The 72,089-nt window shown below is 45.2% G+C and overlaps 1 protein-coding gene across 1 annotated transcript; it reads left to right on the plus strand.

Moving 5' to 3' along the window:
• Window positions 1–29,820: 29,820 nt before the first annotated feature.
• On the plus strand, window positions 29,821–34,547 carry MSX2 (msh homeobox 2). The gene is made up of 2 exons (XM_054217522.1): window positions 29,821–30,175; window positions 33,885–34,547. Exons 1-2 carry the CDS (start codon window positions 29,821–29,823, stop codon window positions 34,307–34,309), a joined length of 780 nt encoding a protein of 259 aa, XP_054073497.1. The 3' UTR covers window positions 34,310–34,547.
• The last annotated feature ends 37,542 nt before the right edge of the window (window positions 34,548–72,089 follow it).

Consider the following 72,089-nt stretch of genomic DNA (forward strand, 5'->3'; position numbering starts at 1 on the left):
TTCTTTAAAAAATGTCCAGTTAGTCTTTGCTGGCCTTTTATTGTCTTGGCTTTGCTCATTTCAATCAAATTTTATAGCTGCCAACACTGAAGAGAAGCTGCCATCTGTGACATCCTTCTTTCAAATCCCAGAAATGATCCCAAAGAAATAATTAATTCCAGGGTTGGATCTTCAGAGATGACAAAGGGGCCACATATTAACACGATTGCATCAATATGTGCCTCGTGTACTTTCCCCAACCACATGAGAAAGAAGCATTTACCTAATTGTGTAGCCTTCTTCACTGTCTTTCTCCCTGTCCCATTTCACGGAATAGCAGCATCCAGATTTCATTCCTTCACATGCTGATGTGACTCTTCCAAATCAAGTTGGTGCCTAAATGGTAGGAAAATCATCTAGACTGGCTTGCTTGCCTACGTACTAAGAGGATTTCAGTCTGCAGAAGTCTCATTGCGACAGATTTGCAGATGTTACTGTCATCCTTTGATTTTAAAGGAAGCGAAATGCGTCATTGACGCCAGTGAATTTATTTTAGCACGTGACTAAGAGTGTTGTGGAGCAGCAAGACAGGACCTTTCCACCTTTCTAACAGAACACTTAATCACACCTTTGCCTCCACTGGGCTTTTTCATCCGTTGTGCACGTACGCTGCTCCCAATGGTGAAAACTGAGTGCCAAAAATCCTCCGTGAGTTTGTAGTCAAATGCAGTTGGGACAGCCATTAATGGTTGCCTCCTTGTGCTCTGCCCTTTCACAATGGTGCCATTCCTAGACAGCCAGCTTACCGTGAGGCAGGGACCTGTGGGGCTGCTGCAAAGAGGGAACCTTTGGCAAATCCCAAAGATGGATCTAAGCTTTCTGGCATGAGCTCCTGGAGACCGTGAAAAGTCCTGGATTCCCACTGGGCTCTGAACACCCACTGCAGCACTAACACCACTTGAAACACTGCTCTACCACAGCATTGCCTCTCCCATAGTCAGATCGAATTGTGGAAAGGGAGTATTTCTGCTCAGGGAAGCAGAACTTGTACTACAAATTGCATCATAAGCACTCATTTTCTCAGAGAACATGCCTAATTGAACAGCAGTGAAATGAATCTCTAATTCTTTGCCTGTACTGGCCACCCACCCACTCAACCGGATGAATCAGTTCTCTCCTGGCAGCCATGGGGGAATCAGAGGTGACAATATGGTGAGAACATGCTTCAGTGAAGATGTTGTTTTCTTTTCCATAAATCCCCTGTACCATTCTCTCCTCTCTTCTCTTCTCTTCTCTTCTCTTCTCTTCTCTTCTCTTCTCTTCTCTTTTCTCTTCTCCTCTCCTCTCCTCTCCTCTCCTCTCCTCTCCTCTCCTCTCCTCTCCTCTCCTCTCCTCTCCTCTCCTCTCCTCTCCTCCCTTCCCTTCCCTTCCCTTCCCTTCCCTTCCCTTCCCTTCACCAAGCTGCATATGAGTAATACGCACCATTGTTGATAAAGGCCAACTAGAAGTGTGAATATCATAATAAGGACTGGGTTGTTATTTTAAGGTTTTAACCATAACCATAGACTTGGGCTTGCATATGTCTTCTCTTATCCTGTGTTAAAAAGCATCCTTTGTAGTCAAAGGATTAAAAGCTCATATGTCCCCTATTTTATTCTGGTTTGATTTATGACATGTGTTGATTCCATTTTGTGTCTACAACCTGTTAAGTCACTCTAATTAGGTGTAATGACAATACTTGATGGAAGCCAGGACCTGGTGAGACATTTTTTTTTAAATTTGCTGGGGACAGCTCTTTTAGAATTAGAGATCGGCAGGTGTGTAGATGCTAGTTTGGTTTTCACTATATTTTTTTTAATAAATAATATGAAAGGCACTGTGGGCAGCAAGCAGGCACCTTTTAAATGTTATACACTGCAATAAACACATATAGTTCAATAAATTCTCCTTGATGCTTTCTGTTCCCAGTAGGGGCCTGGTCTAATATCCCACAAACCAATTGAAACCATTCTTCTCAACTTTAATGTGCATCGGCTATGGCCATGTCTATCAGCTGCCCATCATTGCCTTTATCATGTTCATCATTCGTTTTGCTGGCAGAATGTGTCTGTCTTTCCCTGCACCCAGAAACAGGGCCAGCAGTTTCACTGGGGAACTGAAAAAGCAGCCTGCATTCAGTCTGCGTTCATGTCCATCGTGATTCCTCATGGTGAATACAGAACTTTTTCAGTTTTAAATATGAGAATTTTTTTTAAATGTGTTGTCCTGTCACAGTTTTTTTGCTTTAATACACCGAAGATAGATCATACTATGGTACAGGCAACGTTCAATAATCTGAGCAAAGGAGAGGGGTAACTTTCATAATTCAAAATATATGTAAATTAGGCTAAAAAAAATGCTTTGTTTAATATATTGGCCTTTGATGAATGAAGTCAAGGCATAGAATAAGTCATAAATGTAATGAAAAATTAGTAAATGTGTTTGGTTTTGAAGTGTGGCAAACTTAAGGCACGGTTCTGATAATCCACCAGTGGAAGATAAAGACCCAAGCTTCTGAGATCTGAACACCTTCCGATGTTGACCTGTTCAACTGACCTATGGCTTTACAACGGGCTAGTGCAGAAACCCCAGATCCTGAGTTTCGCCCCTGTACATCTCTGGAACCCAAGCCTCTTTCTAGACTTTGTATTTTTACTTTTTTAGCACAGGAAAGCTATAAGTTATCCCATCACATTGCTGGAATTTTGACTTAATTTTCCTCCTTTTTCCTGTAGCTCTTTAAGAGAGGGACTGGATGATTTTATGATCACTGAACACTCCTGTTGCTGTTCAGGCCTGGGCAGTTTTAAAGGTAGAGCTTTCATGGTGTAATCTAGTATTTCCCTGGGGAAAGAGGAAGGTATTTCTCCTGTTTGATGTGATATTGTACATTTTGTTTGTGCACTTGTTATAGGAAAATTGTGCACTTGTTATAGGAGAATTGGGACCTTATTCTTTTTTCTCTTAGATTTGATTTCTCTGGTACCTCCTGTGATACTTTTATCATGAAACGTGAGCTATTTTTTGTAACAGACCTGCTTGTTGTATCTGACAGTTGCATAAAAAAGGTTAGATTTCTCCCGAGGATGAGGAAGAAGGACAGGAATTTCTGAAAAAAAAAAAACATGCTGGCAAAAGGGAGTTTGAAACCATAATTCATATGTGTCCAGGGGGCTAAAGAATTATTTTTAAGCCAATTAATGAATCTTTGGTTGGTGCTGAGAGCTTCTCCCTGTGTTAGGTGGGCAATGTGACATTTTATGCCACATCAGCATCGTACAGGAATACAAATAACATTAGAAATTGTCATTGGCTGTAGAGTCGATCAGTGCCACCAGGCTGGGAAAGCCAGCTTGTCACCGGCAGAGAAGGGACAGCAGCCTGAGAGCCAAGACCAACCAGCCAGGGAGAGAGCCCTCTTGGATGCCACAGCCAGTGTGGTTCATGTCACTTTACACCGTGCTCCTCGGTGCCAGCCAGTTGTACCCTCCAGGCTTTTCTGCACCCTCCGTGATGACAACCGAGAAGCTTTCATTGCTTCCAGTGGGAGTGGGCTCTGGTCCCATCCCCACAGAAGGCAGTTGGTTGTTATAGGTGGACTGCTGGTCTGAACCGGTATGTCAAATCCCACGTTAACTTAAAAAACATTAAAACGATAACTTCATCTCGAGTTACTTTCCTATTCATCTGTAGAATTTCTCAATTATGTATGACTAATTTTGCACAAAGTCATTATTTGGAGCAATTTGTCTAAGTATGAGAGGCAACACCTTCACCCTTCCTGGATGGTGGGTGGGGAAAATGTCATAATCAGTTCTGCTTTGGCATGAGTTATTAAGCGGTCACAGGAGTTCAAAGGAGAGAAATAATGAACAGGTAAGTCATTACATGCAAAAATTCTTCTTCTATATTATCAAAATACAAATTAATTACAGATAAGATCGGATGAATTTTCTTTAATGTCAGTTTTTTCCCAGAGATGGTAATGAAAGCATAGAGTATGTGGGAGGAGAGGAGTGGAGATGTATGGAAGGGATGTTTTATTAATGTTGGCTTGATTTCACTGGGAAGACGTTGCCTGTGAAAGCAGCAAAGGAATCAGGAAAGGCTCTGGGACATGCAAATAAAATCATTTTTATTGCACTTAGTGCGCTAACTCATGCATGATCTCATTCAGACTCTCAAAGCAATCATAAAACTATCTCCATGCAACAATTACTCCATCAGCCAATGCAATCAGAAGGTAGGGCAGCTGGCAGCCCTTGCCACAGGATCCTCCTGAATTCATTAGCTTGTGGTCGGGATACCTTGACAAGGTTTCCATTCCTGATTTTTAAGGGGACAACCGTAACTAAAGCGAACATGTGACTCATGATAGCCAAGAAATAAAAGAGCCCGCTCCGCTCCCCTCCCCCCTTTTACATGCAATACTAATATTCACATGACAACAAACATTTTCAAAATAATAGTCCTATATATTTAAGACTAATCAGAGCGGGCGCCATCCAACTTGCAAAGGTAGCAATTTTCCTTCATTAAAGCCAAATCAGGAGAGAGAACTTCAGGATTCCTTAGGGCTAATTACAAGGTGTTAATAATAACAATATAATGGCAGCAATTTTCTAGCTTTGCCCAAACCTATAATCTGCCCTGAGTGCCTTATAGGATTGTCTCTGAGTTTATATAAAGCCAAGTGTTAGCCCAAAAATGTTTTAAGTAATTTAATTTTTACATCATGTCTCTTTTCAGTCTGTTTGCAGCGATGCGGTAATTGTCAGTGGAGAGCGTTTTCGTTGGGGCAGAGGACAAGTAGCAGCACGACAGCTCACAATAACCCTCTCCCGTCTCCCAGGAGCACACGTTCTACACCAGAAACGCAGAATACGCAGGTCAGGTACCTCTGAGCTCAAGCCCAGCCTGCCCAGAGGGACCACAGCCACATTTCTTCGGCCCCTCCTGTCCACAGCGGAAGGGAGGGAGGTAACTGATTATAGAAGAGCTGGAGACAAACAACAAACAGACAAACGTACAAATTATTTTCACATCCACCTCCTAATTGCTTGCTAAAAGCCCTCTAGGACTCCATGATCAAATTTAACATATTGCTGGAGTGGTGATGAGTCACTTGTCAAAAATTTTCAGCCTCAATAGCAAATCAGCAGGGCTGGCACAGTGAGGCACGTCTGAACTACAAGAGCAGGAATTGTGAATCCAGCAAGCTCTCCCCAGGAACAGATCTCACCAACGTCTGGAGGGTTCTCAAGGTCAGGTCATAACCCTGAAAATCCTGTAGCCTCACATGCACAAAGGTGAGAAGGAGAGACAGCTTGATACAAGCACGAAGCAGAAATCTGAATTGAAAATTAATCCCTTGCCAAATTTCGACTATTGATCCGGCTGCAGTTCTCAACCTCACGGTGATCGCTTACCTTGACAATGTGATAATATAGTGTAATGCAATTTGGAGAAAATTGGTTTTAGTCATAAAATGGAGACATCAGAGACTCTGTTATAAAGGGGGAAAATGGTAATAATATATTTGTCATTTTTTTTGTGTAGAAAATGTGTTTACCTACAGCGTGTCAAATTTTAGCCCGCAGCAAAATGATTTGTGAACAAATTCTAAGCTTCTCCACAGTTGACAAGTTAATTCTCACTGAAGAAAAAAACAAAAAGGAGGAATTATGACAACACTGAAGAATGTTAACATGGTACATATTCTAATTGAATAAAAGACACCTTACAGAGCTACAGTGCAAGCCCTTATTCATTTCAAAGCTACTTCCAGGCTGAGAAACTTAAAAAAAAAAATGGTATTACAATTACTGGAGTCAAATTTCTGTGAGTTGGGAAGCTTATCCTCTTCAGACCTTCAAAACTTAACTGTGAAATCTCCTACAAACAGTTTTGTCTAGGAAATTTCTGGTACTTCTCAGATGACAAATAGTGTTTGGTTTTCAGGTAAAAGGAAATGGAAGAAATGAGAAGTAAATTGAGTAGCCAGAGTCACCCATCATAAGGGGGTTTTGCCCCACAAAAGCAGGGAGGGAGGGGGGCATGAGAAAAATATGTAGGCGGCGTGTGAGTGGGAAAGATCTTAATTTTTCCTCTTCCCAGGCTCACCTCTATTTAGGAAAGGGGGAAAAACAGTCATAAGGGATTAATCACAGGGCTGGAGTCGAGTCAGGTGAGTTCAAGTGGTGGTTCTTGGTCTATCTTAGAAGATAACCCGGAGAGAAACAAACAGCTCTTCATTTCTCTACTGTGTCTGCCTCCTCTTTTCAAAATCCCCACCAGCATTTATTCAGACATACTGCATACTTTGAAGTCTAGAGATGAAAAGTGGTTTTTGAGGTAAGAAATCCCAATTTAGTCCTAATCTAGAAGAATCAGCGGCTACTAATGATGAGTAATTTAATTCCATACAAGTAATTTTTGTCTCTTTATATGTTTGTTTTACAAGACACTTATCAGGTCAAATGGTGCTAAGTGAATAAATGAAGAGTATTTCTTACGGATAAACAGAATAAAAAATTACCTATTTTTTTTCTGCCCCACCTCCAGAGCAGGAACCATTTTTCCCTACTTGCAGTCAGATGCAATCCCAGCGCTAAGTATATTGAACCTTTCACACCCGATCACTAATTCTCACACCCTTGTCTTATATACTTGTCAAAAGCTGTGCCAAGATGTATACACAGACCATTTTCTTGGATTGTTTCAAGCTAATCATATTAACGTATTTGCTTTATTGGCTTTGGGGCGGTTTCCAAGTGGAAATGACGGAAGTAGGGTCCAAAACCAGCTTTCTTTCATTGCCAGTTTGGGTGCTAATGTGTGCCTCATTGGACTTCTATTGTCCGTGTCAACAGGCCTGAACTTCCATACCAGGAGGCTTTCAGTGGCAGCTCATCATCGGTTTATTTCTGCAAAGTGTTGTGCTTAAAAAGTCAATTATTTAGAACAAGAAAGAACAGGAAAGCGTGACATTGGGTCTGCAAAAAGTGGTGCTCATCCGCTGCACTCAGAGGAGCTTGGGGGATTCATGCAGGCTGAAAAACAAGTTATCCACAGAATTACATAGGAAATGCTACGTACAGTGAAGCAACAAATTCAGCAGATCCCAGGGGAAGAAAAGATGGCATTAAAGACTGAGGTTCATACCACAAGTATCTACTTTATCAACACTCTGAAGAAGGGAAACGTTAACCTAGAGGGGTTATCTGTCAAGGCAAAACTCACAGCTTTGCCCGTGTGCAAAAGCTAAATGGAAAGAGGATAAGCAAAAAATGCAAAAGTTCCTGTGACACAGATATCCTCTATTCAGCTGCTCAAACAATTTCCAGCCATTTGAAAATCTGGGCTGTTGGGGCTTCCTTGAGTTATTCTGGGCCTTCCAAGGATTGGATTTGTTGCAATTTATGGAGTAGCAGGATCAAGCAGGCCAGGCTTACAGAGACCATGCTTTGGCATGGAGTACAACATCCAAAAACACCCCATTGGCTTGTTGATGCAAGTCATGGCTTGTTGCAAACACAGTTTTAATTATGGTGAAGCACTGAAGGTGCAATTCAAAGACAGAGTTAAGAAGGGCACAGATCTCTTGCTAGAGCACGGCTGAGGGTGGGAAAAACAAACAAGACATCAGTGCGGAGGCAGGCGTCCATCGGCATAGACCAGAGACATTGAGTAATACTGCTACCAAGCTTTTCTATAAATTTTTTTGCTGCCACAACTCCAGGTGCTTTGCAGGGGGTTTCGGTTCTCATTGGCCCTGTTTTACAGCTAGCGTAACTGTGGTCCCATGAGTGATGTTACTCAGCCTAGGTTGCCCCCAGACCAGCAGCAGGATCCAGAACACGGCTCTTCTGGACCCGGACCAGCACTCAGAGAGTGCTGGTTAGACCTCTTTTCCCTGTGGGTCCCTTTTTAAATATGTTTTTCTTTTGAGAAGAAAGGTTGACAGATGTCACCAATTTTGTGCATCAAAAAGTGCTCATATAACAAATAAAAACAAATAAAAACAAATAAAAACAAAACCACACATGGATGCTTTTTATAGAAAAAAAGCCATCTCTGTATCTGTCGCTGTGTCCCTGCTCTCTGGTTCCTGATATCTCACAATGGAGAATGCTTCAGAGGAGGGCTTTTTGAACTGTGTAAGCCACCAGCACATACACATATGAAAAAAAATAACAATAGTCTTAAAAGGGTGAATTCAGTGACCTGTCCTTCCCTTGTCATTCCCTCCATTAGTGTCTCCCCTCCTTCTGTACATCTATTTCCTATTCTTTTCTCATGGAGGTGACCAAGATTAAAGGTTTACTGTGGCTGATTATTCAGGAAAGTCCCACTTTATAAATCTGCTTCTAATTAAAAAGGGCTGGGAGGGGAGGAAGGGAAAAAACCCTCCTTACTGTACACACAGGCAGCCTAATCCATCCTGCTGACTTTCATAGGCATGAACTTCTCTCGTAGTATTAATAAACTATTTTCTGAGATTTATGTTTCTTAACCCTCTTCACCCCAGAGATTTTTTCGGATGTGAGCTGTAGATGTCACTTCAAGAAAAGATGGGCATCTGACTTTAACCTGGACATCAGTTTATTTATGAGGGAGGGGGCCGGGAGTTCAACCCTTGTGTTCGTAACAGGGCTAAGCAAACAGCCCCGACCCAGCTCTAAGCCATTCTAAATAGACGGGGGAGCTGGTAACCCAACTCCCGACCATTGCTGGAGTTCACGTTTAGGTTGTGATTTTACTCCATTCCCAAATGTCACTTTATCCCTGCTTTTCAGGAGCTTATTTTCAAGGATTTATGAAATGTGAGATGACAAACCTGGTGCAATAATGTTGTGGAGATTTTGCCCTTAAGTCACCCTAGAAAATACTCTGCACGAATGGTGCGGAGGTAGCTTCCGAGAACAGTCTTATTTCCCCTAGGAAAAAGAAAATCTGAGCTGGGTGCCATTGAAATGAAAAACTCGGAGAGGGTGGGAGGGGACTGAGAAAAGCATTAATCAGAGCTAGTTAAAAAAAAATAACATGCAAGGTTTCCTTTGCCTTGGAAAAGACACAAAGATGAAAAAAGAATTGAATTTACAGGATGGAATAGCTCTACCAGTATTTGCCTATGGGTTGCGCAGCAGACAGCTGCTTCCACGAATTTGCCTGTACTGCAGAGACAAAATGTTCCCATTACTTCCTTTTCGTCTATATTATCATTACTACTATTTGTTACTAATAATGCAGAACACCTGAACTGTGTGTGCAGGTTATCCCAGCCACAGGAAGAAAGGATACTGATGGCTTTTCTATACAGATACTGTGGGCTTCAGATCAGGGGTAAGTTCATACAGAGATGAATATTACTCATCTCTGCGTAACTTTATTTTTAAGTGGTGTCGTTTGATGAAGCTTTTAGAAGAGATATCATATGAGAATGAAGCAGTTTCTCCCTCCAAGTCCCCAGCTGCCCTCCCACCACAGCTTCCCAATACGCTGCCCATTTTAATTTCTGCAGCATGACTTCTGTTCCCTGTGTTACCAGCTGACCCAAAGCTGAGGCCTCCGGAGAGAAGGAGGTCCCCACATATGTGACTGTTAACAGAGGGGAAAAATCAGGATCAAGAGATGGAAGGGAAAAAATGTATTGTTATTTTCCAAGGCGATGAGTTCTTTTCCCAACTCATTTACAGAGGCAAATAACTCAAAATAAAGCACAGTCATGCGAGTTGCCAAAACTAATGAAAGTGAGGAAGTTACAAGGAAAAATTGATCACAGCCACATTCCCAAGAAAACTCCGTCTCATAAATTCTTGGTGTTTTCCATCAAGGCAGATACGTAACATCCATCAATGCTGCCCGTCTGCAGGAAATCTCTTGCAACGCACTGAACACCAGTGAGGCTTTGGGTAGCAACCTAGCAGCTAATGGGAGCTCTTTCTGTCTCGTCTTCTTTCTGCACCCTCTCTGAATCTGTCATATGACTTACGAGAGCACTTTTAGAAGAGTTAGAACGGGGGACCAGGTGAACATCACTTGCAGCCACCCTGTCCTGCAGCAGACCCATACAGTCCTCAGAACAAACTTGGCCTGTGAGCCCAAGAACAACTGTCCAGAAAAGCAAAAAAATAAATATTGTTTGCTGCAGTAGGTAACAAAAAATAAAGTATCATCAAATATTGTGTCCTTCCTAGCAAACAGAAAAATAGAAGAGGAGGAGGGAGGCGGGGCATCTGGCCCACTGGATACCTGCTTGCAGGACACAGCAGAAATGGAAAAGCACTGAAAGTTTTCATGCAGGTTTGTGATCTTTGGGCAACAGCTCCTCTTTGGTACAGACAGGAGCACTCTGAGTCACAGACAAGCTTTCGGGAACGCAAATATCTCAAATCTAGGGCAACTTTTTTTTTTTTTTAAATCAGTCATAATCACATATCCAAGGTCTCTTCTCTTCTTGGCTCTTGCTATGCATGTATAATTTTTTTTCTTGGTTCGCCTGTTTCTTTGAGTCTCAGATGCGTTGCAGCAGCAGTAGCCACTGGGGGCAGCAGGATGCCCATGCCCTGTGCCACCTGAAATACCTGCAGGGAAAAAGCGGCTTTGATCAGGAGGGGAAACCTTCCATTGCTGGAATTTCTTATGGAGCTCAACGCTTGGAACCCAACACTTGGGTGGGAAAGCTTATTAAAAAATAAGAAACTTCTGTGAATTATCACGAGACTCAACACATGGGAGCACAGAGGGCAAACATTGGCCTTGATTTCTTTCTGATCAGATGGCAGAAAGAGCAAAAAAAGAAGATAAAATAATTCAGCAGTAAGAATGATACCAGCATGTTGGTTTCACATGTAGTTTATATATCTGATGCTTTGCTTGATGCTTTGCTTCTGTACAGCAGGCATTCTCTCCTAGCACAATTACAGGGGAAAAAAAATCTGCCAAAAATCCCTTTGCTATTACTTCGGTGCTAAGGTAGCAGTAGTATTGTGCAGTCTCTGAGGTCAAGGGGGTGTAGAGGCGTCAGTGTCGGTGGTTGCATTAAACAACATTGGATGCGTTCGTATAAAAACCACCATGGGGATGTTTTCATGCCACATATGTTTGTGTAAATATCTGCATGTATTTATAACCCACCTCTTCTCATAAAGATACAGAGCTGTCTCTCTGGTGATTTACGTTGTGTATCTGTAATCTGCTGCAAGGTCAAAGCAACTGAACTGAGGTCTGTGGAGCTACTCCAGATTTACACTGGTCTAATAAAGATCAAAATCTGGCCCGGAATATTGCCCTTCCTATTCACAAGGATATTTTTATGTTTCTGTTATCTTCTGCCTTCTTGCATTCCTGAAGATTTTTCCTGCTAACATACTTGGACTACAAGATTTTCTCTAATCATCTAATCTTGGCCCTTTTTTAAGAGAAGGGAAAGCTGACAGCCGGCTTAAATTACACAAATGACAGTATTGTATGACTAGCAGTATCAGTATCTAAAAACCAATCTGAGTATCACCCACTGCTGCGCATCTAATTATATTACTGAAATCCTACAAAAGTTCCACTACATTCAAATATTTTACTGTGAAACTAAAAGGGTACATTATTCAGCGGATGGGAGGAAACCAGTTCTATCTGCAAACTGCAGTTCCAGCAGTAGCATCCATCTGTGCATGTGTGAGATTAACTTGGCATTATCCTTCAAATAATTAATAAAACCCCAAGATGTTAATGGTCAGTTCTTTATGCATAAAAGAATGCATCATAGTTGGGGTTTTGGGGAGGCTTTTGGGGTGGGTTTTTTGGTGTTCTCTTTTATTTTGTTTTTATTAAAGGTGATGCAGAGATCAGCTCACTGATTCTTCAAGTGCCCTGTTAGGAAACATGGTTTGGAACCTTTTCCCAATATTTTTTCCTTGAAATCTGAAAGATAGCAAGCACACAAACATGGTCCACATAGGAGAAAAGGAATCAAAATCAAGATTTTAGATCTGCCCATTACTACACATAACTCTCTGTTACAGATGATACCCAAGCGATAGAAGTGACATGCCCAAGGCCCACAGGAAACTGGTTTCAGTGGCAGGTTGAGATTGCAAGAGTTCCCAGAGGCTGTGCACTCACCCATTCGCTCACCCATCGCACCATTTAATTCAATCTGGAAAAACACCTATTCATACTCTAAGTGTTATTGGAAGCCTATAACGCACCTGATTTTTATAGTCCTTGGAACGGTTTTAAAGAAAAAATTTGACAAATTAACTGTCATACATTATTCAAGAATATACTGTTCTGTCTCGGCACAGGATGATCCTTTCATTTCACTTTCGCATTCTGCCAATCTGTATATATTTAAGTTAAATAACTGTGAAAAAGCTACTTCCAGCCATATAGCCCTTTCCACCACCAATATCTTAGCCATAGCTTAACCTCTGTCATATTCTGCAACGAGAGTGTTTATGCTTCCAAACACCTGCTGTGAATGCCAGCTGGCGTTAGATGTAAAAATTACCGAAGAAGGACTATGAAAGTTGCAAAAGCTTTTTTAAAGAGACTCCCCCCCACCTGAATCCTAGTGAAAGATGTATCATGAATACTGCGTGAGCTTTTTAAATACCTGACCTCAGGGATTCAGTACAAAAAACGGAGGGGGGAAGCAAGTCGATTAGTATAGCTTGGTGTAGTTCCACAGCCAAAGTGGCTAGATCCTTACAGGCTAATGTTCTCAGAGACACAATGAAATAAAAATGTTATCTCTCTCTTAGCTGTAATCTCTGATTAGAACGTTTAATCAATTAGCATTGCTGTTGTCAAAACTTGCTCCCAACAAAGGATGAGAAAACCTGCCGGAGGGGGATCTCAACGGCTGGCCAATTCCAAACCATGCAGTAAGGTGGGAGACTCGTCCCTGCAAGAAACATCATGTTTTACTAGGGTGCAACACTGACTTTTGTGTCGTGAGATGAGAACACTTATCTTGGGTTATTCATCTCAGAAGCACTAGCAGGATGTCAAATAACCCCAAAAAGAAGAAAAGCTTAATGCCAAGAATTGGAAGTGTCATATTACAGTAAAGAAAGTGTCTTTTTCTTTCCCACTTTCAGAAAGCAGGGGACTTGTGATCTTTGGAAAGTGGGCTGCTGCTGCTGTTTAAAAACAGAAACACAACATGTCTGAAGGCCAACTGTGAAAAACTTGCTGCGTGTTTTCCTTGCTTTATGAGTCACCTGGGGTTTAGTCACTCAGAGCTGGTCATTATTGGAATTCCAACAAAAATGACAAGAATTCTTCTTTTTTTTTTTTTCAGTGAGGTTTATTATCTCTCTCATTAACTTGACCTTTGTGTTATAGAGCTCGCTGAGGTCTTGGACAAGAACAGGATCTCATTGTGCTAAGTACTGTACAAACATATAATGGCTAAAATAAACAGGCAGGAGTTCGGGAGACAAAGAGTAGAAGGAAAAAAATACAATTGTTCCCATTTCATACATGGCAGCCCCAGGCCCAGAGAGGTCATGGGACTTACTTAAAGCAAGAGACAATGTCCAGGGCTTAAAAATTCACCCATGTTTCCTGCGGGAGGGTACGCAGCGTTAACCACAGAATTTCCTTTCCACCTACCTATCTGCTTGTGAATGCACGGCCTGTCGTGCAATCCTCGATTGTTTCCTGAAAGGCAGCAGGGTTTCTTGTTTGCCTCTGGCCCTCCATCAAAACCCTCCTCCGAGACTTCTGCTTTGCAGCTCATGAGCCATCTGCGGAGCTTGTCCATCCTCTGCGCTCTGCCGCTGCAGGGAATACCCCAGCTCCACTATCTGTACCATTGATTTATCTGAACCACGGGCATAGCTGCGATGTGCTGTAATCTTGGTGCCTGGCCAGATGGGTGTATTGACTATGGGTATTTCTTCACAAGAAATTCAAATGTAGGTCATGGTAAACAAATGCGTTTGAACAGAGATGGTTTATTTAGGGGCAGAAAGGCAGTTGGTGGGTTTTCAGAAGACTTTATATGAGGCTTCTCCGTAAGGGGTAACTACAGAAAGTAAATCGCCATTTTGGGACAAGGGAGAAAGTATCTTCTTGCCTTAAAACTGCCAAGTAGCAGTCGGTATGCTGTAACCCCCAGAGCAAAGGAAAGACAAACCCGGGGATTGTTCTCATGTCAGAGCTGCAGCGCAGCAAGATTTAATGTGTTGGTTTTTTTAATGAGTTGCAGAAAGAAGTGGACAGTGAGGTGATGAAATTTCCTGAAGTGCTGACAGACTGAGACGTTCTTACTTAGTTATGGGAAATGCTGGAATATGCATGTTAATTGGTATGACTGTTTAGGGTTGTATTCAAGCGTGCAGCGTTCTTGGAAAGAACTGTATTGGTTTCATGTGCACCTTTTTGATGTGGTGTTCATTCCTGAGCCACGACTCCATCTCTTAAGGATTGGAAAAGACAAACAACCATGGCAAATGTGGCAAGAGCAATGCTGGAGAGGCCCAGGCGGGATTAAGAGGGGTCTAAAGGGAGCTCTTCCACTTGTAGGTAGTCCTAGGAAAAAACGGAGCAGAGCGAGAGCCACCAGAAGCAGGAGCAACGTGCTCTGACCCCCTCACCAGAAGGAGATGACAGCTGCCACGTTCCTCTGTGCATGTAGCACACAAATTTCATGCTCAAAATCACAGCCTAAAAGCTAGGGACAGACATCCACATGATTTCCTGCCGTCATATCACTCAACTCAGAAACTCTTACGTACTAAAAAAAATTAATTAAAGGCAACAGTATATCTGTCAGTAAGCTGGGATGAAACACCGGCCCCACGCTCTCAGCTATTGCAGTGCAACGGCACAACTGAGGCAGCCGAAGCTCCGGCTTGGGTGGGAGAACCAGGGCGAGCTTGAGACATTATTAAACGGAAGATCAGCTACACAGGAGTATTCCCCGAACAGACTCGAAAAGTGACAGCCACGCAAAATTAACCAGAACATGACGGATTAGCGCAGGCCGCAGGGGGTACAGTGGGGTCATTCAGCTGCTCCAAATGCTTCACAACAACAGTTTGTGAAATGACGGGCTGGTTCCTGAAAAAAAAATTGGGAAGTTTAAAACCATAACCAAAAGGCTATGAGAAATGCTGAAATTCACAGCAGAAATACACACTGGAAAAATGGTTGGCTTGGTTACTATGTATTTACTATTTCATTTGTCTTTTATTTATTTTAGGGTATTTTATTTGTTCACAGTCCTCTGATTTCAGCTTGTAAATACACAAATAGCCAAAGCAACTCTTTGAATTGAAGGTATTTTTGTACCTTTTGCAAATTGGAAGTTAGGATCTCCCAGACTAGCTGATAGTGCTAGAGAAGGCTTTTTCAGAATTATGAACCCAGAGAAGTTTTCAGGAGTGACTCGTCCTCTAATTTTTGCAGGTTTCTGTGAGAGACAACAAACTATTCCTGAAAATGCAGCATGGTTCCATCTTCATTTTATTTCATGACCTAATCTGTGTAAATCTGAATTTACTGACATGTGACAAAGTTTGAAGGACTGAAGAAATAAACTAAATTAGAGCATTTCTGTTGTCAGAGCTGACAATGGATTAATAAAAGAGCCATATTCAAACCTCAGTCCAATGCTTTACTCACTCCTCTAATAGCAGAGAGACTGTTGTGTTAGAAAAGGGTGTAATAAGGACACATTGTCCTAGACATTGTGTTTCCTAACATTTTGTTAACTGGACACATTTTTGTGGGTTAATAACCTCCCTTGTTTTCTGATGCTTACATTCAATTGCAAAAGCAGCTGAGAGGGAAAAAAAAAACGCAAAGACAGACTAGAATAAAAGCCAAGAAAACCTGTGGAAGTGTAGGTGTTTGGACATGATAGCCTTTTGGCAACTCCAGATGCTGCTTTTTTTTTTTTTTCCCTAGGTGTTTAAAGAAAAGCAATTACCTCTGTGATGACACTTAATATGCCAAGATTCAGCCTTGAGCAATTTTTTATGGCTGTGTTATAAACTCCAGAAACTACAGAGTACACTGGGTCCACTGAAAGATGTTTCGGAGTAGCAGTTCTGGCAGGAAAACTGTGGTTACACTGGCATCTGAAAATTCTTGAAAAAAAAGACAAATAAACAAGCAAAAAACCAGTCGTTTAAGGGGGTGGAAGTGCTGCATCATTGGCTAGAGAGGTATAATAAATGGGCTGAGATTCTTTGCTTTTTTGAAGCTTATCTTTAAATTCTGAAGCGGATTTTTCTCCCTTTGTGTTTGTTTCGTTGAACAGCAAACTTGACTTTCACCGAGGGGGCGGAAGGAGCAAGAGCAGGAGACGCTGATACAGTCAGAAAGGGCTGTGCCCTGAGGTGTGCAGACCCTGGGCAGTAGCTCCGTACGCAGAGTGGTTTATTCCTGTTCCTCTGCTCAAGGTCAGACCAGGGCTTTCACACCAGTCCCCAAGCCTGCAAGGTGGGCACCTGATCCCTGCTAGAGAAGACACTGACAGCTGCAGGGCCGAACCCCAAATTCATTCTGGCTAAGAGACACTGGAACAACACAAGTGGCTTGTGCTTCCTTAACTCCAGAGGCGTCTGGGGTGGGTTTCATTATGAGCAGGAGCTGCTGGCCGAGATGGCACCTGGCAGACGTCGGGACAGAACCTCCTGCAAAGCAGGAGCCACCCAGACACAAACCCCAGCTACTGCCACTTCTGCTCTCGGGGACTCCTGGTGCTTTGAGTGGGGACTTAGCACGGCTGTAAGGGCAGCGATGGATTCCTGGTATAAAACAGGCAAAAAACAGTATCCAATCATGAGGCGGTTTCCTTTGTAACAGTTGCATGGCATCAGGAGTTTTTTTATATTAATGAATTGATTAACAGAACTAATGGTTTAAGATGGTACATAGAAAAGCAAATAAAGGAGCCAGGCCCTGAAGCACGGGAGATACCGGGGAGTTTTCCTGTATTCTGACACTTACCCCCTCCTGGGTTGTAAGCCAGAGAAGGGGAATCATTGTGCGAAATCAGGGTTAGAATAGAAATTCCTTCATCCCTCCAGTCATGACCCTGACTTTCCCATGTATGTTCCCTGCACGTCTTGATCAATATTTTCTCTGGTATTTCAGTTACTGTAAACTGTCGTTGTGAGAACCCACAAGTTACAACATTAAATAATGTTTTCAGATATGCTTATGTTGTTTATTTTAAGGATATGTCTAAATGTATCCTAATTGCTTCATGGAAAAACAAGTTTACTTTATGGTTTGAGGGTGTAAGGCTGGGTATCATATTACTCCTGTATTTGTATGAGTGACTATTCAAATGGTTGTGATAAGCCACCGAGCCTGAAGAGCTACAATTAGATGTTTCCAGAAGCTTGTGCCCTGTCACTCAGCACAAGGTGCTACTGATTTTGTAAAAATGCCTCACTGAGCTACTCGGAAATTTTCAAAATTAAATATTTGTTAAAATAATGCCCCTTTTCCCAGCATTGAAACACCAGGTTGCTTTCCAAAATTTTGGGGATGTTTTAATCTCACTTTTTAATAAAAATATGTTTAGAAATGTGCTGGAAAATCATATTTGATACTTCAAAATAAGCAAAAAGCACAGCGCATGTTAAAATGTGTGTTTGAATACATCTCTATAACTAAAGTGATGAAAAAAATCTTATTTTTAAAAGAGAACAGACTCATGAAGTGAACTGACTGCACTTGTTGTTAAAAGAAATGCAAAATCCCAAATGAAAACTTGTTTCCAGCATTTCCAGAATTTGAAAAAGAAAGAAGTAGCTCTCCTTCCTGAAAGCAGCCTGCTCCATAAAGGTGCTCTCCCAGCACTGCAAATGAAGATGCTTATTCAAACTTGCAAACAAAATCCAGGAAGATCCTTTTGGCGTTTGGTATAAAGCCATTATGCAGGTGATTAACCCATTAATTTTCAAATGTGTACGTTGTCAAACATGACAAAACAAACGAGAGGAGGATGAAAGCAAAGTTACCAATTACGACGTTGTACGAAGGAGTCGGCCCAGATTTAAGTGACAGACCTTTCTTTTCCCTTTAGGTTAATATTGCCTAAATTGCACCGAGCAATTTGCCACATCTGATGCAAGTTAAATACCACTCCTGCAAACTCCGTGGAGAATTCTGCTGGCTCAAAGCACTTACAAGTGGCAAGACTGAATCAACCAACTTCAATTGAAAAGTATATTTAGCTGGATATTGCATTTCCTTTGACTTAAAATGCAAATTGCAACTAACTTAGACAGATCTAGCTTTGGATGTGAGAAATGTGATTCAAAAGCCATTCAATCAAATGGAAGTCAGGGCTCCACGGCTTAGTTTCTGTTTCAGCCACTGGTTTATAAAACTAAGGTTAGACAATAATCTTTTTATGCTCTTGTCTTTGTGTTAAACAGATTTTAATTTAAGACTGTATAATTTCGGGAATGATTTGAGATCTCGGCAGCAGAAATTCTCTTCTGTGCAGTTGCTATAAATACACATAGAGAGAGAGATGTATAAACACACACGCGCACTTTAAAAAACGTGTTTGGGATCAGGTCTCAAGGGTTCGTATGCTATTGTTTGATGAAGATATAATTTGGAGAATATAAAGAGAGTTTGTTTGGAGGTAACCAGAGAAACCCTGGCACTATCCATCTTTTAACTCGTCAACTATCTTCAATGCAGATAATAAACCAGATATTTTCGGAGAATGGCAAATGATTTTCAAGACATCACTCCAGAGACAACAAACACACATTACTCTGGATATCTGGAGTAAATTTCAGGGCTGAAAAAGCTGTTATCAGCTTCTGGTGTTCCCCTTTAAACAAAATTACGCTTTCCCCGATTAATTGGTGATCTGGTTTTTTCAGATCTCCATTTTACTGGTCCAGAAACTTCAGTTCTACGACAACAGCTTAAAAACTATAAACATTTTCTTTTATGCTATTCCCGACACCCCTACTCAAGAAAAGAGAATTTCAGTCATCACTTTTTTTTTTTTCGGATTTTTTTCTTGTACCGAGCCTTTCATTTTGCTTGGATTGTGGAAGTAAAAAAGTTACTGTCATTTGCATTCATACTTTTTCCATTCCTGGCACCACAGAATTTGGGAGGTGGTGGTGGGGATTTTAATTATATAAGATAATTCTTTTAATTGGAAAACTTAATATCCCCCTGTTTATACTTTCTTACATTCTTGATTTCAAAAAAGAAAGATGCTGTTTGTTTGTTTTACAAAATCCAAATTTGGCCTGAACAAGCCCATAGAAGAGCTAGTTAATAAAATTACTCAGTGTTTATGCTTCTCCCTAAAGATTGCACAGCGCTAGCAGGAGAATACACACACGAAGGAGTGTCTGTCTCTCTCAAATCCAGCACTGGATGATCTCATGTTTCTCCTGCCTTTTTGTATTGTTGTTGGAAACCTTTACCTAAAAAAAAAAAATTAAAAAAAAAATAACAGAGGAGACAAGAGTTGATTTGCCTTTCTGATGGAGACACGTACTCTGCGGTGGTTAGAAGATTCTGTTCTTCCCTCATCTCTGTAGGTTCTGTGCTAGTGTCATCCCTCCAGCTCCAAGAGCGGACAACTCTTGCATACGAGTGCACCACTCATATGCTACACGAGAACAAGCCTGTAGCCTAGTAGAAGCACTGAAGAAAAACAGTTGGAGGGAAAAGAAGTGAAATTGGGTCTGAGGACTTAGAAGCAACCTTTCTGCTCCTCATATTGTGAATCCAGTCCTTCAGTGGAAGTTAGAGCGACCTAGCACGAGCTGCGAAACCAGGCTGCAATGAGGGCAGGAGGAGACAAACCGGGCAGATACTTCTCTTGTGAGCGGGAGGGAAGGCACCGAGGAGGCGAGATGGGAGCTCACAACCTCTCCTTTCACACCTGGGCAGCACTCCAGCATCTGCTGAATCAAGCCCAGGGCTGGAGGCAGTGTTTAAAGCCAGTGTGGGGGCAAGAGAGGTGAGTGGGGAGACAGTCTGCTCCCTGGCCATGGGCTGCTTGGAAGAGATCCTGAGCACAGGGGAGAGAGGGTGAAACTGCCCTTCTTCCAGGCGTGGTTGCTGCTCCTCATACCGTCCCATTCCTCCTTCTTCCTTGCCCATCTTGTGGGCACGCAGCCCAGCTGAGGAACGCCAGCTGTAAAGCCGTGGCACACCTCTCTGTGCAGCACTGTGCTGCTGTCAAGGGTGGTCAGAGCAGAACACGCTCCAGTCAGACCATTTCCAACAACTTCCTGGGGTCACCGACAATGACTGGAGGGAAGGGGCAGCAGACGTCACTTTGTACAAGCGTTATTTCATGTGGGCATTTGCTACCTTATTCTAATCTGCTTTACTTCCCGTGCCAAGGCCAATGCAAAACCAAGAATGAGCCCTTTGATTTCTTTAGGACCCTTTGGCCCCTGCAGCACAAGCTGTGCCTGCAGTGATGTTCTGCATTTGAATCCAAGCACCAGTGGGAATGGTGAAGGTAAATCGAGGACACCTATGCCCCATGATTTGCTCTGTGCTGTTCGTAGCCTGCAGAAGCTGCTTTTCTTGGCATTCACCGCCTCAAAAGAGAGCACTTTGCATTTTGCTGCAGACTGGTCTGCAGAAGGAAAATACACGTACACCCCCCAAAATCTGATTTTACACGCTAGCCTTTTTTTCCTAGTAGAGAAAAGCAAAGGGATAATCACTAAAAATCATGTTACACTTGCAATAAATAGTTGCTACGGTGTAAAGCTTCTAGTGTTTCCCAGAAGGCATCTGCAACTTTCATATTTATTGAGTATAATCTGCCTTTTGCATTATCCTCTTTGAATTCTGCCACACCAATAATAACTCTAATCATACCATTAGCAATTACCTCCAAGGTTTCCTGGCAGTTTCTCCTTTATTACTAACTGGTAGATGTTCATGGCAAGGCGTTTTGCTGCTCTTCACAAAATCATGAATGTGCTTAATCTTGACCTATTTGAACCATGACCAAATAAATCAAAATCTTACTGAATAAACTAAGAATTTATACTTGTGAATGATGTATTTACACATGGAAAAAAAATGCATGATTTAAAGCACAAATGGAAGCGGAAGAGAGATAAAGGGTACTTTGTCTTTCTGTTGTTGTCTAGGCTAGCATAGAGATGTGTTGCAAATTTAGCAGGTACTGGTCATGCTCCAGTAGATCTGGTGAGAATTTTGGATCGTGCAAGGCCTTTGTTAACATATTAGACGTCGGGCTGATTAGGCCAGTTGTAATTGAAGCAGAGTTAGGTTGTAACGAGGTTGGCTTTGTTGGACCTACACCGATAATGATGGAGAAGCTGAGCCAATATTATCACTGCAGACCAAGGCTGACTAAACTGTTCTGGTTGCTGTTAGTTCGAGATTTATCCCTCTGCAATGTAGAAAAATATTAACATAATTTTAAGATGATTTTCTTGGCGTACATGGATCTGGCTTTCACTGTGCCGTGAAGAGCAGCAGCCCCCGCCCTCGCCCTCTCCTCCTCCCCCTGTGCGGCGTATGCCTCTGGAATCCAAACTGCTGCAGATCCAAGTGTTGCCCAGGCTGTTATCTGTTGTGGGCCAAATGCAAATTCATTACTCAGATACTCCTGCGTGCTGGAGCTCTGGTTGCTGTCTATGTCTCTGTGTTGTGGCTGAGAACCATCTGGAGTAAATAAAATGAAATAAAACCTCTATTAACTGAACCTTAAATATCCAGAGCTCGCCATTATCATGGTCAAACACCCTGACATTGCAAAAATGTCTTTGCTTGGTACAAATCTCTGTTTCCCACATTTCTTCACCATTGTCGCTGCTGCTCAGAAAATCGAGACTGAGCTGGTTGCCTGCATCCTGAAATATTTCGAACCACATTGTTATGTAGCACAATCGTGGAAGTTGACCAATGCCAAGCCACTGACAGGATCAGGGTCCAGCTACAAACCAAATCCTTAAATAACAGAAGCTTCTCTGAGTATAGCGGTCTTGTTAGCACCACATTAAAAAAAAAAACAAAAAAAACCAAAAAAAAACAAAAAAAAAACCCCACAAGTGTTGAAAAAACGATTTGATTTGACTGTAGAGTAACTGAGATTTTTGCAAATGAGGAACTGTGGGGAGCTACTATCCAAGGAACTTTCCAGTGGAGCAAATTGCAGTTGTGCAGTCAGAAGGAAATGCAGACTTTTAATAAAAAGTACACAAAACTTGAGTCAGTTATGTGAAGCAAAAACCCATATAGCAGACTACAGAGTCCTGTTGGCAAACCCTCTCTGAAAGTGCTCCCTCCCCACAACCTCTGCAAGCAACCACCTTGAGTTAGACTTAAAGATATTTTTAATATTTTTTTTTTTACCTTAGAGACTATAAATTGTTTAAAATATATTTTGTAAGCGCATAGGCAAAGACAGTGCTTGCATTGGAAAGAGGGTTATTTTCCAGAGGGAAATTAAGGTAACAAGACAGTGTGGGGTATTTCTAACTACATTACATGAGCAGCAATACGTGTGTAGAAAGAGGGAAAGCTAGATTAACAGGGATCGAAGGACTGTGAACTGGATGCGTTAGTGATTCTTCTCATCTCTGATTTCTGAGAAGCTGTGCAAAATAAAGCTATAAAAACTGTTGCATGGATTTATTTTCATCACTTGCTAAATGAACATCCTTCCAACATCTGTTATATTCTAAAATACAATTTGCTTTCTTTATTACAGCTTTCCATGCAAATACGTGTATATATATACAAATAAAAAGTGTTGCCCTTCTTAAAGACTTGGAGCTGATACAATCTGCGGAGGAATTAGGAGCATCCAAATAAATTTCCTACCCCTGCGTAACATTGCCGGGACCCTGACGGCATCCTGTGCAGAGCTAATATCATCTCCAAATGCAATCAGAGTAATTGCGAACCCCGAGAAAGAATCCTGAACGTGATTAAATAAAGGGAAGGGGGGTGGGGGGTGGGAGGGGGGAAATCCCCGTAACCTTGGAGGGCTGGCTGGAATCCGGAGTGGAATGTGCTCGCTCCGGCGTTCGCTGCCCACCCCACTCACACCCCGCGCCCGGGGCGAGAAAGTGCCGGGAATGAGCTGGACGGGGCTGGGTGTAAAAGCACGTTTGAGATGAGGATTTTAGCTCTTTCCAGATTCCCCGCGGGGAACCCCGTGGGTTTGGCAGCGGCCGGCTGTGAGCTCACACCCGGCGGGGCTGGCCAAGGGCGGCGGGCGCGACACGCGAGGGCTCCGCGCAGCATCACGCGTGGGGGGGACGCGGCGTGCTGGCTGCCGCGGCCACCCGGGAGAGGCTGAGCTGGGCTAAACCTAGCCTCAAAAGACCTTTACCGGACTGCTGCACCGAGCAATCCCCCGCCTTCATGCTACCGTGTAAAAATAAAAAAGATCCTTAATCTCATTTCAATTTTTTTTTCTGGGGAAAAAAAAATGCAATGATGAAAATTTAAGTTTTCTTTAAAGAAATGGTGTTTGAGAAGTGAAGAAGTCAGCCAGATGATCTCACGGTGTGGGGCGCTCTCACAATCAATTTGTACCAAATCTAAGCCCGTAACGCAAAAGCGGTTTATTGATGGGTTTATTGTATCAGCCTGGATAATCAAAAAGAGATGGGCAGCTACGGGAGACAAACGGCACGATCGCCAGGCTGCGATCATTCAGGGGGCTCGGGATAATAAAGACGGGAAGCTAAGTGGGGAAAAAATAACTGACAGCAGATAATTGTAATTCGAGAATTGCATCAAGCGTGGGACACATCTCCATACTGCAGATGTAGTGCACAAATAATAAGATTTTTATAGGAACTCCGTTTGAGCACAGGATAATTCAGTATATTTCCTATCTCCCATCCCCTCTATATTTCGTAGATTGGTGGAGGGAAGCAGGCAAATAATCGAAAACGAACGTATATGAAAACTGACAAATAAAAGTAAAATGCGCATATAAAAATAAACTCAGCTACTTGATTATGTGGGGAGATGGGTATGCGTATGCAGTCTCTGGGAAAAATCGGGTGCTTGAATCTAAGTCAGTGCAGGAGCTTCTAGTTTGTAACTCTCCACACATTATTTTCCGCGCTGGGGTGAATCATTTTGATATGTTCATAACGCAGACAAGCAGGAAGGTGCGTGCGATAATTAAAATTCACTTCAGCAAGTTCGATGGAAACCGCTTGCAAACGGAAAGACAAGAGTCCAGGGGGAAAAAAAGAAAAAAACTGAGGTCGTAGATGGTCATTTCCCGCCCCCTTTCTCTCCCTCTTAAAAAAAAAAAATAGAAAGAAAAGAGATTTGCGAAGTCTCGGGGATTTGCGCCGTCTGCCCTCGGCGCAGGGGCCGCGGCCCCCGGCGGGGCGGGGGCTTCGAGTCTGGCGCCCGTCCCTGCCCTCGCCTGGGGCCAAACCCGAAAGTATTTTGCCCTCGTTATTTTTCCTCTGGTGGATTTGGGGTGTCCTGGGAGGGCTCGGGACGGTCCCGGCTCCGCGCCAGCAGGTGCCCAGGGTTTCTCTCCTCGGGGCCCAATCCTGCGCTCTCGGGAAGCAGCGCCGGCTGCGAGGGGAGCAGGGTCCGGCCCTGGACTCCAGGACAGAGCGGGACCCTACGGGGTCCGGGGTCACCGGAGGGACCCCCAATACTGCACACCGCAACCGGCACCCCCGGAGTCCCGCTCTTCTTCGCAGCGAGGGGCCGTGCATCGCCTCCGAAAAACAAGTCTCCATCCGATCCTCTCGATCGCGAGTTTTCTGCATGTAAATATAACCTTTCTAACAGCGCTTTCCTCCCCCGAAGTTTCCCATGTGTTTATTTAAAAAGTTATTACCTCTGAAAAAAAAAATCGTTTTCAATCCTTAAGGGCAAAACTGTTAACTGCTTTGAGCAGGGAGACATCAGATCTCTCACAACTATCCCCTGCCTCTTGCCAAACAGAGTAAATATCTGATCGTAAATGAAATACCTGCGCAGAGAGAGGGAGCGAACAGCCCTCGGCGGGTGGGAAAGGAGACGCTCGTATTATGCAACAATCACGGTTCATTGTACGCTCACTGTCCGAACGAGTGGATGACACCGGTGCGATAAATAGGAACCATTGTCGGGTGACACAGAGGACAATTATAACGCGTGATTGCACTTACTGCCTATTTCCCGCACCGAATATAGCGCAACTTTGCTTCATGGCATCCACCTTCCCGGCGCACCGGGACCGCGCTCTCAGCCGGGCTGCGCGTCCCGCCGCCCCGCGACAGCGGGACACGTGTCCCCCGACCCGGGGGGGAACCGGAGGATGCTCCGGGAAAGGGTTCCCTCTCTCCCCCCGCCCCCCCCCCCCCGCAAGCCGCCCAGGAGCCATCAGCCAAAACGTCGTCAGAAACAGAGTCCAAAAGACTCAAGAGGAGGATCTAGATGGAAGCGTCGGTAACCAGACCTGATCCCTCGGAATCTCTGATGTTCAGCTCGTTTTAATTCCTTTCTAGCGTCTGGAGATAAATGCATAATATCTTTTACTACAACGCCTTTCTCTTGGCTCCAGGTCTCAGCTGGAGCAAGGCGATGAGACAAACATCTCCCAACATCCGACACATCAAACCTCGGCGTAAAACGCGTTTCGGGGTAAAACTTAGACTTGATGCACACTCTGATTCCATTTTTCTGCTTTTCTTTCTAGTCAAATCGAGAGCCTTATCTTCCTTTCTTAAAGGACTTCCACACGCCAGCCTCACGGTGGCTCGTTAAAAAAATCACCTCTCTCTAGAAAACGGCTTGTTAACCAAAACGATCATAAAAGGAGAGGGAAATGCTTGTGGGGTTGTCCCTCACGGAGGATAAACGCGCTGCCCACTGCCCGCGGGCGCTTTGTCCCCGCGAGTAGTCTTGTGAAGGACACGGGATGGTGCTTTGCGTGGAGTGGGGATACAGGACACCATTCATGTAATGGTCCGAATGGGCTCCCTCCGATAAGAGGCGGGGGGGAGAGGGGGTGCGCTGGAGAAATTGGGCTCCCCCCAGTTCACTAGCACTAGGTATCACGGATTAATTATGCCGTGGCTTTTCGTGGCGGGGATGCTTCCCGCGGCCCGATGGATGGGTACGGGAGCACGGATGCTGTGGCAGTGCCTGCCCGTCGCCTCCCTTCGCCCTCGGGCTGGGAAAGGCGAGGCGGAGGTGGGCCGGGGGGCAGCCTGGAGCCCGGGAAGGGGGCAGAGGGGGAGGCGGGAGGCGGAGCTGGCCGGGCCGGGCCGTCACTGCTGCTGCTGCTGCTGCTGGAGCCGGTCAAACTGCACAGCCACTTCCCCCAGGAGCTTCTCTTTCATCTCCCCGCTCCTGGCGCCTGCAAAACAGCCTCAGTTTGTCTGCAACGTCTCTCCTCCCCCTGCGCTCCCTCCTCCCCGTCCCACTCCAGCTGAGAGCCCCAGGACCGGGGCGCCCAGAGCCCGCCCCTGTTCACGGGGGCCGATGCTGCCGGAGGCGGGAAGGGAACTGGGGGGGTACCGGGGGGTTAAGGGCTTTTTGGGCATCCTTGGGATGCGGCCGTGCTCCGTGCGGCGGCTTCTGGCGGCGGGTCGGAGTTGGGGGGCACAAGGGCGTGGGGCAGGGAAACAGAGAGCCGGGCGGCTCCCGCCGAGCCCCGACGGCCGAGCCCCGGGGACCGCCCTCCCCGGGACCGGGGTCCCACCGGCGACACGAGGGGGGAGCCCGACGCAGGGGAAGGCCCCCGGACTCACGTCCGTTCCCCCGGCCGGGAGAATTCCCGGGTGGTCTGAGGCTGGGCAGCCGCTCGGAGCTCCTAGGTAGGGGGGAAAGCCTGAATTCCCGGAAATTTCTCCAAACCCCATTTCGGTGAGGTTTCCGTCCCGGCATTCAATGCCGTGAGGGGCTTTATTCCCCTATGTTTAACTGATAGGAGGAGGATGAAGGAGGGGAGGGGTGAGGGAGAAGAGAAACCTCCAAGTTCAAACTTTAGATAGATAATGCTCCAGCCTCACCATGGGCTAACACTGAAGAGGGCAAATGCCATGAGCAAATCTTGCCACGCTTTGCTATCCCAGGCTCCCCTGTGGCACCCAAAAGCCAGCCAAACCATGCTGGATGAGCCATCTTCTGCTCCATGCTTCACAATGCTGAGAGAAGCTTGTCCCTTGGTTCCCCTCCTTCCTCCAGTCTCCCAAAGGATGGCAGCGCAGGGAAGCCTCCCCAAGCCCATGGGGGTGGCGTGCAAGCTTGCCACCCAGGCCACAGCCAGGCAGAGAAGCTGCACCCAAGGGACGTGATTGGTGTCACTGTGACCTGCCCGCCTGAGAGCTCTCCTTCCCCAGGCGCCCTTCCAGCGGGCATTGACTTTGGGAGCGCGGTATAATTATCTGTAGCATTTTCAGCAGCCCCACAATGGCTTTCCACGGGCGGTGCATTGTTCTTGACACACATGCATTGTTCCCGCATGTCCATCAATTCTCATTTACTTGTCACGGTGCAGGAAGCATGGAGAAGGGAAAGCAAGGGGAGGGGGGAGAGAAGAGGGACAAACTCAACCTCACTGCATTGGCAGAGCTTGCAAGGCCGGGGCTGGCTGCTTGCAGTCCTGCATCTCTCTGCAAGGATCTCCCAGCAAAAAGATGAGGTCTGTGGGGAAGGACAAGTGACAAACTGGGGATAGAAAGAGCAGCTGGAGAGGCATTACTTTGTGGGATCAACTGTTGTTTTCACCCCTGGAGAAAAGCCCAAATCGGGGCTCCCTTGCCTGAAATGTTGCAGGCTGCCTCAGCCAGATTACTTGGACTGAGGTGGTGAAAGGCATCACCTCTCTTTGCAGATCTGGCCTGGCTTTAATCCTTAACCCACCGAGGTCTGCAGTAACACTGCTGGCAATAAGTAATGAGTGTGCAAACCCTACTATTAGCCCCACTGATGAGTGGGGTTTTGTAACGCAGCTTCTCATTTAAGTCCTCCCACACTCCTTCCCACACCACAATCGCATGCCCAGGTCCCAATTTGCCATCTGTGTTAGGGTACTAGGGTGGCTCAGATATGTGTTGGCTGGGGGGGGGTGTTGGATGACCAGGGCTGTAAGGGGTCAGGGAACCCCTGGGCCCAGCACAGCACACTCAATATGGCCCCTTCCTCGAGATGCGCTCTGTCCCGGCCTGGGTGGAAGAATATGTCCCAAAGAAAATCCACATCAGACCAATTCCTCTCCCAAACTCAGCTCCTGAACAGGCAAAAATCAGCTTTCCCCCTAGGAAAACATATAATTACTGGTGTTGCAGAGGGAGTGGGAAGTCGTTATTTGCGTTAGCAGGACTGGGGGTGTCCAAGACTGCTGCATGGGCTGGCAGGAAGGTCAGGAGTCCAAATCGAGCACAAGAAGGGCTCGTGAAATCCTGCACGTTTTGTGGAAGGAATAATATAACCAAAACTGTCAGGGAGCAGAGTCCGAGCCTCCCCTGAAGTCAGGGCATGGGGTGAGGAGCTGTGCCACACAGCCCCGGACATGGGCAGAAAGACTGCTGCCTTCCCAGAGTATTTTGGTTTTTAGAGCTTTGGTTATAATTAACAGCGAAACGGCTCCCAGATTCTGAGTTTCCTGGACGTTAAAAAAAAAAAAAAAAAGGGCACACAAAAAAAAACCCCAAACCAACAAAAACACAGAGAAAGTTGCGGGCACAGCATGAAAAAACGCCCGGGTAAGATTAAAATAATTATGAAAAAAACCCAATATGTATTTGCTTTTATCCGTGCAGTAATTAGAAGTGCTTTTGGAGGATACTCTTTATTCATACCACTGGTAGGAAGTCAAAAAGTGAGAGAATCGCTTTCATAGTACTGGTTTGATATGCCTCTTAATTAAGGGCTGCATGCCCCTAATTTATTAAAGCTCATCTATTCATCACGTGTGTAATTGACGCTGGAAAAAAAATAATAATTACAGATCTAACCTCTGCAGAGTGGTTTTGCCCGACTTGGGTCCTGCTGCCGCGGAAAAGCAAAGGAAAAAAAAACCAACAAAACAAAACAAAAAACCTTTTCGTACGGAAAATGAGCGGCGCGGAAAAGGCACCCGCGTTCCTCCGCGGGGATGTTTCGCTGAGGGTCCAGCATCCCGCCCCCCCCCACGCCAACCCCGTGGGAAAGCACCCCGTTTCGGGGGAAGGCGGCTGGCGGCCGGCAGACCCCGCTCCGGGAGGGCCCGGCGGGGCCGGGGCGCGGCGGTACCCGACGGGGCGGCCGGCGGTGGAGGGGGACGGCGGGGGGACGGCCGGGAGGAGCCGGGCCGGCGGCGAGAGGAGGCAGAGCCGCGATCTTCTAAAGTTTCCTCTTCGCCTAATCATCAGCCTTAATTACCCCGCCGGCTTTTTTTTTTTTTTTTTTTCCCCCCTTCTTGCTTTGGTATGATTATAGCCCTGGACGGCTCCTTAATAGCACAGCTCCGCTGGCTGCCCGTGTCATTAACTCCTAATTCATTTCGGAGGGGACGGGGGGGGAACACCCCGAACAACATAAGCTCCGAAAAAAAAAGAAAAAAAAAAAGGAAAAAAAAATGTTTCTACCCTCCCTCCCGCTCCCGAGCCAATGGCATGAGTCACCCCGCGACGTCAGGCCCCAGCGCGGGCCCTGATTGGCCCGCAGGGCGCTTACTCCACTTCCCAAAGGAGGAAAGAGCCGGGAGCCCCCGGAGGGGGGAAAAGAGGGGGGCGGCAGCGCAGCGCCTCACTCGCGCAGTCCCCGCGCAGGGCCGGGCAGAGGCGCAGCGCAGCTCCCCGGGCGGCCCCGCTTCAGCCTCCCTCCGCACCCGCGATGGCTTCTCCTTCCAAGGCGAAGGAGGTTTTCTCCTCCGACGAGGAGGGCCCGGCGGCCGGCGCCGAGGAGCACCACAAAGTCAAGGTGTCCAGCTTGCCGTTCAGCGTGGAAGCCCTCATGTCCGACAAGAAACCCCCCAAAGAGCTGCCGCTGGCCGCGGCGGGGGGCAGCGCCGACGGGGCGGCCGTGGGCACCTCCAGGAACCTGCTGCTGCCGGGACACGGCTCCCGGGACGCGCACAGCCCCCCTGGGGCGCTTACAAAAACCTTCGACACCGCTTCGGTCAAATCGGAGAACTCGGAGGACGGCACGTCCTGGATCCAAGAGGCCGGGAGATATTCCCCTCCGCCAAGTGAGTGGCCGGGCAAGGGGCCGCGGAGGGCTGCGCGGGGCTGCGCGGAGCCGCCGGCGGGCAGGGAGCGAGGGCAGGCGGGCACCGCTCCGGCCCCGGGCTCCCGGCATCCGAGCTGCGCTGCTCCCCCGGGCGCCGAGAGGCACAGGAGCACGCTGGATAAATACGTATATACGTTCTGGTTTATATACGTATTTATATCTACGTGTGTGTGATTTTATACGTATGTTACATATTTCTTCATATATATGTTATATATTTATACAGTTATCTATTTTTATACACACATATATAAATAGATAACTGTATATATATTGTATATGTTATATATTTATAGACGTAAGTATATAAATATATAATGCTTTAAAACCGTAAAAGGAGCAGTCGCTACCACGGACTAGCTCCCTTTCCCGACACACGGCTCACCGGCTGCCAGTCTGTACATTTAAGTTATCCCGTTACAAAGAGAACTGGAAATTCTCCCTTTTTCCTTCTCCCTCACACCAAACGTCGCAAAGAAATCCCCTCGCTCTTAAATACTCGGAGAATTGTTCCTTCCAGCCTTGCGCGCTTTCTGCGCGCTGACTCCCGCCGCGGTCTCTCCTGGCAGGGTATTTCTTTCTCTCTCCCTGTCAAAGTTCCCCGGGCTGGCCCTGACCTCTTTAGCCCCTGCAATCTCTCCCGACCCCCTCCCCACCGCCTTAGGGACATGCGATCCGGAGGTGACAGGTCACTTCTTAAACTCTTTTGCTGTTCGAGCCGCGCTGCTGTGTCTGCGCTGAATTGCATTTCGCTTTCGGTGAGATCCCTTGAAAAAAAAAAAAAAAACAACAATTCAGTTCCTTTCAAGAAATAAAAAGCCCCAACACTACCTTCAAGAAAAGGTGAAAAACGTCGCCCGGCGCTGCTGGGCTCTGCCTTCCCATCGCCAGGAGAAGGGTGACTGTACACCTGTACCAGCAGATCGATCCGCTCCCCTCCGCGCATCCCTAACTTGCCTGATGCAAACCAAATACTTTGCTTTATTTAAGTTAATGACTTCACAGACGCGAACTGTTGAGCCGGTCAGTCTCGCAGAATTTGTTCCCGTAATCTAATACTGCAAGAAGGAAGTTTGGTGCTATTACGGCTCTTCTGGTTTTTGTTTTGTTTTTTTTTTTGACAATCATTTCGATCTGGCTTTCAGCCGCTTCCTTTCCTTTGCGATAACCCCGAATTAGTTTGGTTTCTAACGTGCTGGGAGAGGGGAAGGAGCCCGTCCGTGTCATTCCCTGCGTAGCTCCGGGTTGCGATTTTCATGTACCCTCAAGTACGCTGGAAAAGCGTGAAAAGAAGCGTGTGCTCCTACCCGGATCCCATTTCTCTAAAACTGCCCTAAACCCCAGACTTAGACAAGGCCTAATCTTCTCTCGGTACGGTTGGTTTGTGGTTTTTTTTTTCCCCCTGAGAAATTCCTTCTCTTTCTCTAGAAAATCGGTGGTTCATGAGATCTGCAAAATAGCATTGTAAAGGACTTCAATAGGAAGGGAGTTCAGGTCCGGTGATTTCAGCGGGATTTGGGACGAAAAATGATGATCAGGGCAGGGAAGGTCCTCTCGGAGCTGATATGACAACAAGAGGCAATGACCGGTTCTCCCGCAAGAAGTCCGTCTGTCCGTGGAGGGTTTTGACATTAGAAGCAGCTCCTCGATTTATTAATACTACGGGTGCGATGAACTGGGGAAAGAGCTGTGAAAGTTAGATTTTTGGGCAAGACGGAGAGAGAACCGTCTCCAAGTGATGATTTTTGTCCGACATTCGCCAGAAAACGGATGATAAACAGAAAAAAAAAAAAGCTAAACCAAAAAAAAACCCAACAGTGAAACAAATCACTGCAGCGAGTGCTTGAGGACTGGCATGGGATAAACGCAATTACAGGGTCTGCCGTGGCGACGGTCCCTGCTTCTTATCAGAGTTTGGCAGTCACATGGGGGATGGTGAGGGAAGAAGCCTCTGAACGCTTGGGTGTATTCCGGGGGAAATGTTTGGCCGGCATTTAATTTAAAAGCATGTTTTTGCGGTTTCCCCCGTGCGTAGCAGAAGTCGTGACGGGTCGGGCTAACCCGAAAGCCGGGGAAGGCGCTGGGACTGGGAGCCGTCCCCGGAGCGGCGGTCGCCCTGGTAAAGCCCATCCCTCCTGGAAGGAGCCCCCGTTCAGCTGGGTCTTTGGAGAGCTTGGCGTTCAGAAGAGAGATAAGGTTGCGTTTTAAAAGAGAAAGTGGAATAACAGGGTGACCGGCAGTGAATTTAGGGTCGATTTAGTTTAGTTTTAATTTAGTGTAGTGTTAGGAGTGAAACAACTGTCACGGTGAGCACTTTAATTATTAAAATTCCCTCGTGTGATCCTAAGACTCTATTTGACAAGTTGTTTTCTAAGAGGGATTTATTTTTCGCGTTCAGTATCTAGCAGAAAAGTAAGAGAAGTTTAACTTTTGCCACTGTAGCTGTTTTTCCCTCCCCTTTCTGAACTTTTGAACACTTGCCTCGTGGGATTTTTTAATTGCATGATATGCAATTAAACAGCTTCGTGGTACAATTTATTTTAAAAAATAAAAGAGGGAAGTGAAAGGCGTCCGGAAAACACGGCGTGCAAATGCTGACACATGTTTGAACCAGACACTACAGCATGTACAAAATTTAGCAGCCTCTTAAGAGCAGACCATGTGTCATTTTCTGTATCAAGCTGGGGAGCCAGGGTGGCTTGTCGTATGCCCCGGGAGTGATCCAAAACGCAGCCAAATTGCTACACTTTTGAAGCCAGCCGTGCGCTTTTTAATCATTCTTCAGATTGCAAAATTATTAGTGAAATGCAAAATGAACCTAAAGACAAGTCAGCGATGTGCCATCCTGGGCACATGTGTCTGACCTCTTGGGGTTATAAGGCAAGCACAAAAGGTAGTAGATTTCCTGACTTGCATTGGCTACAGATGCTGCAGCTATGTGTTGAGGTTTTTTTAATTGAAGAATGTCATAAAAGCTAAGCGTTGCATGAAAAGTGCACTGCTTCCTTCTTTTTTTGATCCTTGTTGAAAACCAGAAAATACTCCTTGAAAAGAAAAGTTATTAAGCAGCAGAGGAAAAACTTGCTCTTGAAGAAGAAATAGCAATAAAAAATGCCCAGTTATCTAAACCACAAAAATTATCAGACCCACTTCAGCTCTCAGAAAAAAGATAGGGTTGACTTGCTCTTGGTGGAGAAATCCTGGATCGGGGCTGGACTGGGCTTGTCTCTTACACCACTGTCCTTTTGTGAATCTCCTGCTTTTGTGTATATGTTTGTCCTGTGCTTTCCTGGGGTTACTCCTCCAGTTCTGCAGCTACCAAGGCAGCTGGTTTGTGTGCTCTAGACCTCTATGATGTGCCTCCTAAAGCGATCTGCTGCGTGTGTATCTGTGAACCCTTTGTGCCGTTTGCCTACAAGCATTCCTTTTGAAATCACTGAGGCAAAATTTCGCTTCCCAGGACATCTGCTGAAGTCCTGTGAATATAAGTTTGACAGAAAAGGGATTTCCAGAGCCACTTGCAAAAGCATCCCCTGTTTTGAGGGTATCACCTGGTGGGATGCTCCCTTCACATACCCTTCCTTTCCCACCCCAGCCCTCTCAAGCTTCTCGCCAGGGCACCCAGGTCTCCCTGCCTTTGTGGTAACCGGCCTTTCCCTTCCTTGCAGGACACCTGAGCCCCACTGCCTGCACCCTGAGGAAGCACAAGACGAATAGGAAGCCCCGAACCCCATTCACCACTTCCCAGCTGCTGGCTCTGGAGCGCAAGTTCCGCCAGAAGCAGTATCTGTCCATCGCCGAGAGAGCCGAGTTCTCCAGCTCCCTCAACCTCACAGAGACCCAGGTCAAAATCTGGTTCCAGAATCGGAGGGCCAAGGCCAAGAGACTGCAGGAGGCTGAGCTAGAGAAGCTCAAAATGGCAGCGAAGCCCATGTTGCCGTCGGGGTTCAGCCTCCCTTTCCCCATCAACTCTCCCATCCAGGCTGCCTCACTGTATGGAACATCCTACCCTTTTCACAGACCTGTGCTTCCTATCCCGCCCGTTGGACTCTATGCTACTCCTGTTGGATATAGCATGTACCACTTATCCTAAGAAGATCAGAAAGACAAAGCAACAGTGAGACAGACTTCCTGGTGGATCACGTCCAACCCTGAGAAGGCAGTACCCCAACCAGTACTGGCCGTTCTTTCTGCACGCTTCTATCTGCCATCCTGAGCATACAGGGGGTTGTGTTAGCAAAGCAAGGCATCCTGTATGCTACGGGTTGGGTGTCTTCTGAGAGAGTGCTCTGAACGCTCAGAGTCTGATCCTCAAAGAAAAGAAATTATGTAAAAACAAACAAACAAAAAAAAAAGAAAAAACCATTTGAGCAAATGTAGGGGTTTTATACAGTGCACATAAAACTAGAATAAAAAAAAGAACAGGTGAAAAAGCAATCTCATCTTATGGAGGCAGAGATTTCCCGATGCCTTCCTGATGGCACCCGACACATGTTTAAAGGAAGAGGGGTGCATGCCCTAAACCCACACTCTCAAGTGTCATCACTTAATATGGGGGCAGGGGGGAGGGAAATAAAAAGGTTTATTCAAGGTTTTGTTGTTTGTTTGTTTGTTTGTTTTTTAAAGAAAGCAGAGCCCTTAGCTAGAGACACCGTGTAAATAGAAACTAGACCCAGTAGCGTCCGAGTGAAGTTCAGAGCCAGCCAGTTCCTGCATTTCTGGGGGCAGGGGAAATTTTTTTGCGTCCCAAACATCAACAGATGTTTGCAACGCGATGAGCATCAGGGCCCCTAAATGCATAAAGTGGAACAATGGCTTTACCAGCATTGGCTCCTGTAAAACCTTTATCTATATAAATAGCTTCAGCGTTTGTAAAGCACTGTGAGGGGAGGTAAAGTGCAAGGGAGGGTTGTTAGGCAGTCTGGTCTTTATCTCTTCCTATTGGCATGCTTAGAAAGTTTTGGCTACAGCCAGGTAATCTTGGCTCTGCGATGCTCTTTGAAAACCAGGAGAGGGGGAAGGAAGCTTTTCTGAGGAAAAAAAGACGTGGGTTGTTTCCACAGTGGTGGTGAGCAAAGGGTTGTTGAACACTTCTGGGAGATGTTTGGTGGTGTTTTTTATTAGTATTTGTAACAGTCTGTATTAAAGAGAAGAACCCCTGAGTCTTCTTCTCCTTCTCTCGCAAAGGATGCCAATATAAGTGACTCATGCTTCAAGCCCTTCTTAAGAGAGGTCCGGGTATCACAAACAACCAACCCTACTGGGAGGACGGTGGGGTGCCAAGAGACTGCGTAACCTGTCTGTCCCCGTGGGAGCTCCCCGAGCGCTGGCAGTATCTTCCCCAGGTTTCTCCTTATAACTATTGTATTATATGTATTACTCTTGCTAAACTTTGAGAGAAAGTTACTCCAAAGACTGTGGAGCACTGAAGGCAGAGCTTCTCCCGGATTTATTTTCTTAGCATGTTGTTGTGGAAGAAAGAAAGAAAGAAAGAAAAAAGCATAAAAACGAAAAAAAGCCACAAGGTTTTGCTGGTTTTGGTTTGTTTTGATCCAGACACTGTCGCTGTCTGGGACTCACTACAGATGAACTTCCCCTCTCCCTTCCCCTCACCCCCGATCTTCCATTATAGGAAAGTCCCTTTGAAAGGGATGCCTTGTACAATTTTATATATTTTATTGAAGATTTATTATTTCTTATCTCTTATTTCGAATTAAATTAAAAAAGAAAAAACATGTTTAATCGCGTGTGGGTCTGTGAGTGTTTGGAGTTCTTTAAAAGGTAACTTCTCTCTCCGTGTGTGTTTTGCACCGCTGGGTCAAGTTCAAAGGAATGTTTGGATTGCCTTTATGATTATTTCCCCTTTCTGAATCTGAATTAAAGCCAAATTTGCAGCACATGAAGGTGAATTGCAAGTCAACAATTCAAAGTCGAAAGCCAAACCTTTTATGAGGTTTCCTTGTTTTTAACAACCGTTTTTAGGCGCCTCTGTTCTTTACAGCATCATACTCTGGTGATGTTTCCACCACTTCTCTTAGCTCGTGTGCCTTTCTCTTTTGCTCAGGACTCTCCCTCCGACTCGCCTTTCGATTGACTTCAAATCTCTGCTTTAGTGGGGGCCATTTTCCACCCCCGCAGTAGCTGGGGTTAATTTTGTACAGGTAAGACGTGGCAGGGACCCTGCGATACCTCGGCACCGCCGCATCTCGGGGCTCCCGTGTGCCGTCAGCCTGTCCCAGGGTTTTCGGGGCAGCCTCCCTCGAGGGATGCACTCATGCGCTGCCCGCAGGGCAGATGCTGGACCACCCGTTCCTGGCCTTGCTGGCGAGGGGGGCTCGGGTTTGCTCAGGTAAGAGTGGTACCCGGGAGGTCAGGGGCACCTCGGCAGCGCTTCCCGGCGGGGAGAGCCCCGGGGGTCGCCGCCCGCCCGCCGTTTCCCCCCCGCCCCCCCCCCGCCTCCCTCCCTGCGGGCCGGGGGAGCGGAGCTCAGCACCCTGCCGGATCGGGCCTCGGCTGGGCGAGGAGGAAAAGGGCAGGGGGGTGAAAACCCCTCCCCACCTGGGTTGTGAGGAGGGGGCTGCGGGCTGGGTGAGCGGCTCGGGGAGCTCAGGACTCGGCGGATCCTGCCCTACTCACCGCCGGCCTCCCGACTCCGAACCTCCCCCCCCGGTTAACCTTTCCGCTTCCCAACTGTAGGGAACAAAGCTGAGGGAATCTAATCTCCGTGCAGACTTTTCAAATTAGCATTTACTGCCGCATAAAAACCGGAGACAACCGCTTCTTTCTCGGGCTCCCTCTTTCTGAAGTATTTTCCCCCTAACTCCAGGGCAGGGTGAAGCCCTCCTCGCTCCGATCCCTCCCCGTCCGATTGTCCCGAGCGCTTTCTTAGCTGGGCTGGGCCGGTTATAAATAAACCAGCGGTATTTTTTAACCTTCAGTATAAATCAGCTGTGTCAGGGATTACGGCTAAATCTTTTCGCTGGAAATTCTTTGAGCGCAGGAGCTTTGTGTGTGTTATGATAGATCCTTAAATGGATACAGATTTATTGCAGAACACAAGGGTGTTGAAGGAAAAGCTTCCAAATCTCGGTTACAACCTCTGCTATGGGAAAGGCAGGACGGATCCGTGACACCTTCCCCGAGCTTGCGGATGGCATGACAATTCACCCTGCGCCCATTATTAACTTGTTCCAATTAAAGCCTTCAGAAAGGCCGAGTTAATTGAGTATTATATTTTATTAGGAGGGAGGTGTCAAGCTTTACTCATGAGACTTCATCATCGGCCTAATGGGAGCTGCCCCGCAGGCAGATCTGTAACTGAATAAATTACAGCAAGGCAGGGAAATCAGAATGCTACCATTAAAAGCGATGCACTTACTGAAATTCCTCCTCCACTTTCGCAAGAGGCTGTGGAGGTGTGGCTTTAATTAGTTATTTTAATGCAAAGTTAAATTGTTCCCAAAGTATTTTCTGACACAAAGCAGATGCGATGATTAGAAGTTGAGTGAGACTGAAAGGAGTTGGCATCTGCTCCAGGTACATCTATATATTTTAAATTTCCAATAGAAAGTGAAAAATAATTAGAGCAATAAATAATAAACATTAAAAACAACGCGATAAATTATCCCGATCCTTAAAATCCCGACTTGCTGAACGGCGGCTCAGGCCAGCCGGGCACAGCCCAGCTCTCCCGGGACGTTAATTCACGAGGTATGGATTTGTTGACATAAACAGTTAGGAATGGGCTTTCTGACTCTCTGCGGCCAAGCGTTCATTACCTGAAGCCACGGGTGCTCGGAGCCTGCATTTCATGTTGTCGCGTTGCCTTGTCAAACCCCGGAATTCCTGCATTTTATGGGGAAGGAGGAAAACTCGCCGGCTGCGGCGCGTCTGTGAGCCGGCGTGCCCGAAAGCGCCGGGGTCTGATCTCCGCCGGGACCCTCGCTGCGAGGCCGGGGGCGGCGGGCACCCAGCTCGGCGGGGCGGTGGCGGCGACCCGGGAGGACCCCGGCCCCTCCGGTGGGGGATGGATGGATGGATGGATGGACCCGCTCCCGGCTGGGCACCGGCGCCGGGGCAGCGGGGGAAGCCCCGCGGCCGCGGGGGCTCAGCGCAGGAGCGGACACCTGCTCCGCGGATCCCAGCCCGGGGGTGGGAAGGGTGGTCCGGGGAGTGCAGCCAACCTCCAGGCCGGGCAGAGATAGGCGACAAGCGGAGTTCTGCAACAGCATCCACCTCCCAGTCCCTGTGCGGTCTCCTCGGCGCGGGCACCCCCGCACCGGGGATTTACGTGCACCCTTACACCACAGGGGTACACGCATCTCTGTAGGGGCGAGCTGTACATTGCAGGTTTCCATAGAGCGTCGGTGCGTCTCGCCACATAAATGCCACGGGCACCCCAATGCCCGCCGTGCGCACACCTGTGGCTCGGCAGGATTTTTTGGGGTGAGTGCTGGACACGCAGGGCAGGAGGAGGGGAGCCCACGGAGGGCACAGGGGATGGATGGCAAAGCGCCCACCTCTCCGGTCCCCCGTGCCGCCCCCGGGGCTGCGGGAGGAGGCTCCGAGCCACCCACTCGCCCCCCGAGCTGCGCGCAGCTCCCGCGCAAGTAGCCAGAGAATCCGCGGAGCAGCTGCGGTGGATCCAGCTCCCACCGACCCCAGGGCTGTTCTGACAGGGGAGTTAGCATTTTGCTTTCTCCAAAGTATATTTCTCCCCCTCTCTTTATCCCCAGGTTATTATCCCCGCAGTCTAACGTGTATCTCTTTAGTTAAAAAAAAAATAAAATAAACGGGATAAAAATATCTCCACAAACAAAAAATAAACAACACTACCTCCAGTGTGACTGCATTTCTCTCGTGCCTATAGTCAATAACCACCACGGAGATTTTAAAAAGCTTTCTCCGGGGGTCATTTCTCGAAGTTAACCTACTTTCGTCAGTGCCCACGTTCTTTGCGTTGGAACTCTCTCTCGCAAAATAAAAACAAAGCGGTTATTCCGATTTTTTCCCCTTTCAGACCAAGGGGGATGTTTTTCCAGTGAAAAGCATTAAAAGGTCTCAGGGAAACTGCCTAGCTCATCCCCGCACTGGGAAACCCAGGAACGAACTGAGACACGGTTCACGCTCCTTTTCGGTGCCGGACACCACCGCGGAGGGGGGGTGACTTCGGGTGTCTTTTTTTGTTGGGCTTTTTTTTGGTTCTGGTTTTTTTTTGGGGGGGTTTGACTCCCTTAGTCCCTCGATGTGTGTTTCCCACCGTAATCCATAAGGCATTTGGCGGGTGCTACCAGCAGTTCCCAAGTAGTTGCACGAAAGGAATAAAAATCTTTCCATCCATTATATTTCAGTCTTTTAACACCAGAGCAATTCTGTCCCTGCTGTTTTAGTGGAAATACCGGTCTATAAAGCTGCAACTGCAGTATATTTTAAAATGCTACCATTTTTTTTTAAGGGGATTGGAATAATTCTGCTTTGCTTGGGAAGCAAAAGTCTCAAGAAATGTACGTACGATTAATGTTTTATAACACTGTTCAAGGAAATTAAAAACATTCTGTGATAGTCTTACTGTAAAGGCAGGTCTTTTTTGGCAAATGTTCTGTATATGTATTTCTTAGATTGCTGTGTTTTGAATAAGCAAGAATCTCGTAAAGAAAAAAAACATGTTCCTTAAAAGTATGCGCTACCCGTTTTATTAAACTGATTATGCCAACGTTCAACTCAAAGTTTGTTTTAAGTAGGAATATTTTCCCAGACGTGTAATGGATTGCTTGAAAACAGAATTCTTTGCTTTTTAATGACCTGTAATGGCCAATTCATTTCAACTGCGCTTATCAAGGTGCTGTGTTAAATAACAAACCGGTTCTTGAAAACAAAAAAGTCATAATGAAAAATAAGCAGTCAGAATAATCTCCCATCTCCGAGCCAAAAAAATGCAATAAAATTAATTTAAGACTGTCAAAACATCAAAGCTGAGAAAAGGAGCTGCTAAAATAATGTCTCTTGATAAGGAAATAATAAAAACACACCAAAAAATGTCTACTCAATAAACTCCACTGGATTTGGGGGTCTGTGCTATATTTTATTTGGTGATGAAAGCACTTTGATGTCACTGTATTCCAAACAATTATTATTATAATTTTAAACAACCTGGTGTTTTCCATTACTAACGGCTTACGCTTTGAAGTTACACCTCATAATTTCTTAAATTAAATAAATCATTTTAAGTTTGCACTGGGAGCCTTTTAATAGCAGAGAAAGGAATATCATTATCTTATTGAGAGGCAATTGCAGTGGCTCCAGTTTGGCTGTAGCTGGGGGCAAAGTGGTGCACTATAACAGACATACTTTATTAGCCTCCCATAACTCTTGAAAGAACATTTTTATATTTTCTTTGATTCCCCCCCCTCCCCCTCTTGTTTTAAAGCTGTCCCAACCTTTAATTACTGCCTAATATGAAAAGCATTATTTTTTAATGCTGTGTAATTTACCAGAGGCAATAGGCCAAGTTAACAATTGTTTATTAGGGTTGCTGTTTCACACAGGGCAAAGAATGCTGTTCCAAACCCAACTTTTCATGGGTGGTTGCACTAATTAATACAGTGTCTGAGACTCCTAGGGGGTTTTTAATATTAAAGCCTATGGGGCGGAACGGTTTTTAGAAGTCCAGCTCCTGCTGACGTCCTCCTCCTCTCCCCAGTGATTTCTGCTGCTTTCAAGCTGTTTTGATCCGAGGGGAAAGTCAGCCGGCAGGAGGGGAGCGCCCTCGGAGCCTCCCCGGCCCCGCGGTGCCCCGGCGGGGGTGGCACCCAGCGCCCCGCCGGGCCAGCGGCGCCCGCCCCGGCCCCGGGCGATGCCCCGCGGGGTCCGCGCCGCTCCCCCGCGCCAACCACGCTCTCCGGGGGAGCTTCTCCCGCCCCCTGTGCCCTCGCTTTGATTTTTCCCGTCAAGTCGCTTCGGCTGTAATTGAGGATGAGGCGGGCGGTGCCGGCGCGGGGGCTCCGCGCGTAACGCGGGATCTCTGGGGTCTGGCGCCGCGGGGGCTCGGCGGGTCCGGGAGCTGCCTGCCTGCACCCCGCCTCTCACGCCCTCTATTCTCTGGTGCCGAGCAGAAAACGTGGGGGGCGCTTCTCCCTAGCTGCTCCCGAGAATTTAGCAGGGCTTCTTCACTAGATCTTCACGGCGCACCATCCGGCTCAGCGGTTAAGAGCAGCACTGCGACCTCTCCCAAGGCGGTGACCTGAACCTCGGAGCATCCCTGTCCCCTGAATGTCCCCAGCCTCCCCCCCTCCGTCCCCTATCCCCGGCGGGTACCGCCTCCACCGGGTGCAGGGGCAGGAGGATGCTGCGGGCAGGGACCCCCCTCTCCCCGCGGCGGGCCACGGCCCCTCCCAAAGGGAGACACGGGACATCCATCAGCTTGATAAATGGGGGTTACTCACTCCTGTTCTCCCTGCTAGTTTATTTTCTTAAACTACCGGGCAAAAAGTGTAATGACGGAGCAGACAAACACACTAACAAACAGACGACAGCTTTATGGATGGAGCTCAGCTCCGAGGGGTGTTAAAATCCGAGCTCCGCCGCCTTTGCCCATTCTCGCTCCAGCTCGGGTAACTTTAGCCCCTTGAAGGGGAAGAAGGAAGGAAAAAAAAAAAAAAAAAAAAAAAAGGTTGGGGGGAAGCAGCCTTGGCTGAGTTTTAAAGGAGGAGACACTTACGGATTTATTTTATGGGCTGACCAGGGCTGTTCTCTCTGCTCCCCTCGCCGTTAGCTCAGCTCCTTTGCAAATCTAATCTGCTCGGCTCCTTTGCTATTTTTCATGTTGGACCCATGCGTTTCTCCTCTAAGCCTTTCTCCTTTTTGATGTAGCGAGTCAATTGAAGAATGTTGGTCTCGGTTATCAATCACCCAGCTGGGGCTTAAAGGGCTCGGGCTAATCAGATTTAATTGCTCATGTAGCGCCACTCCTGCCCTGGGCCACGACCGACTTGCTCAATTAAACCCCAAATACCTGCAATCAATAAATAAGGAATGACAACACGTTTAAGGGATTTATCCAGCAAGGAATTGAACTGGAAACAGATTACAACAGAAAAAGGCCCTTTGATAATTAAACGTACACCTCTTACAGAGGGAAAAGCTATGTTTTAAAAAAAGTAAGAAGGAAGAAAGGAAAGATAAAAAAGGAGAGATCTTGTTCCGTTTGCCTGGGGAAAGGAGAGATGCCGGCGCTGCCTTCCGAGGGGCCATTCCTGATCACTTATTAGCTTATTTATAGCCCGGTAAATCCGGAGCCCTGCGCGGTGCCGGGGTCTCTGCTGCGGGCAGCGCGTACCGTTCCGCGGATAAAGCCGTTCCTCTCCTTTTTTCGTGCCTTTCCCGGGATGACAGGCAGACGCCGACTCCGCGTTCCCCTCAAACGCGTGTTTTCTGTTTAAACGCCCTGGCCAGCGGGGTGAGGCGTCGTCGCTTTTGACGACGTGCAAATGTTAGTCCCGATCTCCTTAAAAAGAAAAAAAAAAAGAGGGGAAAAGATTTGCTTTTCCAGCCTCTTGTTTGGAACGTAGTAGTAATTGACCGAGATCAAATAACGCTGAATGTGCATAAACAATCGCTTTTGGCATATTTGCCATTCCATTATTATTATTTTTTTAAGAACTGCTTTGAAAGTGGCAGATGCAAAAAGGGTATGCAATTAATACCAAAACATATTACTTCGGACCATCCAGGCATGCTCTTGTCCAGGGTTTCTGCACTGGCAGCTGCTGTCTTTTATTGGGATTAGGTCGTAAAATTGCCCCTTCAGCAGATCTGCTGTCAGTGCTCATAGAAAGAGCAACAAGGGAAAAGAAAGCGGAGGGAGGAGAAGCTGGCCACTAACCTGGAGGGATTTGAGTGAGGCGCTCCTGCTCTGCAGTCACGCTGTACCAAGGTGGATGTGTCAAAGCTTGTGATTTGTAGAGAATTTTGCCCAGCTCCACTCCCAGTGCCCGAATCTGGGGCCCTCGATGACTCAGAGAGCTCCTTGCACTCACTGGGGCAAGCAACCCCATGAAGCTGGGCTGGAAATCAGCTAGGACCACAGTTAGGTGTCATTTCTTATCCCGAGTCCCAGGCTCCCAGGAATGGAGCTACATCACCCAACACAGCAGCTCTGGGCAGGATTTGAGCTGGGTGGACAGGTCCGAGGGAATTGTCCATCTGGGGAACTCCTCTCCTTCTGCACTCCCCATCCACTGAACAGCTCAGCTCTGAGCTTTGCTCCGATTAAACATGTCTGTTAATTACCCCGCAAGCGGTCATCTGCAGTAGGTGTAGGGGGTGATGCTGGCAGGACACCTGGGTCCCATACTGGTTTCCCATGGCTCCCACTGGGGTACAGACTAGCCCTAATGCAAACCTGCCTGTAACAGTGGCCACTCCAGAACCACTTGTGCACATTTGGTGGCTGATCTGTAAGACAATCTTTGTGGGAAGTGAAGGTAAAAGTCTTCATAGAAGTCAAGGTGTTGATTAACAAAAACCCTCAACTGCCAAGGGGGGATTTCTGTAAGGACTTCTGTTTGTTTGTTCCTTAGCTTGGTTTCCTAAGGAAGCCAGGATTATATGATCAAACTGTTACAGCCTTTTGAACTCCTGGGCCAACTCCAATCAAAATTGACAAGGGGGCAGAGGTCTCAGAAATAATCAGGTTGCTGTGATTTTCACGAAAATAGGCTGCTGGATAGCAGAGAGACAGATCCTGTTAAATCCCTGCTAAGGCTGTAACCAGAGCTCAACTTCTAAGGAACAGCAGAGAAGCTAAATGAGAGCGAGCGCAACATTACAAATGTCCCAGTACCTTCTACCTTGGCTACTAGAGACCGCAGCTATGAGGCACAATTACCGAAGAGCGGGCTTCATGTGTTTTGCTGCTCAAGGGAATACTTTTTGGTTGTATTCATCTTTCTTTGCCACTTTCAGGACCAAACTGCCCTTTGACTTGGAGAGCTGCAGAACATCAAAGGGCAGATCTAGGCACTGGCAGAGTCTTCTGGGACAGTTCCCATCCTGTGGTTAGCAGCATCATCCAGGGCAGCAAACTGCACAAACAGCCCCCCGCCCCTGGCCCCCGGGCTGCCTTGGAGGAAGCCTGAGGCTTGGTAGGGGCCCAGGAGGTTGGGAGATGTGTGGTCCATGAGTTTGTACAACAGAGGCTTTGCCCTCATTGTCATCTGTGTTATCTCTTTCAGAGTCATGTGGAAAGCCACATTACGTTTTTAACATATTGATCCAAATTCCATCAAGTAGCAAGGAGGGGAGAAAAAAAAGAAAATTCTCCCAGCTACTTTGGTGAGCCTCAAAGCAGGCTCTTGAATTTTTTTGAAAGTAGTAAAATAGACCAAGGAACAAACAAACAGTGGTATTTAGACTATGAAACTCGAGCTGATAGTTTTGCTGCAAGAAGGTATCTTTGCTTCTTGTGCTCTTAGTCTAGCCTGAAAAACTGTTCTATTAACTCATAGTTGATAGAATTAATACTCATCCAGGTGCTACATGGCACTTGCTTTTGAGGTTGGTACGTGCTGCCACACTTCCAGGTTGAGGCAGATGATACCAGTAGGGAGGTGGGTGGTCCCGTAGGCAGGCAAAGAGACCCACTCATGGGAGACACTTGACTTCCTAGTCCAGAGAGAGCATGATTCATAACTCTGCAGCAAAGGGCAGCAGCCAGTCATTCTACACGGCTACAAAAGCAATGAGACCTTCCCTGGCAAGCCGAGTGCAGAATGAGACATTTCCTCCCTGCTGATGCCAAGTCAAACTGGGCCAGTTTGGAATAGCTCAGCTAGCCAGGTTGCCAGCTCATGGCTGTCTCAGAATCTGAGCTGAGCTGTCATTTATAAAAATAAAAGCACAAATGTTTTTGTTGTCATTGAAAATATTCCCAACACTGACAGTTCTGAAAAATAATATAATTTGAACAAGATGCAAAAGATTTTCTGAGCTTTTAGAAAGGCCAGGTCTTACAGTTCCTTGCGGGGAGAGAGTTATGTCATTGGATTGTTAACTCTGAAGCCTAAGGAAGGCAGTCAAGCTAGCAAGTATTTCACCACTCACACGAGTTCCAAGATCTGAAGAATCTCATTGAATGGCATCTAACTTTAGCATCAGACACAGCCAAATTTGGGACAAACTAAAGGAAAACTCAAGAAAAATAGAACAAGGGAAAACAAATATGACCGGATTCCTTCCAGAGCACACAGCTGCCTACGCATACTCCAGCTAATCCCTTCTGGCAGATTTCCTCTTTTTTTCCAGATCTGACCATTTCCCTTCTTTTAAGATTTTTTGCTCTTTGAGGTGAGGGGGGAAGGGAAGGAGAAGGAATGAAAACAGGGAATGCCATGAAAGTCTGTTGTATGCAAGACTGGAATAATCTAAAAGCATTGCAAATGCAGAGCAATGCATGGGAAGAGATAGACGGAAATGCCACATGGAGCCAGCCAAGGGCTGGCCTCACTAGGACATATAGAAATTGTAGTGGGAACTGGTTTGTGAAGGAGCAGCAAAGGCCAAAGATCAAACCACACAGCATGGAGTGCAATCACCAATGAATTTAAAACACAATAATTCCCCCAAATATCCAAAGTAGTCTATTTATTCAATACCTAATTTCTGTCCTCCAAGCCACACGAACAAAAATCCTGAATAGACTAGAATCAGTGTTGGTATGTCCTAACCTGGACTTCACACGTGTTCACGTGTGATACAGTAAGGCCCAGTCCTCCCTTTAGTCCCATAGAGAGTATGATATCTGCAAAGCGCTGGTTTGACGTAGTGTGCTCTTTGACTGAAAGATTATGTATGTTGTAGGAAAAAAGAAACTGTCTATAAGGCTGTTTCCCATCAAGCATTTTTCTGTCCAGAAGAGCAAGGACACAAAGAAGAGCAGCTACCGGGAACACCATGTGACGATGTTGCCATAGAGGAAAAAAATGTCTGCTTGGAAATCCCAATCCACTTTCTTTAAGGGATATAATTTTCTTCTGGGAGCCAGGAGTTAGCTTTCTGATCTCTAGGTGCCCGCCTCCTTGCTGCTCCCGGAATAAAGTCAGGGGGAATAAGGCCCTTCTATTCCTCCAGGCTCAGGGAATGTTCCTTATCGATAACCTGTCTGAGGGACCAGTTGGTTCTTTCCCATCTCGTGTGGCTGGAATAGCAGCGAGGTGGATTCCAGCTCCACTTGAAACATGAAATAAAGAAGTTCATTGCCAGAGAGAGGTAGAAACAGAGGATTTATTTCCACTGTAGTCTTAGTCTCACCCTACCCTCACTTCTCCCTTGATAGCACCCGGGCTCTGCGCGATGGAGGTGATTTAAGACGTTACCGCCTCCAGCTGTCTGCCTCACCCCGCTCCCAAAAGTTGGCAGAAGGTAACATGTGTCTGTGCTTCAGCGGCTCCAGTTCATGGTCTGCCTTATTAGCCTAAACTGTTGTGAAGACCAAAAGTCGATTATGCATTGCCTCTAGGGAGGAAAGCACCAACGGGAGAATCTAGTTATCTCCTTTGGTGCTTTTAAGAGAATAGACCTGTATGTACAGTTGCTTTGCTCTTTGTAAATTAAAATACATTAACCTTGAGAAATGCAAAGTAATTTTTACTCCTACAGACCTTCAACTGACGCTACTGAGCTTGCTTCTTTGCAGTATCACCAGAGCATGAGAGTCACTGGGGGCTGCCAAGCTCACACTGGCACAGTGACACTGGACATTCCCTGGGCTGATGTGACTGTGTTTTACGGTTGGACTGGAAACTCAGACATAACCTGTAACAGCTGAGAAGAGATGATAGAAATGGTCAGTGGATCACTGACTTCTCTTTGTTATTCCTCAGAGAGCATCCTCATACCCTAAACAGAGTTCTTTTGGACTAGATTTGAAGATATAATCAGCCAAGTGGCATAGATAAGCGCAGTAGAAAGGAAAGAGTATCTTCTTTTTCCAGAAGGCAGCCCAGGCACAAAAAGAATAAGGAATTCACCCCCAGTCAAATGGAAATCTCTGGCAGAGTTCCATCAGCTAAATCCTCGCTGGGCTAAACTTTTTGATGGCCAAACAGACATACAGTGACTCTCAGTGTGCAAGTTCCTGCATTCTACTGACTGGGAAGAAAACCTCATCTTTTTACTTTCATTTCCTTTCTACAGAGATTTAATAGCTGAAAAGCTGTTGTGAGCCATCATGTTAGAGTTCATTGCTTTTGCTGTAGTATACACCAGCATTACACCAAACTCCAATCATGCAAACAAAAATCACCCTATTTCATAAAACACAATCTCTTTCTGGTGTCCAAGGAGAGCTATCAATTCAGGGACTCAATCTGGTTCTGCCTGAAGTCAATGGTGAAGCTATTAATAATGGCAGGATCAAGTCAGTTCACTAATTTGCCAAATTCCCCATCATTAGTGTGAATTAATGAGATCCTACTGGAGCTGCCTTTTGGCTGTGGGTGAAATGGAACATGTCTGGCAACACATCAGCATTAGAAGGGAGGCCGGGGAGGAGCAGGGGTGGTTTGGGGGGAGGGAGATGAGCAAATGGAAGATGCTTAATGCAGTCCAGATGGAAAAAATTGACCCTGACTTCACCAGTCAGGCAATGGCCATCGCCAAGCTGTTTCCTAGTGAGGAGAAAAACTAGAGAGACTCAAGTAGCAGATGAGAAGTCAGCTCAGATAAAATAAGACAGCCATTCCCTTTGCCCCCCAGATGATCTTTTGCCCAAAATGTGAAGCAAAATGCACGTTCTCCTGCCTCGTCTCAAAGTTGTCCAGTGGTTTTCCTCCTCTCACTTGCTTTAAAGCTTCTAGCAGCAGGAGTGCCAGTGCATGAAGTGGAAGGTTGTGCTCACTCTCATAGCCAGCCCTATCCAGAACTAAAATTCTAACAAAAATTTCATAAAGAAACCCACTTGTGAGAGATTTACAGTGCCAAGAGGGTCATATAGAGTTTGGAGAAGCATCCAAAGAGATGTCAAATGGAACTTAATTGAACTTGGCTGTCATCACTAAGTAGGACGCTTCCCTTTGAGCTTAATGGATCCTGCCAAGCCCAACAACAGATCTTGTTGCTCTGTTCCTTGAGATGGCGATGGCGGTTTAACTGTCCATGAGTCACTGGGATAATAGCTATTGCTTGAAAAAAATGCGCAGGGTGGAAAGGATGTTCTCGTCTGACGCATGTGTCTGCTTCTGTTGCCATCACAGAGACAATGCCAGGCTAATGCTCGAGTATGATCTTTTAATGGTGGCAGCCCTAACAGCTTTGTAGAGGTAATTGGGTAAATCAGAATATTTGCTTTTCTTTATTTCTTTTATTTGTACTGGCTACAGAGCCAAATGCATACACCTCCATTTGGCGCAGTCAGGAAGCCTGAAATTAATAGCTCAAATTAAAGATATCAGGCACATGAAGAAACCTGTTTTGTTTCATTTAGTGATATGATGTGATGCAGTAGCTTTGAGAACACCCTCACCGTATTCAGAGAGGACCTTGGGAGAGATGCGTGTGAGCAGGTAGCTCTCAGAACTGCCCAGTAAACTCCCAGTGCTTATTCTGCAGACTCCGTTGGCCAGGCATTTACTGCGTTTCAGACTTCTGACCAGAAATCTCCTCCTGAGCCATGCCTTACATCAAACCAGCTTCCAACTGTGTGGGAACTGTGGGCTCCCCGAGCGGTGGATATGGAGGTGACCTTTGCAGTCTCCAAAAGTAGTTTGGCCCCCTCAACAGTTACCATTAGTGACATTAAAACCATGACCACAGCGAGCTGAAAGGGAAACAGCACATTAGAATATTTCATGATGGCAAAATAGCAATAAAAAATGGACTGTCATAATCCACTTCTAACTAAATACTGACTGCCTGTGCTGCGCTCAGCAAGAGCAAACTTTAATAAATATGATCCAGACCCTGCCTTTTCTCTCCCAGAAAGTGAAGGCAAGGCACCAAATCTTCAAATACTCAGTGTATTCCCTTGAAAGCACCACAGGCTAATCTGGCATGCCGAGTAGAAGGGAATATGTTCTTTTCCGGTTGTCCCATAATATGTAGCATTAATTGTCTTATAGTAAAAGAGTAGAGCAGGACAAGATACTGGAATCTCACCTATTATTTTAAGCATCTAATTTGTTCATCTGTACCTGCACCCATCAGATTACCATTGTTTAAAGTGTTAGTCAATCTTCTTGTAGCAGGGAGAAAATAAAACACGCTAATTTTATCAGAATTTTAAAAGGCATCATTAAATATCCTCTACTTAAAAAAAGAAAAAAGTCTCTGCAGGGGATATATTGCACTCGCAGAGATAAGAAATGCTTCCCATATACAATCCATTTACTTTGTAGTTCACTTCTAATGGGCAGTTTGGTGAAAGGTACTTTCCAACATGCATTTAAAGTGATCTATTCAAAAGATAAGTAAATTGCAGCTGTTCATTAAACCCAGCACTTCATGTTGTGCTGCAAACATATATTTAACCAGGAAATGCTACTGTAGGCTCTTACTGTTTGTTTTTTTTTTTCCTCTGAGATCTAGAAAACGTTATGATTCATCATCATTTCCAAAAGTGTCTGAAAATTACAGGCCAACCACGATAGCAGAACACCAGGGGCTTCGGGAAGTGAACACACCAAAGGGCATTGCAAACATTTTCCATACAGCTACTCTTGCTTGTTCCTGGTTCCTTTTGATCATTGTTTACAACACAAGCTTTCCTTAAGAGGAAACAAAGCTTTTGTACCGACACTATTGTATAGTCCATGCACTGTAGCAAAATTACTAACTTTCTAGGAAGGGTTAAAGTAGGGACCAAACACTAAAGTGCATTGTAGTGGAGCTTTAATCTTGCATGCGCATATACACAGAAAGCCAGAACTTATTACTGTTTTTTCAAACATCATGGTCTTGCCTGTCATAGGCAGCACCCTAAAAGTGCAGGAGCTAATTCACACATTAGTCATTTTTGCAGTCATTTTTGTTGTCAGTCCCATTTTCAGATTCGTGGAAACTCCACCCGTCTTTCTCTGAATGGAGACGCCCAGCTGCCAGATAGGGCTTTTGGGGCAAACCAGTCAAATTCTCTGTATGTGCCAAGAAAGAGATGCCCCCTCTTGCCTTCCAGTACACAAAATTAAGCAAGCATCAGCATTCTCAGACATCACATAACTTATCTGGGGATACGGTGGTGAGGGAAAGGAAACATTTTTCAAGGTACTCAAACTTGAAATCTTGTCCTTCGCAATGATGGAGACCACTAGTGTCTCACAACAAGAACCAGACACCCGGCTCTGCCTTGGAAGCAGGCTGCATGCTACTCAGTCTCTTTAGGATGTGTGGATCACAAGCCTTGGCAGAAAACTGACTTTATGGCATAAACATCCTTGATGAGAGGTGCACTAATGCTATGTATTCCCCAGCAGAGGACTGAGATTCTGCATGGTCAATATGTAAGTGGAGAAAAATGAGTGTGGGGGCTCTAATTATAGGCCAGGAAGGATCTCGGTCCCCAGTCACTGAAACTACAATTTCTTCACTATTTCTTTCACCTCCTCACAATATTAACAGCAGATACTTTTGGTTTTGTGAAGAGTCCAGTCTCTTCGTCTCTCCTTCCCAAAGCACAGAGTGATGCCACATTCTGGGAGGTGCAAATACTGATTTACTTTGATAACTGTGGGTTTATTCTGTGCCTTAATCCAAATGCTGGGGCTTTTGTTCAGAGCTTCAGTCGAACCTGGGCATTTTATAGGTCATTTACCATTTAGGAAGCCTGACATTTTTCACGTTGCTTGGAATTAAACCATACTCATAGTAAGGATATCTCTGAGGAAGAAGTGGGGTTTTGTCTTGTCTTACAAGCTTCTTCGTGAAGTTTTTGATATTTTTGCTTCTTGTTGACCTTGAAATAACTTAACAATCAAAGCAAAACAAAGCCTTTCTGAGGATATTTCAGCATTTCCATAGCTGTTTCCTGTTAAAGCAAGGATATGCAGAGACAGAATAACTATGGGAAGTCAGCAAGAGAAAACAAAACCCAAAACAAGCAAAAAAATCAACCAAATTCTTATGGAACCTTTAAGAGGCACTCGGTGCCAAATCTGGGTAAAGATGGCTCCAGCCCAAAACATTACGTATGGACCGCTCTGAATGAGGTTTTCATAAATCAGACTTTGGCTTGGGATCTATATTTCACAGCTGCCCTGTGTTATGTGTAGCTTCTATCATAGGCCAAAACAAGAACCCAAGCTCTGTGGGGGAAGGGTGCAAGGTCAGGTGAAGACCTCAGCTTTGTGGCTTGTCAGGAGGTGCCTAATAAAAGCTGAAGGTCCACAACGACTCCCTACTTTATCCTAGATGATTCACCCATTTCCTTAGTAACAATGAATCAGGGAAAAGAAAACTTACTGAGAAGAAAGCCCTTCATTTATGCTTTTCCGCCATTAATGCTGCTGTCTGGAGAACAACCTAGAGAACCTCTGCAGCCACCAATTCTGTACAACTTTCTTACTATGAACGAGTTCTTCCATGTGAAGACATTGTGTCTGCATACATCTTACTTCTTCTGCCTGAGTTTTGAATGTTCAAGGAGGTGCAGAGCTGGAGAAAACATACGACATACATTCAGGTTGTATTTTAGCCAGCCACAATTCCCCACAAGCATGAGCCTGCCTGAGACAGCAGCAGTGGAGACCAGCACAGATGAGGGAGAGCCCACAGCTAACAGTTATGGGAATGATTTACCCTTTAGAAAATGGGATTAGCAGTGCAAGGCCCAGAATTAGAGAGGCACATACGAACCCACAATGTTAGTGGCAAGGAAAATCCATTTTATTCATCTGCAGTTCTGAAAATGATGAAGCAGTTTAGAAGAACAACCGTATAATGCAAGACCAGATCTTGCGAAATTAAAGCAGCTGGGGGAAGGGAGAGAGGGATAGCAAAGGCCTGTTCCCCAGTAGCACCTTGCTGGTGCACGCTTTGGCTAATAGTTTGGCCAGAAAGCTGGGGAGAGGGGATATTACACAGTGACCGGGGCTGTGAGAGACTTCTGGGCCTAAGCATTTAATCACGTGAAACACAACTAGCATTGGGGTTTTGTCATAAACTTTAAGTAAGCCTGTGTTGATTGATAGGTTCACTGTCATCTGCCGAGTCTGGCTGGTGGCTTTGTGGTTTTGGTGAGAAACCACTGAGTTTTGGTCTCAGCAACGTAGAAGGTACATCATGAGGAGAGTAAAGGTAAGGAGGAAAGAAGAGAAAGAGACAACTCACACTTACTCCTTGCTCATATTGAAGAGATTTACACTGTTTTGCCGCCCCATTTTGCTTTCCAGCTACCAACTTAGCCCTAATTACTGTATTTTTTGCATGCCCGTTGTGTTTTTGTGTAAGCACTTTGTTCTTCACCACAGTCCATCAGAAATCCTACCAGTTACCACTGTATGGAGAAAAATCACTTGAGGAGCAATGAAGAAGGAAAAAACCAGACTGGAAGCCAAAAGACTTCCTCTGCTTCCAATAAACCATGATTACCATGAGCCCTCGTGCCAATTAAAACATGAGGTAGAGTATCAGCCACACCTGAGCTGGAGGGATATAATGCTATTAACAATATTTATTATGCCATCATCTGTAGATCATGTTTAGTCTCTTTAAACTTGTTCGCTAGTCTGCTCAGTTCAGGATAAACCGTAAAAACTTTGGCTCCATAAAGTGCCAGCACTAGATGATAAATAGACTGAACACTTGGTCACATACATTGTACCTTCCATCCATTCACATTATGGGCCAAGTCTGCTCCTGCGTGTTTGCATCTGTAATTGATTGTGGGCGCTATTAATCACAGGTGCGTGTGATAATGTTTAGACATCTCTCTGATTCAAGGATGCTATTAAGGAATTAGACTGTAGTAGGGTAAGAGTTTGTCTCTGCGATTAATTGCTCATGGGGTTTTGCAATCCACGATCAAGTAGTGGTGCAAAAATCAAAGGCTGACTTACAACAACAAACAGCCCAATAAGAACAACCACCCAAATTCCAGAATTAGGAGTTCTATTCATAGTCTACATATTGATGACTGAATATTTCTGTTTTATGTGTTCAATTTGTGAAACAAATGCTGAATGTCTGTTTCGGTTTCTGAGTGTTGCTGCTGAAGCTTGTAAAAGATATGATCAAATATGGCTAAAGGTAACTAAAAGGGCTCTGCCTCCCGGGAGCTAATTAGATCTCCCTCCGACTTACGCTTCAACAAGGACTGAAGAGTGACTTCACTAACTACTAGCTTTGGTCCTATCGAGATTAGGATCCTGACAAGATCAGAATTACCGGATCCCATTCAAATTCATCATAAATTTGGACACTTGTTATAATTAGAAGGTATCCCTGTAGGCTTGGGAATTTCTCATTTCTTAAGAGCTGGTATTAAGGATGTTTGGGCTGAATCAGTTTTCGGGTAGAAAGCTGAGTGAAGAAAATGACAGAACAAAACATTTTTGACTCTTTAGGGTGACTTTTCATCTGGAGGTAGTCTCCAGGAACAGGCCTGGGAGATGCTTTGGTTGTAAATGAGAGGTAAAACAAAACTCTTCTCCAGGTGCACTTGGTTATTTAAGGATCTTCTGATGTTTGACGTGTGAAAATATTAAATGCATTAAGCCAAGATGATTCTAATTCAGGCAATTACTTTTCACTTACCCCAAACTCCTCCCAGTTATTTAAAGTGACTTTTCAGACTGGAAGGTCTTCAGGGCAGGAGCTTGCAGCAATACTAGGAACAAATTTAATATTAGTTTTCTCACGTCCTGTGCTGATTCTTATACAAGGCTGCTGTCATTAACAAGCTATGACCTTCCATCCCAGAAATAGATGCATTCCAGCCCAAGATGAAATAATTTGAGTTTTTTTTCAGAGTTCAATCAAATCAAATCCTAACATATAAGTTGCTGTTGCTCTTGCCTTTTGAATGCCTTCTCCTTTCCTCTGGGGACACTGCCATCAAGGTGACTGTACCTGCTTCCAGCACCAGATTAAGAGCAGCGGATAAAATGGAACAAGACAGAGGTTTTCAAATTCCATTCTGATGTCTAGCTGCCAAAGGAGCCTGCCGTGCTCAATTCAAGGGCTAATCCATGACCATCACTCTACTTCAATAATTGCAGAACATTAATGAGTCTGTTTCCTTATTACAGAGCTCAAAATAAGAGCATTGGCATTCCGATTTAGCAGGGAACTTTTAAAGTCTTAGCCCAAGGATTGTAAGAGGAATGGATTTTTTTTTTTAATTAACTTTGCATTCAAAACTTGTGTTAAACCATCTGTTCTCATGCAAGGGGTGAGGGAGGGGGAAGCCAGCCACAGATTTTCATCAGTGAGCTGTTAAATTAGTCCCTTTACTTCACAGGGCTTGTTTTATTCAATCTGCCTTTATTAAGAACACAGGTTTGATTCTGCAAGGAACAAATTCTTCTGGTTCTTTAAGGAAAATGGTTTTAAGCAGGGTTTTATTAGGTTGCATTACTGGATAAGCGATACAACATGTTACCAGCGTGAATCATCTGATTTAGAGTGACAAGAAAGGAACTTAAAAAATACCCAGAGCCAAAACATTGGCTGGCAAGGGCTAACAGGGCCAGATTTGATCTACTTTTGCAAAGTTTTTCTGTTGCAATTGGTAGTAACTGTCTAGGGCTTTTAGATATTTTGACTAAGTCTCTTTACCATCTCTAAATTAAGAAGCAGCGAAATTGGGGCCAGACTGTAAGTCTTCTAACCAGACCGAATAGTCGCAGTGGAGTCAGCAGGGCTGCTGATGGAATGAAGCATGATCTGGGAGGAGGTCTAGCACTATTTCATCCCAAGAGGAAAGAGACACACATAGGTCACCTTGCCTCCACAGCCAGGACTGTGCCTTACAGTATGCTCCTCTTCTCTCCCTGCCTCAGTCCTGCTAGCACAGCTTCTGTGAGCCCCCTGCGCTTGTCTGTGAGCAAACAGGCATTTACAAACCTCTGCCTTTGGGATGATGCAGCCTCCAGCCAGAGCCAGTGAGCATAACGTACCTGAGAGGCGCCTGAAAACCCTCAGCCTGGTTCCACTGCCCGTATTCAGATCCTTTCTGCTTGCTACACTCAAGTGTTCTGGCAGGTAACTGGGAAGAGGCACAGAAAATATCAATAGAAACAGAAATGTGATTTCTTAACGAGAAGCAATAGGAGAAACCTGACCCTAAGTCATATATTCAGCTAGCATGAGGTCAAAGTGCATTTTCCCCCCGCTAGTTGAGAGTGCCTCCTGTGTTGAAGACAGAGTGAACGCAGTGTGTGAAGATCTGCACGTTCAAAGATATCTCAGGTAACCCAAAAAGGGAAATTGAATACTTTCACTGAAAATGTTGTGACAAAATATAATGGCTTTACTTGCCAAACTTGATAGCTCTCAGTCTAAGGATATGTCTCTCACAGTCTTGTTGTCAGATCTCTACAGTCTTGTCAGATCTCTATCAGTATTAGGGTTTAGCCTAGAATTACCTCCTTTCCTATATTGAGGTTCTGAGACTGAAATGAGCTTTGAAACCTGAAGTAAACTTCTAAAAGAAGATGTGCTGAAATAGATGACTACGATTGCTAAACCAAAATTCTCAGCTATCCAAGTTCTTAGGATGTAGCAAACCTCTCTCTTGAGTTTTCAAGCTGTGCTCTATACTACATTGAAACCCTCACCCCACAATAGCACCTGTATAGTTTCTGTCTTCTGACCGAACTGAGTTATGAAAGTAGAAGGAAGATGACTCCCTAGAAATCAATCTTAGTGCTGTCCTCCCAACAGATTTTGCCCAGTCGGTTCCCTGTACCTTTCCCAACTAAGACTTACTGCCAAGAGCCTGTTCTACAGACTGCTCTAGCTGTAAAGAAAACCCCATAAGCGCATTGTCCCTCCTTTAACAGCAATGAGAAGAATAAAAGGAGAAACAAGTTTTGCAGCAAGACCGTCCCTTTGGGATGCAACGATGAATGTTCATACCAGTAGCAAGTGTCACTTGCTTCATCCTCTCATAACCTATTCTGGCTTTGAGGCTTGGAATTTATTTATGAAACCAGATCATGGGCAACCTATGGACTGAGAGCTTATCGCTGAATTTATGCTGGGAGTCATCGGGGGGAAAAAAAGTCTCTGTATCCTCTCCTTGGTATTTGGAGAACTCACCGAATACATTGGTCCGAATTAAGACAAATATAGCACTTTTAAAACTCTCCATTTTGCATTCCTGTAGAGAAAAGAGCTTAGAGTGAGATTTTTATACTCATTTACACACAGAAGATGGCATGCAGATATTCATATTTCAGACTTTTTAAGAGGGTGAAAAAAAAAAAAAAGAGGAAAAAATGCCGTAGAGCTCCCTATTGACTTAAGGCTTGGATATTAATTTTCAGCTCAGGAAATCAGTTTTCTTACCATGCAGTGAATGATTGCTCTCTCAGTTTCACAACTAACCATCTAGTTTTCCTTTTTGGTGGGTGCTTAGTCATTTGGGACAGCTGAGTCTTCTGCATCCTTTCCCTCAGAGAGCAGAAGAATCCCATTACTGCACGCTGCAGTCTGTCTGTGCCAGCAGGCCAGGAGTGGCTCGGGAATGACAGTCTTGCCTTGCACGCTGTTATTAAAGGAATGATGACTACTAATTCTGAGAAGTTCTGGACATTTGACCATGCTTGGGAATGAATCTCCACCAATTTTCTTCAGAACGTGTTGACCATTTCGGCACAGAGAAAAATCCTTAGTGCAGCAGAACTGAGCATCATTAGTCTGAACTGGCGGGTTTGACTGGCATGTTTATTTTGGTAGCTATGGGATTTCAGGGAATTTGATGAGGTAGGGATCCTGTGTAAGACCACAAAGCTATTCAAATGCTGCTCCATTAGCCTCTTTCTCTGCCCCATCCGTCTCCAATGCAATCTCCATGTTACAATATATAATAATGAAGGCTATGAAACCCCTGATTTTTTTACACATCTATTTGCATGGAATTTGAACCTTGCTACAAATAAACCATAAAAATGACATTAATAAACACCGGAAAGCAGTAATGATGTGTTACTGCCATAGGAGGGCCAGTTAAACAAGTTAAGGGCTGACACAGTTTTCCAGATGCGGTGTTGCACAATGTGCTTGTTTACCTGGGTCATTTACTTTTCCCTTTCCCTCCTTAGATACACACACGGGGGTACCAAGGGAGAACACTGAAGTGGACTCAGAAATGCCAAACATAGGTTACTATCTCCCTCCCCTACAGTTTTATCTGTAAGATCACATCTTAAATATCTCCTACTTGTAAAAAACTTTTCCAACCACAGAAATTTATCATCTTTTGATAAATAACTTCTGATATTTGAAAATGAGAATGCTTGTATCTCAGAGTTCTAATCCCCTTGGTTTATCTGCTTTGTGCATAAATGTTCAGTTTATTTCTCCATTCTAGGTCTCATTCCTATATTTTTCCCATGAGTCATGAGAGTTGAAAACAATTTTTTTCTCTCCTTGACTTGACCAATCTGTCCAGAACTCTTCTGTTCCTCCTCCCACTGACTCACTTTATCCCTTTAAATTTTACCTTGGAAGCTTTCCTTTCTCTTAATTTTATGGTGACGACTTCTTCTCTTTACTCATGAAATATAGTCCAATGCTGAAGGTTACGAATGTCCTTAGAAATGCAGTTGAAATTAGGAATAAAGTTCAGGATGCCTGAAGAGGACAAAAGCGGAGCTAGGATTTATGTCCGATTGATCTGATAATTCTTATTAATGTCAATTCCTACGGTGTTCCGAAATCAGCTACACAGATGAGTATTCTGTGACCATGCCCTGAATTTGCTCAGTGTTTAGGAAACGGATCCTACAGGCTGCTAGAATCATATAGATGGATTCAAGCTAAACTAATGTTCAACCTATTTTTGACAGATCTAAAATGAATAAACTTCATTTTTTAGAGAGCTTTTTTATACTGCTAGTGTGGAAGTGACAGAAATACTAAATGAATACTGCAGGAGCAGAAGTTGTATTGGCTCCTCGGCGATGGACTTGCCCTGGTTGTCACCTCACAAGCGTACAACAAGAGAATTCCCTAGAGAATCACAGTTAGCTTCAGATGCATCCATACTTCCATATCTTGCCAGTTTCAATGAAATGAGGATAACTTAGAAAAGTGTAATTATATTTTAAGAGATCAAAGATGCATATATTAAGTTGAACTAATTGCAGTGAGGAATTTTGACCTATTTTCTTTGAAGTCTTACAAAAAATAAATTAGGTGTGTCAATCCCATTTGCACAGGACAACTCAAGATTCCTGACAAGACTATTGCTGCCAATTTATGATTTTGTTATAGCCACCAAATAAATTAATTTTTGTTCTGGGATCAGACAATTACTCATACAGTGGACAGGAGTCCAAATAACAAGTATTTCCTACTTCTGTTCTGATGATTACCTGAATCCAATTATTCCTTTGTGCTAGTTGCAATCTTGCTTTGTGTTTTCTCCTAGTGAAAACTGAAGCTCTTGAGGTGGATGTAGATCAGCATCTCTGCACAGATTTATTTCATTTATTTACTTACTGGTTAGAATCACCGAAGACTTCCCTCCAATGAAATAGTGTTTCAGGACATGCTATAGCTTACAGGATGCACTCGGTACCTGGGTGACAAATGTTAGCCTTCCCTTCACAGACCTAAATGTGAATGTGCTGAAAAGCACGGGTGATCCTCCGCTTGCTGGCCCCCACATCTCTGTGTCAAAAAATGGACAGGAAGCTCGGAGGGGAAGAAGAGCAACAGGATCCCCAGCGTGTCTGTAGCACGGCTGTTTTCCTTCTTGTGGATGTGAAAAGAGATTGAATTTATCAATCTGAACTATGTTCTCTGCTTTCTTAGATGGTAGTCACTGAATACGTGGGTAATACTGTGCCATTCACTTTCTGAGTCCACCTTCCCTATGCTTTTATGCCAGCTATCGTTGGAGTTGTCTTTCCTCCCTTCACCTGATCCTACATTCTCCTTAATCTTAGAAGCAAAAATCGAGCTTCAGCCCAGAAACTGCCTCCTTTGTATTGAGGCAGGATGGAAGCAGGAAAGGAGAGTAGACAGTTTCAGATGTAATGACCTGCATGAATTTTAATTGGCCATATCACCAGAGTGGCTTCATTCTTTGGCATCGTAGGTATGGAGAAAGGCAAGAGACGTGGCCTGAATCTTAGCTCACATTTATACCGGGGTTGGCGTTTAGTCGTGATCACAAACCAGTACTGTTACATGACTACAAACTGTGGTCCAGTTACAGAGAAAGGCCATATCTCCCTGTCTATTTCTACTTGGTTAAAAAGTCCAAGAACCTTGCTCCTCCCATTTCCTTCTTCACCTTTCTTGTCTCCATTCCCTTAGGGTCCTAGCTTCTACTGACTGACCTTTACAAATGCAACAACAATAATTATCCTATAATTAGACACTCTAAGTCACGTTGTTGCTAAAGCTGTCAGTGTGGAAAAGAAGCAAGCAGTGCTTAAGGTAAGAGTTTAAGACTCCTTCATTGTATCACCAGAGGTATTTGTGCCAAGTCCTTGGCATTTCATTAGGTGGTTGTTGGGGTTCCCTTCTAATTGCGTCTCATAAGTTAATGATTGCTGTTCATGACTCAGCGGTTGTCTGTCTCTGGCCCACATAGATAGAGAGTAAAGGACATTCAAGGTTTCAGCAGATTTCAAGTTCCTGCTGCCATGATGGCCATTGACAAATTAAGCATCCAAGCTCATCACGCATCCATATGTCGTTAGAGGTGCACCTCAGTCTTCTGGTTTTCATCCCAGAACCTGGAATGCAAAGGTTTGATTCTGGCAGGTGGCAAATATGTGCAGTTTATGTGAAATCCAAATACCTGGCAAATCCTTCTTGGCATGAGTAATACCTCTGAAACCATAATTTTCACTGTGCCATCAAAACAGGTGAGACATTGAGACATTCTTGTAGAAGCGTCCCAACTATGACAAGGTTTGGAAGCACAGCCTTCGATTAAAGACATAGGGCTCGTCTTATCCACCCTTCGTGACATGGGCACTCCGTTTAAATTTCTTAGCAAGGCATTGCATATAAATGCAAAGAAATATGCGAGTTCCTTATAATCGGGATTAGTGGTATTTTCACATTTTCCTGTTTTTCCCTTGTCTTTAGTGTCCTCTGTGGTCAGCTGTTGCAGTGTAACAAATCCCTTAACCACCTCTGTGACTTGCGATGTGTAGCAGGATTTCTCTGCCCACGCACTCTGTAGCTGTTTCTTCTTCCTCCATGTGCCTTGTAAAAAAAGTAGTTTCTTTTTTTACCCCCAGTTTAAGTTTCCCTGGGCACAGCACATCAAGTGGTGTCAGCAGAAACACAGAGGATGGAATGTCTGACTTTATCTCTTTGTTGTCCACATCTCAGTGTCTTGCTGCTTGGATTGGTTATCCAAACCTCACACTAAAAATATTACTAATAAAATCACACATTCATATAATACTCTGCCTCGGTACCGAATTTCTCCTGGCTCTTACTTACGCTTGCATTATTGATAAGCATCAGGCAAAAGAAGGGTCCCTAGGTTAAATCTATATTGCTTTGAATTTCCCTTCTATGCCTAACATCAGACGCCACCAACACATCTTGAACTGATTTAAGGCCCTGGGGTGTTACTCAGTGCCATTCAAAACACAGCAAGCCACTTTCCATGTGCTGGGGCCACTAGGGCTCGTTAGAATGGCATTTTTAATAAAACTTAAGTGTAACTACAACATTTTGCGGCTCTGCTCTCCAGATAAACCACTACATACGTCATTCCCCATTTCACCTCCCCATTTACACACCCACTAGACTTTTGACCAGCCGGCCAAATTCATTATGGGTGTAAATCTATTGCAATCAATAACATTCCTTCTGCTTGACACTTATCGTAAGCAAAAGTTTCCACAGGGTTGTTTGCGTGCGTGTCTTTTTTTAACTTCCTATAACAAATTAAGTCTTGAAACAAAGCCCTGAATGCTATTATTCAGGTGAGGCAATGCAGGAGCATTAAAACCACTTTGTTTTCAGATGCAGCTGTTCTATGTTAGAGTTGTTTTCTGCTCCAGAAACGGCTGAGCTGTTAATAATGCTTGAACATTTTCCCTTTCTTTGCCTAAAATAAAAAAAATACACTTATCCAGTGCAATTTCTTCTAGGCAACAGTATCTTCAGGGTTCACAAAAGGACCCTCTGGTGCTGGCTAGGATTTGACAGGCAAAAAAAAGCGTAAAGTCTGTGCCGATGGATTAACTCATTACCCGTGCTACTGGCTGAAGTCAAATTCTGAAAAGATCATCTACAGCTTCCACGGACAATCCTAACCAGCTGAGTCAGGACAGTGTTTCTTGGGACCTTTCTCCATGGGAATTGGAGGGGACCCCAGCAGGAACTGCGACTGCTGGAGCAGGAGCCTTTCCAGCAGAAAGTTTTTTGTTGTTTTTTTGCAGATGATAAAGCTCCGCATCTCCTCTGCAGGTTCGCTCCTCCGATGATGTCCCTTAAGGAAGCCTGTTCTGCTTCTGCTTTTAGTTTTCTGGCCTCGTTATTAAACTCTGTGTGTCATGCATGGGACAAAAGAATCAATACATGGATTCCCTGGAAGTGAATCACTGTGTACTCTGTAGGATTAGGATAAATAGTCTGAATCGCGCTTTTTTCACCTCTCTAGGCTCCCATTTCAAACATACTCTACAGCCCTCAGAGAGCAGACAAAATACTGCTATTCCCAAGTGGGTTTGCACCGATCAGGAAAGACCTATGCTGAGGTATTTTTCACACAAGTCACTGTCTTATGCTTCCTAATGGCCTTTTCCTTTACCTTCATCAAGTCCTGGCAGATTCTGCGTAGTTTTGGTTTTTGGCAAGGACTGCATCTTTGTGTATAGCTAGCTACATATGTACAGCTCCTAGCAGAGTTTTAAATATTACAGTAATAAATATATAAGCCCGATGGTGTGGTGGATGCGCTGTTCCCACCTCTCTTCCATCGCAAGCCTCTCCCTGCTGCCCCGCCGCAGCTGACGGGGAAGGGGGGTGTGAGCTGCGTGGCAGAGCATGCACCGAGTCCACAGCCGGCACCGCTGCTCCCAGCATACACAGTCACCACGCGATGCTGTTTAATACCAGACCAATGAGGTGAATAAAACCTACAAAAGTTTATGGTGTGTAAATTACTGTTGCACCCTGCCCTCTGCCTCTGCGCTGAACCGCCTGCGCCAGGGGTGTATAAATGAAAACAGCCCCTTTCCATGCGATGGCAGAAGGACTTCCAGGAGCTGGAGAAATTACTGGGCAGTTGTACTGGGATGGGAAGCAGCAGAAAATGTCCTGGGCAGTTCTGGCTCTTGACATCTCACCCTCTGAGCATCCCACTCCCGGGCACCTTCGGAAAGGGACCGTGCTGGAGACCCTCGGCTCGAGGCCACAAGTCTCCTGCCGAACCCTCAGCACCAAGAACCACAGGAGTGAGAAAACCCATAGCTTTTGAGAGGGAGAAAGGAGGCAAAGCAGCCGTTAGGGGCTACAAACAGCTAATTCAGGGCTTTGAGCAGAGCATAGAGGTGAGGAAACCAAAGGCGCTTTGCAGGAGGGCTCTGCTGGAGGCTCTGCGCCGCAAGGACTGTTGTTTTGCTTCTTCTCAGCTTTCAAAAATGTCACTGTTGTGTAACCTGAATAGCTGCTGGCCATCCCGTATCTTACATATTTGAGAAGACTGGAAAATTCTGTTTCAGAGTATCTAAAACTACTGAGGAAACATGTCATTGTAGACAGGCATCTACAATTCAGCTCAACACATGAGAAGCGCTGGCAGCTGCCGTGTTGTCTTTGGAGCCACTGCACAGTCTGTCAAATTGAAAACATGACAAAACATTTTGAGTAAATGCTGAAACTTTTATGATCTCTTGGGGGAAAAAGAAGTTTCAGATAGTGTAATCTGATGAGTGTGGTACAGATGAAGAGATAGACAATGCCTGTTAGAAGATGCATATGCATGTTATAAAATGAGAGTCTGTCTCTGGCTCCATGCTTACAATAAGATCTGTGAGCACGGATTCCTTTAACTATTCAAAATCCTGTTGCTGTAAGTAGGGCTCGAGGAACTTCCTGAAGCAGCTGCTGGTACTCGGCACGTTTGGAAGAAGGATGTCTTTTCAAAAGCTGGTGTTGACCCTGCGTGGTCAGTTTGCTTTATCAAATGATTGGCTTTGTAGATGTCATTTCACTTTCTGTGCCTCAGTTTCCCTGTTTGTAAGACAGATAGATAGTAAAATCACTTGCGTCATCAAGTGCTTTGGTATTGAAAAAATGTTCTATCTAGGGAAAGGTTTTGCTGTTCTCATATTTCCGGATGCGTAATAGGTCACTGCAAGTTTAAGGAAGCTTTCTGAGGTGTTAGTTAAAAATAGTTGATGATATAAAAATAAAGTAATTCAGAAACATCCAGGGGCTATGTTTCAAAAACAAATGAATACATAGCTATAGCAAGTAGCAACCTTTGCCAATACTCGCTGCAGCGTGGTATTTCAACAGCTACAGTTAGGTCTGGTCCTGCTGAATCCAAGGGAATTGCAAGTGCTCAGCATGCTTCAGGATCAGGCCCAGACCTCTGCTTTCAGCGCGAAGGGGAGGAGTGACTCCCAGCATCGCATCAGCTCCTGCAGATGTGGTCTGTTTAATGGGGACTGCGTGCAAATGCACGTCGTGCAGACAATCAAACGGTTGTTCTGCTGAAACTGGGCAAAGGCAGAGAAACGTCAAGTTAAAGGTCATCTCCGAATCTCTCATTTTCCTCCTCTGTTCTGCCTTCCCCAGAGCCCGTGATTCTGTCTCAAGGCTTTCTGGGAACTGTGCTGGCCCCGTGCTCCTGCCGGCGCTCTGGCTGCATTTCGCTGATGAGCAAAGAGGTTCTCCTGTAGACACTTTGCACAGTCAATTAGTAAAGTAATTGAGTACTCTTTGGGATGAAAGGTATAATACGCACAAGATTATTCACCATTTTCATTACATACCATATCCGGGAAGCTGCAGGAATGCAATGCATCTAGACACTTCACGGTGAGGTAACTCTGAATGACCTGCTTTTCCTCATTTACATCTGACTCAGTAACATTTGAATACTGTGCTTTATATGTGATATTGCCTTATTACTTTTACAACACCCAGGAGAAGACTAGAAGAGCCAGCAGGTCTCTGCCCTCAAGAGTTTGTTTTATCTGGGAGAAAATGAGTGGAAGGTAATACACAATAGGGAGGAGATGGGTGGAGAGCTTGAGATGGTTGGACTGCAGTATAATCATTATTATTAAAGCCCTTATGGATATCATGGGAGAAATTAGTCTTAGGTAAGGATTTGAATGGAATGAGGCGAGCTGCTTAGCAAGCCAGAACTGAGAGGCTGTTTAAGCAGAGAAGGGTGGTGTAGGGAGAAGACTGTATATACATATATATATATACACACACACTTATATAGGGCCATATACAAATTTTATATATAAGGTTATACAGAAGATGATATCACCCAGCCCAACCTGTAAAGACAGAGCTAAAACGGATGTCGTACCTTCTTTTTGGAAACATCCCATCAAATCTCATCTTCTCGAGGCTGCTTGTAAATTTTCAGGGTCAGGTTTTCAGAGGAACTTGTTCTGCTGGACAAAAAGTGTCAGTTTCTAAATGCCACACAGTTTTGAAAACCTGCCTCTCAAACGCTTGTGCTTCAGGACACGTGGAGGTTGCCTGTATTGTGGAATATGAGGAACTGTTTTGCTGTCTGTATTAGATGTTTTGCTTCGCTATCCTCATCGTGCTTAAAAAGTGCCAGTTAAAAACGCTGGGCTACTGAACCGCCCGAATCCCCCGCCACGGCAGCGCACGGCACCCAACGCTAAGGCTCTCTCTTGTGGTCGTGATACGCAAACACATGTACTTTATTGGAGGCAAATGCGGTTCATAAACTACTTCAGAAGAACACAAAGCTCGTGAGGAGTTGAGAAATTATGTGTTAATTTTATGTTAACTAAGCTGACAGTCTCCACTCCTGATTCTAAATGGAGGATGTTTATTATGGAAAATTTTGGCATCTATTGCTCTTCTGATACTGAATCTATTACTCGAAAAATTCCCTTCTTTTAAATAAGAGGTTGCATTTTTCACATCTATTGCTGAAATATTAAAAAGGTCGATTCAGGTGCTTATAATCACAACCTTCCCACTGTTCTTGAATATCCAGCTTCCACTTACAAGAGTAATTTTGCCCTGGTTAGCTTTGATTTTCCCGTGCTGAAACCTCCCTTGCATTTGTGTGCTGAGGCTCTGCAGCCACGAGGGCCGGGAGAGCCTGGGAACGGCCAGAAAGTGCTGTACGGCAGGATGAGTACGGAAAACAACTGGACACCCATTAGTTTTGCAAAAGCAGAACCTGTTCCCCGCAGATGAAAGCTGATTCATACAACGTTTTTCTGACAGCGAGCACTCTCTCTGCTGATTAAGAAATTGTCTGATCAGATAGTGAAAGTCGTGGCGAGCTGCTGTGTCATCTCCTGATGGTGCCGATGCTTCGTGCCGCCGGGAATCCGGGCTCATCTGAATGGCTTTGTTCTGGCATCAACTGGGTTTGCGTTCGGTCTTCCCTTGGCCAGAGGGAAGCTACGAACGGAGCTTTACGAACAAATATGGATTCGTTTACAGATGCTCCCTAAGTGCCTTGGGGTGGTCAGCAGGTCTCCGGGGGCTGGGAAGGAGGGGGCTTCCCTACTGCTCGGCAGTGTCAGAGGGGAAAATATCAAGCTACCCGCTGGCTTGAGCGGTGTCGGTCTTATCGGTGGGGACTGCACGGCACGGCGTCGAAGGCTGTCTGCCAGCCCCTGGTAGGAAATGTCTCCCTTGGTGAACGTGTGTTTTGAGGAGTGCTGAGGCGCCGCTGGATTCGCTTTTACTCCTGACGATAAGAAAAACAAAGCCGGGGGGGGGGGAACATCTTCCAAAGGGACTGAGCCATGAAGAAGACGCAAATGTTTCCTTCCAGTAATACAGCAGAGAGGATGTTGTAGCTGGGAGGTGAGACAGGAGATCTGAAGAAGCTTCTGAGCCTGACTAAAGGTGCAAGGAAAAGGGCAGAAAGTGGCACGGGGGACGGGTTTTGGGGTGAGGGTCAGGCACTGGAGATGGATGGAGGGAAGCACGGGATGCATTTCTGGGCTGTTTGGCATATGGCTTCAAAACCCGCCAGCCAAGTGTCTCCATCCCTCCCCCAGGTCCCTGCTACAGGTCACCCCACTGACTGCAGGGACTGGCATAAAAAGCTGCGCACCCCAAACGGGGCCAAGCCCCAGACCAAGCAGTCTCTGTGATAACATTTTTTTTCCCTTCTCTTTAACAGAAGAAAACTTCCACCTTTACAATGCATCCAAACACAGCTTTCTCTCTCTCTGAACGCATTATTGAATACTTGAAATTACATTAATGTTATAATCCCGGCAGCTCTCAAACAGAAAATGTAATGGAAACTTTTGAAAGTGTAAAGCTCCTCGTATTCTGGGGAGCTCAGGAAAAAAATGAATGTTTTCAATATTTCAAAAAGTTTTCTGAGACTCGGAATGCTGTGGACTTACTACTTCATCTTCTTTTGTCTTTTTTTGTTATTCCACACCAAAAGCGGGTGGTGTTTAGATAATTTCTCTTTTTCTGTTTCACGTTTTGGTGAATGTTCCAAACTTGGCCAATTTCAGGAAGTTAGAGAGTTGCCAAGTAAATAAAATGTCGATAAATAAATAAGATCATTTTCTTTCCTGATATTGGAAATGCAAAATTTTTTTGAAGGTTAGATTTTACAAAGAAACCCCAAATCTTCTGAGGATATTTTGGTTGTTTTCCAAAGGGTCATGTTAAATAGAAATAAAGGCATTTTAAGTGGAAAATTTCAACAAGCTCTAATTATCTAAACTATGGAGTGGTCGCTTACCGACTAACAGAGCTGATTTTTTTTTAAAAGATGCAAATCCAGAATTTGAGTTAAGACGGCAGGATCGGGCTACAGTTTGCCTTAGTGCAAAGCTGGTTATTAAATCTCATTTGATTTTGAACGAGGCTTTTATTTTCCTCATTGTTTTGAAAGAAACAATAAATCTTCCTAGGCAATTACAAAATGACAATTCTAAAGGACTGGAAGAACGGGTCTGTTGAATGAATCCAGGCATACCTGTGACTGCTTGGAATCGCTCCTGCTTTGGCAGAAAGGAACAATTTACAAGACGGCCATGCTTGCAGGGCTTCATCCTCTGAATCATTGCCTGCTTTTAATGGCAACTAACAGCTAAATTGGGCTGGAGAGTGCTTATTAAGTGTGAGGAAGCCCCGAGCCTCTGCCAGGGCTGGATCCTTTGTCTTGTGCTGATGCGAAATGCAGCATAGATGATCGGGAATGGCTTAACACGCAGAAGCACGATAGTGGGGTTATGAAAACAAAGCTAACAGGCATGCAAAAGGAAAGCTGGGAACGCTGCTGACTCCTTTTCAAAATTAAGGCAGAATGAAAGGCTTTCCTGATTAAGTTTCTTTAGAAGTTAATTTACCAAAACATTCAGTCAAGAAAAGAAATGTGAAAAAACATGATCATCCCCCATTATTGTGACAGGACTTTTTCCCCCCAGAGCTGCAAGTTAAAATCCTCAAAAGAAAACTCGCCAAGAAAGCATCACACACCAGACCGCCAGAGTCCCTGCAAGAACCACAAACAGCCGTGGACAGCCCTACCCATCAGCTCTGTTGTCCTCCGTGGACGTCAGAGCAAGTGCTCAGGCTGAGCGTGGTGATTTTTAGGAGGCAAGGAGAGCTGGGGCCGAGAGCGGCAGGCACGGAGCAGGCAGCACTCAGCACGGCTGACAGTGTTTGCAGCGAAAGTCTGCTGAAAAGCTTCAAAATTAAACCAGCACCCGCCCAGCATGGAGAAATGGGCAAATTTCTCTACAGTTATGGGATGAATGTGTTCCGGCCGTGATCTGGACCTGGGAAGTCAAACGGAGCTACCTTCCAGTCCTCTTCCTGCAGTCAGATTTTTAATGACAAATATATGCTCCCAAAAAACCCTCAAAACAGAGCAAAGGAAAATCAAATCGGAACTCAAAACATGCTATCGTAATAAAACCAGTTATGGCCTATTTGTAAATAGGCCTTCATGCTCTTGCTCAGAGCATTTTTTGTTCATGACAGCAGAAAATCTCAAACCACAGAGATCAGATTTTTACAGGAAACAAGTGATTCTTTTATAAAGGTCTGAAAATTTTTTAAGTTGTCCAAAGACCTACTATACAATTTTCCTGGTATTGTTTTAACTTGGAGCTGAAAATGGAAATTATTATGAATGACAGAGTTAACAACAGAGTTTACAAAGAGATTATTATAGCTATTATTAATGTATACATTCAGCCAGACATGTGTTTGGATAGGAGACCTGGTTTTTCTTCGTTGTCCTGTAACACCCCATGAACAACTCACGTGTGTTGGTGGATCGTTGCACTTGCTCAGAAAAATCCATGGTTCATATTTAAAAACATGTCCTTGTGTTTTGCCAGAAGTGAAAGAAACTGCAAACAAACAGCTCTAAAGTTGAGGAAAGGTGATTTAAATTTACCGGTAACACCATCTTCATACCTGCTAACTTCTGAAAGTATGGGAGGAATGAAAGGGAACGTTTCCCTGGTTTCATTCCCTGGTGTCGTTCCTCATCATAATGTAATTTAAGTGCTGGACTTTATATTGTTGCTTTGCAGGTTGCCTGTTTTTAAAGGTACACTGTCACATAAAATCAAACAATGCTTTACCTCTGCAATGAATAACACTTCCAACTACTAAAACTGATTGTTAAAACGTCATGTTAGTTCGTTCCATAAATCACTAGTGAAATCCTGACCTTACTGAAATCAATGCAGGTTTGCCACCAGCTCCCACGGGGCCAGAATTTGGCCTCCGGTTTTGATGAATATCCAGAGTGAACAATATCTCCAATTAATTTCTTAGGTTGGGCAAGCGCGCTCCTTGTTCCCGTCCCTTTTCTGCTCTCATAGTCCCTCACATCTTCAACAGGGCACTTGGGCTGCTGGGCCGTCAGTCTGGTGACCTGCCGAAGGCAGTCTGATACACAGCGGCTGAGGAGCCTCCTCCTGCAAACACTTCAGCACATACGAAGCTTTATCATAAGGTGATTCCACTGGAGCCATAGGCCAGCTTTGTCGTAAGTGACATAGCTGTGGCTGAGGTTATTACCCATTTTACATCTATGTGTCAGATGCTGCAACAAAGCACAAAATGTTTTCTCTTTTAATTTACCAAGGGAGTGAGTAATAAGCTCGGTACTTATTTATGTTGCCTTAGACAATGAAAGGAAAATATTTTGCTCTTTGTTTTTGCCCAAATCGTTCTAATTGCCTCCTGGAAAGTCCACTTCATAAAAGGAAAACACATTTGAAAACGTAGCTGGGAAGTTCATTACTTATAGATTGAAAAAGCAGCATTTGTTCCTCTAATCAAGCTTTCCAGGGCTGGTGTGTTCACTACGGTATGTTTACTCATGCTTCATCTAATTTAGATTTAAATAGCAGTCATGTGTCTATTTAAGACTATTACTGAAAAAATAGAAATGAGCTTGAGAAAAATCCTCAGATCTTGCCTCCCCATAGCTCTGGCAAATTTTGGCCCAAACTTAATGGTTGATACTCCACCGCACACAAGCTTTAAGGAGCGGGGGAATGGGAAGAGGAGAAAGCTGCATGTCACATCGGAGTGTTAACCCTGGGTCTTCCCTTAGGACTGTCATCCCGGGAGCCGGGGAGCCGGGCAGTTTACTTCTCTGCCCACTTCTGCTGCTGTTCAAAACCCGAGATGCGAGTGGCACCCAACCTCGGAGCCGGCTGCCGAGCAAGGTGCCGAGACGCAGCATCGCTGGGCCTCCTGCAGGTACGCGGGATAGACGTGTTCACTTTAAAATGCTTTTCGACACAAGTCCGCGGGCTTATTTCATTGCCGTCTCAAAGCCTGGAATCAAACACAGAGTGTATCGGATGTCTCCAGCAGCAACTAAACTCATGCACTCTTGTAAATCTCCCTCGTAATCCCCCTGCTGCTGACACTTTATTAGCCAGGCATTCCGGGCTGCGCTTTACTGGGGCACCTCTAAGTGATTGCAGATGGTATTGCTGTGCTAGGGTTCAGATGTGCTACCAAATAGCTGTCTTCATATTTTCCATGCTTTGCCTCATTTGTCAGATTGGTTTTAACCCTGTTGTGTTCAGGATGTTGCCTACCTCAACTAAGGAGCTGAAGGTGGACTGGACGCCTAAGCAAATGCCGGGTATTTTCGCGGCTGTAAGGCTGCTCCTCTCTGCCGTACCGGGGAAACTCCTTGAGCTTAAAAGCTCACTGCGTTGAATCTCCAGCAAGAAATGCTGAGACGTGTCAGCTTTCAAGGGCATGTGACTGCTGGGAAGCTGGGAATTGCATGGAACTGCCCAAAAGAGGTGATGAACCTGCGCCACGTAGGATTGTTGGCTCAGCCGCAGCACAGCTCCCGCTCTCAGCAGGTCTCATTAGTGCACAGGGGAAGCCATTGGCTAAGCTAGAGGAAGTTTCTGGATTAATAGTTCCTATTAATGCCATGTTAGCACAAATACATTGCATCCAGCCCTAGATCTGGCTTGTAACACCCGGCGTGCCTGGGTCTGTGCTCTGGGCTGCCCCACGTTTTCAGCTCTGGGTTGGTGCTGGAGGATGAATTGCGATTTGCCTGCTGCCAAGGTACCTGCCCTGAGGTGAGCACGTACAACACTGTCTCGTCTCCCATCCAGTCTTAACCCAGGCATCCACTGAGCATCTGTGGATGAAGGATACTGAAAAATTGACATTTTTATCTCTCGGTGCCTTTCAACAAGAAGGACCTTTGATAGATACATTCCTGTTGAACACAGGCTGGAGTTCTGGACTGCCCATCTGGCCTTTAAATTTGATGCTGCAAGTCCTGCACAATGAACAGAAGGTCCATAGTGCTGGGCTGGATAAACTGTAATCTCCCACCTTTCTTAACAAGGTGGAGTTGGCAGTACCCACAGTGTTAATTTCATTTTTTTTGTTCAAGTTAATACCAAGTTAAAGCTCTGCACTGCTTATTTTTCTCAAACCATGAATGTGACATGGAGTGTGTTTTATCCATATATGATTGTCTTAGTCAACTAAGGTAATGAAAATCACAGATGGTCTCTGTAAGTACTTCAGAACTAACAGCTATTTGTGAGGAATGGTCTTTCGGGGTTCAGATTGGAGGAGCAACCGGTTAAAGGAAGCAGTGTTAGAAGTTTCCTGGAAATGGGCAGACGTTCCAGGTAGTATCCAGGGAATCTGTTGTTCCAGCACTATAACACTCAGCATATAAATAGCTTAAAGAAGGAATTTTAAAAATCGAGGCACAGCACCTGCCTATTTTAAACCATTAATTTAATTAATTGCTTTGCCTGAGAAATGCTTGCCACAACCATTGAAATAATGTAAGGAAGGCTCGTAATTGTCTAGTGAAATGTATACAAGTGTTTTTATAACAGCTATTTTATAGAAGCTCTGATTTCTCTGGTTAAATGGAGTGTAATAAAGACAGCAAGTCTATGACAAACAAGTTGTGTCACCTGTGTTTCCAGATGGGACACAGTATGCAACGGCTTGCTCATCTTGACTATTAGTTTATCTCTATTAACCCACATTGCCCAGAA

The sequence above is a fragment of the Rissa tridactyla genome, chromosome 11 (assembly GCF_028500815.1).
Source record: "Rissa tridactyla isolate bRisTri1 chromosome 11, bRisTri1.patW.cur.20221130, whole genome shotgun sequence".
NCBI classification, from domain to species: Eukaryota; Metazoa; Chordata; class Aves; order Charadriiformes; family Laridae; genus Rissa; species Rissa tridactyla.

Excerpts from the sequence above, each read along its gene's own strand:
- MSX2 (XM_054217522.1), top strand. The coding sequence starts at position 29,821 with ATGGCTTCTCCTTCCAAGGCGAAGGAGGTTTTCTCCTCCGACGAGGAG. Across the intron at positions 30,176-33,884 it reads GAGATATTCCCCTCCGCCAA|GACACCTGAGCCCCACTGCC; the intron begins GTGAGTGGCCGG and ends CCTTCCTTGCAG.